At 47.9% G+C, this 72,089-nt stretch overlaps 1 long non-coding RNA gene across 1 annotated transcript; it reads right to left on the bottom strand.

The window, feature by feature from the left end:
- Window positions 1-17,126: 17,126 nt before the first annotated feature.
- LOC144160580 (uncharacterized) lies at window positions 17,127-70,310 on the bottom strand. The gene is made up of 3 exons (XR_013320394.1): window positions 70,178-70,310; window positions 44,155-44,200; window positions 17,127-17,285 (listed from the first exon to the last, which is right to left on the bottom strand). It is a non-coding gene; the product is annotated as an uncharacterized LOC144160580 (long non-coding RNA).
- Window positions 70,311-72,089: the final 1,779 nt, after the last annotated feature.

Raw genomic sequence — 72,089 nt, 5'->3', positions numbered from 1 at the left:
CATCGTGCGACAAACCTATCGATTCTTCTACTCTCCAAAAGTTTTTAGGCTTATTCTTGAACTCAACAATTTTGAGTTCGACGGAGTTCATTACGTGCAAGTCAGCGGAACGTCAATGGGAACTCGAATCGGTCCCAACTACGCCAATATCCTTATGGCTCACCTGGAATCAAACTTTCTTGACACTCAAAACATAACGCCGCTGTACTATAAAAGGTATATTGACGACATATTCATGATCTGGCTTCACGGTGACACGGAGCTCCTCACCTTCATTGAGGCATTTAACCTAGCCCACCCTACTATTTCCCTTGCTCATTCCTATTCGGAACACAGTGTAAACTTTCTAGGCGTCACCGTTACTACTTCCCAGTGTCGCCTTCAAACTAAACTGTATAAAAATCCGACAGACACGGGGAGTATTTGCACTTCCAAAGTAGCCATGTGAGACACTGTAAGATAGCAATACAGTACAGCCAAGCCCACTGTTATAGAGAATTTGCACGAACAAATCTGACTTTGACTCAAACTGTCGAGAACTCAAGGCCGCCGTCCTGAATAAGAATTACCCGGAACAAGTTATCGACACACGCTATTGTACAAGCCAACCCTACAGACCGTAAAGAAATCTGTCAGAAGAAAGCCCCGAACGTTAACGCGCAAACAAACTTAGTTCTAACCCACTCGGCCTCCGCTCCTAGAGTGTCAACCGTACTCAGAAAATATCAGCATATACTAATTCAAAGTCAACGCTTAAAAAGCATATTCCCCGAACCACCACGCGCTGTCTACCGGCATAATAAGAATTTAGGCGACTTTGTTACTAACTCTCGTATCAGCCGACCGGAAACTACTGGTTGCATGCCCTGTAACATACCTCAATGTAAAGTTTGCCCACATATGACCACTACACAGCGTGCCACCAGCACGGCTTCAGACTTCTACGTAATTATAAAGCGTAACTTCAACTGTGACTCTGCCAATGTCGTATACCTTCTAGAGTGCACTGCAGGTAGGCAGCAATATATCGGCCAAACTGAAACGCCCTTCCGAATACGATTCAATATTCACCACTCCCATGTAAACACGTTGCCCTTATTTTCCCCTGTAAAGACATGTGAACGGTCCTGGTCATGCATTTCAACATCTCAAAGCAACAAGTTTAGAATCCGCTTTCGAAACCCACCACGACCGCGAGGTTCGGGAGTATTATCTCATTTATAAGTTCGGGTCAGCGACGCTTGGTATTAATGAAAGTGTCGGAAAACTAACGTGCTTATCCCTCGATTAAAATTGGCGACTTCATAATTTTTATCACATTTTTCATTAACCCTACCCGTGAGTTTCCCATCAAAATTCGCAGAAACTCCCCAAAATACAGCAGCTTTATTAGCCTGATGCGACTCAACAATGTGATTTGTCCTTGGGAAAAAGGCCGCGTCCCCCCCCCCCCCACATAGAAACGTTGAACCCTTTGTGATCTATGGACCTTACCTATTTCCTGTTCAGTTTCCAGCACTTGTGCAATTCTCTTTTGTGTACTGTGTCTATTCTGTCCATCCGCGGTGGGGCACACCCAAACCACATTCTTCATTCATGCCTGTATGGCTTTGTCCGAACCAGTATCCCCACCTACTCAATATCTTATTGTATACTTTTCCCTTCCTTTTGAAACCACTATTCTCTAGTCTTCCGATCCTGCAGCCCATGCCAGGTGCGTTGCCTCGACGTGGAGAAACCTTGACAGCTGCCTTGTAAATACGAACCCTTCCACTCTCTGTCCCTCTCTCCTTTCTCTCTCTCTCTCTCTCTCTATATATATATATATATATAATCCAGGCAGCATTAGAACTTTAAACATGGTAGAGAACACAAGGGAAGAGATTGCCCTGACGAAAGCAAGTCTCTTTGCTGAAACGTTGGCAACAGTCGTGGTTTTACCTTGTTCAAAGTTCGCTTTTCCTAAAGTTTTAATTTGATGTCCTTCTCGTGTGTCTCTGTCTCTACTATATATATATATATATATATATATATATATATATATATATATATATATATATATATATATATATATAGCGAATCAGAATAGGAAATGAGGGGCTCGTTGAAAATAAGACAGAAATAAGAATTGGCAGTCAAGACCTCGGAAAGCAAAGGGGAGGATGTAGTGGCTCAAGATAAAGAATTTGGAAAATAAGAAAGTGGAGAAAAAATGCCTCGTTGCACCCTCTTAAGCTTCCTATGGCACCAAGACTGCCAGAACAGAGGCCCTCGCTATGCATGTAGCGAGGGCCTCTGTTCTGGCAGTCTTGGTGCCATTGGGAGCTTAAGAGGGTGCAACGCTGGTCGACCACTCTCGACATGTCGTAGACGCTCGAGTCACGGCCCGGGGGTTAAAAAGAAGGTCCCCTTCACCCCGAGTAGTCCGAGTGGCGCTGGCTACCACCCCCAAGCGCAGGAAACAAAAACACCTGAACATAAATACCCCAGAAAGTGGAGGCTGAAGTAGCCCCGCCGGTAGCGTAGTGGTTATCGCACCAGACCGGTATTCTGGAGGTTGTGGGTTCGGATCCCACCTGACGGGCATTTTTTCTCCACTTTCTTGTTTTCCAAATTCTTTATCTTGAGCTACTACATCCTCCCCTTTGCTTTCCGAGGTCTTCTTGACTGCCATTTATATAAACGGTGTCGTGCCGGAAAGGAAACGGTATTTTTGAAGAAACCTAAACTGAACCTCAACCGTTATTTTTTGAGCACGCTGAAGGAGAACCGGGACCGAACTTAGAGTAATAGCGGGTACCGTTTTATGAGGAAACGATGCGGCCACCAGCTGTTGATTATGCGCGGTCAAATGGACTCAGAGATTTTCGCTTACATGCCTAATCAATTTTGTTATGCTTTACGTACTTTCCCCTTCATATCGTTAGAATGCTTTCAACGCTCTCCGTCTTTTTTAACATGAGTAAAGGTGTACGCCCCAACGATGCATGGTAGGCTACGCCTGGTATAATGCGAGCAGAACGCCAGTGAGTAAATGAAATGCCCCCTCGGAGCATCATTCAGGGGACATAAAACATCGTCATTTCCCTTCCCTTACGGCGACTGTGTATGCACAATCGGGCCACTAGATTGGTGTACTGCGAAACGGTGAAGGCCCACATCCGAAATGTGGCATATGTGTTAGTATCATAATTTCCTATAAAACGGTCGCACACCTTGAAAGTGTGAATACTTCAAATGTGTGACTGACAAATGATGCTCAGCGGATGAGTCGTTGGCTACTGACCAAAAGGGTATGGGTGCGGTAAACGCACCAAGCCGCCGTTTTTCTGAAGTAGACGAAAAACGAAACCTTCCATGTGTCGAGATTTGGACGCACGCTCTATATTTCCTGGTAGTCTAATTTGATCTACCGGCGGGCATTATATGGCGCGGAGTAACTTTGGGGCATAAAAAGAGCAAACAATTTTTGCGAAGGGGGTATCCATGGAAAAACCTAAAGAAAAGGCCCACCTCCTGGTTTTAAATTATTCTGCGCTGACTGCCTAAGGTATGTTTGGCTTCTTTTTGCTGCCTTCCGCCATAGAATAAGCAAAACACCGAAAGGTAGATACTGCACTTGACATCTCTTTCTCTGTCCAAACTTTAACACATTCAAAGTTGTCATCACGGTGGATGCAGCGAGCGCCATGGTGCCTCGTACAATGGTCGCTTTTTTAGGACTCGTAGAGCGCACAACATGGCATTTTATTTAATATATCCAAGGTATGATAATAACTACACCAGACAAATCTGTTAGCGTAAGGCACACACATTTTTTTGTTTTGCTAGACCCTTTATCCCCGGACCATGCAAGCGCTACGTATTTTGTCTGGGTTAAGAAACGGAGCTCAAGAATTAGATCACACTTGCCGACATGAAGCCGGTCCCGCACTATCGCTTTTGTTGAGCGATCATACTTTGCGCTTGTTCAGCTGTGTTGTCTCTTGCCGGCCCACTTTGTTTTCGGTTATGGGCTTGCGTGACTAGTCCAACTCGTGACCCGGCTACTACTGCTACTGGTTCCGAAAGGGTAGTGTGCTGTCGAAAAATTAGCGTCTTCCCAAAATAGTCCCATCTCGTTCTTCACTAGTCCAATGACCCTTTCCGTTTCTAGCACAAAAGGTGTTATAGCCTTCTTAAATATACTGCAAGGAATGAGCATTGTGATCTGGCACAAGAACGGCGAATTCATGAAGACGGACAAATACGTAATAGCTATCCGAAAAGGCATTCCAGTGATCAATGCAATACTGAGTGGCTGAGAATTACCTTAAGTTCACTTTTAACGTTTTTTACTGCAATTCTTGATCTTGTTACTGCTAGCCATTTATCCTAGGTGGCCCAAATAATCTATAGTGGCATTTATTTGAAACACGTGGTCGGATAATGCACCAAGGTGACTCGCCGGTATGGAAACCTTTCTCTAGGGGTTCCCGTTGAGGGCGATGGGCGGTTCCAGAGATAAGATTGCAATTTCAACCAAACAAGCAAGCTAGAGAAAGTATATCTCACAGAGAGTAATGACCCTTCGTGATTGCTTTACATAGTTTTTAAGACAAAATGAACGCTGGACAGGGAAAGTAGCTGGCAAACAGGCACAACCTCATTGTTTTTCCTTAATACGTGCCTTAAGTGCTCACCTTTATCTTTAAAATTGAACAGCGCTTATTGTACTGTAGCCGATACCCAAAAGAACCACAATTGAGAATAACTCATTGTGCACCGAGTTTGTTTTATACGCGCTGATTTGATTTCTCTTTTATTAAAAATATTGCTTCAGCGTCCGGATAAGCGTTGAAATACAAGAGTGAACCAAAGTTTGAAAAATAAATCGAGTGTTCGTTTACATGTAACTGTAGTCTTTTATATGAGCGTCCGGAATGCACGTAGCGGCTGTTCCTACGGGTAAATAAAACGTTTGAAACTATGTTTGCAGAGAGTGGCCGGAGCTTGGCTTCCAGCTGCTTGGTTGCTTTGGCTTAGCTTAGTTTGACATTTTATCGCTCATGAGTTGGAACCTTTGTAACAAAGAGGCTTCTAGCGTCTTCTTATGTTCTTGTTACGCTAAATGGAAGCTGATATTTTATGTGCGAACGTAAAGAGAAAACACGGAGAGGGCTTTTATGCTCCCCTATTGCTGACGGAGAAGCAGTCAAAATATTATTTCTTTCACTATAAAACTGCTTTGAACAGCTCCTCGTGCAAAAGCGCATGTGTGGAATAATCACGGAGTTCACACGGTGCCGAAGGTCTGTGAAAATTTTCCCCTATTTGATAACGATTGTAAACGCGATTTTAAAGTGGTTATGTAAAATCACGTGACTTTTTCTAGGATGAAGTTTCCAATATTTGACATATACTTTGCCGCGAACTATTTATATTAGTGCACGTCTTCTCAAACAACCACTGAGAAAAATTGGCCAACAAGCCATAATGCTGTTGAATTAAAAACCGGATCTACATTATTATGTCTGCTGGAATTTATGTAGTTCGTAGTGCCGACCATGCATTATGTCCTTCATTAGAGAGAATAAGGGGAAGTGTAGAACTGGTGCCAGTATGTATCATGAAAAGTAAAAACTTAGGAATGAAGACACAGCGTCTTTGTCAGGTGGGAGCATGAGGCAAAAACTGAAAGCCAATAAGGCAAAGCTTGCGGCCAATCGACAACCTCAAGACAATTTCATTGAGTTGAGAATAGCCACCTATATTTGGCATCAACGAGCGGCAGCGCATTTTATTTCGCAGTCGGGCTAGCCAACGTTTTCGTTGGCGTAGTGTCAAAGTTGCGCAGCAAATTTGAAATATTTGAAACAGTTTAGAATTTTACCCTCTCAAAATTTGATTTTTCCTATATGATCTTCAAAAATTCTAAACCGTCCAGGGACTATAGCCGATACTATAGCCGACAATACCATTTTTCTAAAGCAAATTCAGCGTTAAAGGGACACTGAAGTGAATTTGTCAAGCTCCCGTTTTTGCTTGCACTGCGTAGACTGGCTCAAATTAGCACAGTTTTCATCGTTTATCCGGTTGACAAATCGGTAATTATTTTACAAAGCGCGAAAGAAGAAAAACTACCATGCGCGGTTTGCGGCGGCCGCACCACCTAAGGCTGTGACGTCGGGAGGAGGGGCGCCGTGATTGGACGATGCCCAAGGTTAGCAGTCAAACAAGTTTCGGTTTCGGTTCTGTAAAACATAACCAATGGCGTTGTTGGATGGGCATTCTCAATATCTCAGTAATCATCGTACCGCGCTTCTGCCATGTTGTCGGCTGTAAAATGCACAAGATAAGCCTCCCAGGACGGCTTGTAGTCGTAGCATTCACTAGCCGAGACCTGCGCAGTGCATGAACGCCGTCCGCGTACCCGCAGACGCCTAAATATCATGCGCTTTTCCCCCATATTTGGAGCTTGCCTCCCTCATGCCTGTATTGTAAAAAGCGTGTTCGCACCAGGCCAAGGGTCTGTTCATTCTGGCCTGTGCCCACTGCCTGCAAGCAGTCGGTGCTTATGGCAACAGCACGCCAGCGAGAACTCGCTAGCGCGCCAGTGCCAGCCTGCGCGCGTTTTGTGAACTAGTTCGTATAGCCATGAACGTCGCGGCCCAAAAAAAGGTGAACTCAATATAGAAACCATCGGCGGAAAACAAAAAAGTTAACTTACAAAAAAAGCACTTACCCGCGGGGATTCGAACTCGCGACTTGCAAAACACTTGCGGTGACATACCTAGCGCCCCAGACCACTGAGCCACAAAGCGGGATGCGGAGGCCTTGCTAATATAGGGTATATATTGTACAACCGGTTTACACTTTTATTTAGTTTTGGCATTTCAAGGAGCTTAGGTGACTATTTGTTGTACTGCGCTCGTGCAGTAAGCGTCGCCCGAGTTTCCACAGTAGTTCACGTCTAGCAATTGCATGTCGTAGACCGAAAAGCGTTCGCAGATGCGTAGTCGTGCTGCTGACCGCTGTGTTTGTTCGCCCAGCGCAAAAAAGTGCTTCCCGCGCCCTAATTTTACGCTGTACGGTAAAAATATCAGTTGATTTTATTTCCTTAGTACCTATATTGACTTCGCTGACTCTTCTCTCGCCTTCAAGAGGCCTTATATGTTCCTACTGGCGTACCAGTCAGCGAAGCGTCGCATGTGCGCTTGTGCAGCGCTTGTGTGAAGCGACCTTGACTTGGAGCTAGATACAGTGTACAAACAAACCAAGTAAAGAAAGGCACATTCTTCCATTCACAAACGTGTCCTGGCTTCGTTTCAACTAAGCGAACGAATTGCGACCAAGCAATTTTTTTTAACCTCCTTGATTGCGACGACCCGCCGGCGGCCGGCGGACGAAACGCTGCGCCGACTGACTCTGTCTGAAGCCCGGGGAGCCGTGCAGTAGCGCAGCCAATTGCCAGCTCATCCCCTCCTGACGTCACACGAAAACGCCACAGAAAATGGGCGAGCGTAAAGAGAGGAGGACAGCATTTTCGAATTAGTTTTTCTACTAAATAAATCGCGTAAACGCGCCTAGAGTGGTCGAAACATGGCCTGGGGACTCCGGACTACAATTTGCGCTAGTAATCCCGCAATGTTTACATATCACTTCAGTGTCCCTTTAAGGGGCGCAAATAGAGGAAAAATAGGTACACAAAAAAGCATGCCAGTTTGTTCCCTAATATAGAAGCATAATTACTGCTGCTAAAATACTTATTGTCGCGATGACAAAGACGAGGCGGTTGTCTTCCAAGAAACCAAATTTATTGGAGCGAGGTTGTGCTCCCCTAACAACTAAAAGAATACACAGGCGGCGAAGCAGCAGTCAGCAAAATGCTAACGCAAGCGGGCGTCGGGAATCGGAATCCCGCGGTGTCTGCTCTGCAGGCTTTTATATTTCGGCGCGAGTTTCTCGATCGGTCGATTTACATCTAGAACATTGTAGATCAAAGAAGATTATTTGAGGCTAGCGACGTTAGAGCGAAACGCTCTCTCCGTATCGGAATAAGATAACCTGTGCGGCATAAAACTAAAGAATTGAACACGCGCTTCGCTTGGGACACAGATTACACAGCCGGGCGCGGCCGGGCACTAAAAACAAACCGTGAACAAACAAACCCAATGCCTAGTTCGCGGCATTATTCCCCCTCTATGAGTGCACTGGCGCGATGCTAAAATAAAACGACAGTCCGACCAAACAACAACGAAAAAGTCCGTCATTTTGCATAGTGAGGATTCAGGCGAACCACGTGGACGACTTGGGGCCGCGTGGGTCTTCGTTATGTTCCGGAATCACCATCGGCTATCACTTCGTAGGTAAGTTTCCCGACACGTCGTAGAATCTGGTCGGATTCCAAATACCGTCGCAGAAGCTGCTCATTGAGTCCGCGCCGTCGGATGGAAACCAAACCCAAACACGATCCCTTGGGTGGTACTCGGTGTCTCGGCGTAGGAGTTTGTAGCGGCTAGCATCTACCAGCTGCTGCTCCGTTGTACGAACTCGAGCGAGCTGGCGGGCCTTCTCCCCACTCTAAAGGTATCCATGGACGTGAGAATTGAGGTCGTCTTCTTCTACTTGCGGAAACATGGCGTCAAGCATCGTAGTCAGCCTTGTTTCGAAGATATGCTCGAACGGTGTCACCTGCGTAGTTTCTTGAATAGCCTTGTTGTACGCAAACGTGACATATGGGAGCACTTTGTCGTAGGTCTTATGTTCAACGTCGACGTACATGGAAAGCATATCCGGGTTCCTCTTGTTCAAATGTTCCGTTAGTCCATTCGTTTGGGGGTGGTACGCCGTCGTTCTTCGGTGATCTGTGTTGGTGTAGCATAAGACTTCTTGCATCAGCTCCGCAGTGAAGCCCATTCCGCGGTCCATGATTTGGACTTCAGGGGCGCCGTGTCGCAGCACAACTTGGTTTATGAAGAACTTCGCGACTTCTTGTGTAGTCCCTCTCGGAAGAGCGGCGCTCTCTGCGTAGCGCTTCATGTAGTCTGTCGCTACCACAATTCACTTGTTCTCGGATCGCGACGTAGGAAACGGCCCCAGAAGGTTCTCTCCAATCTGCTGGAAGGGCCTCGATGGGACGGCGACCGGATGCAGAAGTACGGCAGGTCTCGTCGGCGGGGTGTTAAGGGCGAAGCTCGTCTTGCTCGGGCCCTGACCCGTCCCTCGTTGCTGCTTTATCCGGCACATTAATGATGATTGTGGCAGGATCCCCCTAGGGATTGGCCAACCAAAGATTGGCCGAAGAGGTCAAAACGTTCAACGCCTTCGTTGCTACCCAACAAGGAGGGGAGGAACGAGAAGAGGTTGTCGTTCGTCGCCTGCGTGCTCAAGACACGTACCGGGGGTACGCGACACAAGACGGTCTGCAGAAGGCGACGGCCAAGGTGGCTAAAATGTCACACACCGAATTCGCCAACTTACCCATGGAGATTCTCATCGTCCCAAACAAGGCCTACATAATCACCCCAACCATCGACGTCATCGAAGGGCTTGTCAACGGAGAGGCGGTAAGCTTGACGTGTCGAGACTATGTGTGATGTGCGAGCGAATGTTTGATGGTTTTACCGATAAGCATTTTAGCTTCGCCCCTCTCATTATCATTCACTTCGTGGATGGGCGGGATTTTTTTGTCGCTCGCAGTCACGGGAGCTCCAGACGTAGGAGGTGAAGTCTGTTATAAGCTAGGCCAGCAGTACTTCGCCTTTGATTTTTCCAATTGCGCGAGCTCTGCCGAGATTTCCTGAAGAGGGGTCGTCGTGGCACGCTTCCCCGACACCGAAGACCCGATCTAACCCTGAGGTAACCACCGAACACGACGACAGCAAAATGGCGCGACGCGTACCGACATGACCGAAGCTGCCGATAAGAATACGACGAAGACCACGACGCACCGTGCCCGACCGTCAACACGCACAAGCCGAGATACGACGCCACGACGCACCGGGATCTCGAAGAAGGCAGCATGCGAGGTTCAGCTGTCCATCGACGGCTTTGAAGTAGTCGCCCTCATAGACACGGGAGCCGACTACTCAGTCATGAGCGGACCATTTGCATCTAAGCTGAGGAATGTTATGACCAGATGGGACGGTCCGCACATTCGGACAGCGGGAGGCCACCTCGTGACGCCAAGTGGAACGTGCACATCGCGCGTCACCATAGACGGCATGACGTACCCTGCGGCGTTAGTCATTTTGTCTAACTGCTCCCGCGAAGTAATTCTTGGAATGGACTTTTTGGCGGACAACGGTGCAATAAATATCCTACAGGCCAAGTCCATAACTTCTCCCTGCGATCACTCCATGCCGCGGTACCGAACCCCGAACACCATGCTGCTGTAAGGATCGCCGATGATCATGTCACCCTGCCACCCCACGCAAGTTTGATGATCACCGTCTACTGTGAAGATCTGTTACTGACGTCGGCGCTATCGTAGAGAGTGATCAAAGGTTGCTCCTCGGCCGCGGTGTCTCCGTCGCAAGCGGCATTGCGCGCTTTAAGCAACGCCAATCCGAAGGTTTGGTCACTAATGTTAGAGAGGAATACGAGCTTTCAACAGGGGCGCTGCAATCGCGTTCCTCGGAGAAACGCAAGAAGCAAGTGATGTGATCGCGGTTGCCCACTTTGATCGCTCACCCGAAGATACCTTCAAGCTTCCCAAACCCTTCAACGTGAATACGGCGTTACCGCAAGAAGAACGGAAGAAATTATTGGATTTTCTGCGTCACTAAAGAGAGCGTTTTTCGTCGAACTCAAAACTACTTCACACACCTCTAGCGAAGCACCGAATAATAACCGAAGATGGAGCCCGACCCGCCCGACAGTCACCATACCGCGTCTCTTCACGCGAGCCGGAGGCCATCGGGACTCCAGTCGACGACATGCTCAGCGACGACAATATACAGCCATCGAAAAGCCCCTGGGCTGCGCCGGTCGTACTCGTGAAGAAAAAAGACGGCACACTGAGTTTCTGTGTTGACTACCGGCGACTGAACAAAATCACTAAAAGAATGGGTACCCCCTTACCCGAATCGACGACGCCCTCGACCACGTCTGCCACGCGAAGTACTTGTCATCGACGGATCTGAAGACCGGCTACTGGCAAATTGAAGTTGACGATAGGCACCGAGAGAAGACTACATTTGTAAGCCCGGGTGGCCTATACGAATTCAAAGTGATGCCGTTTGCCTTGTGCACGGCACCAGCAAGGTTGCAAAAAGTCATGGACAGGGTGCTAGCTGGCCTGAAGTGGCACACCTGACTCGTATACCTCAAAGACGTTGTAGTATTCGCCCAGACGTTCCACGAACAGCTCGCAAGGTTGGAGTCTGTACTCGAGGCCATTCGTACGTTGGGGTTAACGTTGAAGCCTGAAAAGTGCCATTTCGCGTACGAGAAACTGAAGTTCTTGGGCCACGTCGTCAACGCCACACAGTCCTGCCTGACCAGGCAAAAACTTAAGCCATAGTGAACTTCCCGAGACCCAAAGACAAGAAGAGCGTGCGAAGACTTCTCGGACTGTACGCATAGTACCGGTGCTTCGTCGCAAACTTCGCACGCATTCCAGAGCCACTCACGCGCTTGACAAAGGATAGCGTCCCTTTCAGCTGGAAAAAACGCCAAGAAAAAGCATTCTGAGAGCTGCAAAAATGCCTGCAATACCCGCCCGTGCTCGCTTATTTCGATGAAAACGCCGAAACGGAAATGCTCACAGACGCCAGTGATTTAGGCTTGGGTGACATCTTCGTGCAAAAGAAAAGTGGTTGCGATAAAATAATCGCCTAACCCAGCCGTGGCCTGTGGGAGGAGGAGAAAATCTACCCACGACCTCCAGCACATTTCGCAATGCCAAAGACGACACGGCTGTCTGCAAGGAAAACAAGTTTATTGGAGCGAACTTGTGCTCCCCTAACAACTCAAAGAATACACAGGCGGCGAAGCAGCAGCCAGCAAAGTGACGTACGCAAGCTAGCGTCGGTGATCGGAATCTCGCGGCGTCTGCTCATCAGGCTTTTATCTTTCGGCGCGAGTGTTTGTCGACCCTTCGATTTACATCTAGAACATTGGAGATTAGAGCAGATTATTCTAGGCTAGTGACGTTAGGGCGAAACGCTCTCCGTATCAAAATGAGATAACAGTGCGGCATAAAAATAAAGAATGGAACACGTGGTTCGCTTCGGACACAGATTACACAGCCGGGCGCGGCCGGGCACAAAAACAAACCGTGAACAAACAAACCCAGTGTCTATTTCGCGGCAATATCACATTGCAGTAGAAGTAGCAAATACAGTAGCAAAGAAGTGCTAAAATACGTTTTAAATGGTTTACATAAAAAGAACACGCATACGAACGTGACCACCGACACATCGTCCTTATCACAGTGGCGTCAGCTGTATATTTTTTGTACTCACTCCTGGCATACCTGGCTTTTTTTCCAAAGAACTAGAGTACAGGGGGGCGGGATGAGGGGTAAAAGAAACACCAACAACGGAGCGCACAGCCTCCGACGCATGCCGCACCATCTGGCTGCACTGTCAGGAAACTGCGCGCATTTGTAGTTCTTTAAAAGTATTTGAGAGTGTGGCCTACTGCTAGGGGAAATGCTTAATAAAGAAGCGACGCCGGTAATTTTTTTTGAGGCGGCTTTCTGTGGTCTGTCGCCACTGAGCATCCTTTTATCTACCACATTCGGGAGCCAAGCACGCAGCAGGCTGGTTGCAGCTAGCATGATGCCGGTCAACGATAATCCCGCTCAGTGGCGACGCACCGTAAAGGCGCCTCAAAATAAACGACCGGGGTTGGTTCTTGAACAAGCATTTCCCCTAAACGTAGGCCCCTCTCTCACACGCCCTCGAAGAAGTGCGCATGCGCGCAGTTTTCTGACTTTGCAGTCAGACGGTGCAGTATGCGTCGGAGGCTGTGCGTTCCGTTGTTCGTATTTCTTTTATTCCCCCCTGTACTACTTTCTTCTGATCTCGATTGTGACGCTTCCTTGCGGTGTGAAATGCGTTAGTCTATTTTCAGCGGTACATACGTTTATGCGAAGCAAGATCTCCCCACTACGCAAGCGTTACCGTCGGTACCTATAACCTTAAGAACGGTATGATGTGCCGCACTCGCCGCTTGGATACCAGCGGATAAAACAAACTTTCCAAAGTGATGACGCCTTTCGCGATCATGCAAGTAGCAGTGTACGAGCAGACGATGGCGTTGTTGTAGCTAGCGAAAGGGTGTTGTTCGAAACGCGGGAGAGGCGGTGCAACACCTATAAAATGATAGCGATGGTTGTTCTAGAGAATCTGACCATTCGGCGGCTAGTAAAACAGTGAGCCTGTCATCAACGAACACTATTAGTATGGCCCACCAGATATACGGGTGAAATTTCGTGTTCTTATTGGTGAAGTTGTCTTTTTAGAAATAATGGAAATGAACTTGGGCCAAAAGTGGAGCTGTGGGTCACCATCCTACTGCAGTAGGCCGCGAGCCGTGGCAGCAGTCTTCGCATGGTGAATTAGAGCTTCCTCTTTTTTGGTCTGGCTGCAGCAGAACTAGCACTTGCAATGGTCAGGAGAGGGGGAGAGAATGGTTGCTGGAGAACTGGATAGCAATGTCCAAACTGAGTGTCTGGTGGTGTTGGTAGAGTTTGAAGGATCGTCCTTCCCGTGTGAAGAGTTCGCGAGCCTGACCCCGACCGACGAAGCGACGCCGACACATGTGGAAAAACACCCGCATATTACACAATGGGCATGGGAGCATCGCGGCATAAGAACGCCCACTGCCTCCACTGTGCATAAATTAAGACGGTGTTTCCCCATCACTCACAAATATGTCCGAGTTCATTGTCCTAAGCCACACCGTCAACATCCACCAGACGCGCTGCTTAGTCCGGGATGGCTAAAGGTCGGGGTTTCGGTTCACGGCCTCTTTCCGCTCCCTTTCCGGCAATCCGCTGCGGCCGGGCTGTGTCGTTCAACTCCCCCGCTGCTCTTGAGAGCGCCGCTTTTAGGCCACTTGGTTGGTTGTGCCTATGTTGCGGGTTTTACACACACTACACGTGTCTGTTGCGGCTCGGTGTTCATGACACACGGGCGAATTGGCACATGACGCACTGACGTCACTATCGGTGTTCGACCCGCGCCCACTGCACTGTAATTACCCTACGCGGACGGACGTAGGGGCTGCGTCCCTACAAGTAGCAGGACGGGTAGTTGAATCGGTAGAAGGTGGGAGAGACATAGTGAAGGTGGGTGGGATTTTGGTATGTCAACGTTTCTACCTGGCGCCATATGCGGGAGTCGGTGGTTGTGAGGAAGGGGTGCGGAGAGCAATACAGGCGTCGGGAGTTCCGGTAGTGAACTGGGAAGTGGGAGTGCGTGGGGGTAGTGGTTAAAAGGGTTGGCTCATCCGAGACCCGTGCTTCTGTTGGTCTGGTGGAAATGGCAGGTAAGTGATCTAGCTGGTGGTGGCGTATGCCACCTCGTTCCCAGAACGTGATGAGTTAACAGGAATCCATACCATATTAATCGGGTGGCGCTGGTCGGCGTGCGAGGTTGTTGGAGCTAATTGGTGTGATTCGTACAGTGGCATAGCAGCGGCAAGTGGATTGGGAGTACGTCAGGAGTATGTCGAAGGGGCCTTACGGCCAATGCGAAGCCAGCTCCTCGGCGGTATGAATGCAAGTCGTTGGTAGTCTGTCAGAAAATGATGGCGTACATTGATTGGATTGGTGATACGGTATGGCTCAGTGAATGTAATAGGCATTGGTATTGGCGCCGGGATCCTTGAGAAATATGCCAGCACAATGGGAGCATAGACCTGTGTCGTAGACAAGTTACATGTGTTCGGGTATCCGGAGGGCATGAATGGTAGCTCCGTCTGGCGTGCAGAGGCTGCAGAGGGCTTAGCTATTGGAGACGTGGGGAGGTCGAGGTGATCAAAGAGGTGTCGTCTGTTAACAGTGAGGGGAAGTTGTTGAAGCTGGCTGTTAGTATAGGCATTAATGAGATTCGTCAGGGTAGACCGGAGCCCAAGATGGAGAAGGAAATGTGTAGCTGCTTAGGCTGGCAGGCTTACCCCTGACTTCCATGTTTTGCGTATAATGAAGCCCATATTTGCTATTTCTTGTTTGAATGGGATAGGCTGCCAAAAAGAGTTGCGAGTCCTGAGTTTGCTTTCCATGAAGCTGCGCATGTCTGCGTATTTCAGGTCATGACGGCGAGAGCAGACCTTAAATATTTGGTGTGTGAGCTCAGCCACTGTATTCTTAACGCGTGCGAGGAATGACACCCCTAATCGATGTAGTTGTATTGCATCCCGTGGATACGCAATCTGGGTTCCACGGGGACTGGTTGGCCATAAATTCATAATTTTAAGTCCGAGATTTGTTGTAGCGGGTGGCACCGTGTTCTACTTTAGTTTAGAGTATTAGGACGGCCGATTTGGCGGGAGCACAGTGAAAGCCACATTTGGGGAGATAGGAGGTCGTGGTGTCAGTACTTTGCTGCATATTGTCTTCTTGGAGCTCCGGGTACTTGCCATGGACCAAACAATTTCTCACCTGCGACGACGGCTGCAGAGCAAATGACAAAGGTAACGAGGAAAATGCAAACATGTGCGCCAAAAAATGTGCACCAAAGCTGCGAAACCATGGGTTAAATGACGACCAGGCGTGTTCTGCTAATCCTGATAATCTTGGTGCAAGTGCGCCTCACGTGGTCGCAAATCGATGAGCATTTGATGCTAATAAACACTATCTGTGGCATTTATGTTTTCTCAGACCTTACTTACATGCTAAGAAGTACCTGTTTGAACTGAACGATCAGTCTGCCGTCCACGTGTTCCAGAAGGCATGTCGGATCCGCTAGTTCTTCGAATATGATGGTGAGCAAAAAAGGTCGCCGTTGTGGGTAAATAATTGAAGCCGAAGCGACTCGGGTGTGGTGGCGTTAGCCACCTGTTGGTAAACGTATATTACTTTTGAGAAAATGTTTTTTTCTCTTCGCAATACAACACTCTGCTGTCAAGCAATTTTATGGGGTCTACTATATTTTTCAAGCAAAGGTTTCTAGCTCTATCAGCCACCGGTTCTTTCTTGGCGTGCGCGACAACAAACTCCCAACCCCGCGGAGGTGGAGGCGGGGGGGGGGGCGCGGGAGAGGGGAGACGGAGGGTTTCACTGACAGAGCCCACTGTAGATGGCGCGGCGATTTTACCCAGCGTTTCTCGCGCTGAAGTGCCTGCTCACCGGTTGCGGCGTCGGCGGTACGGCATTCTCGTCTGCTTTAGCGGTGGTTGCTTTGGGCCTGTTTTGGCGCAGCTTCGCGTCCACAGCCCGCTGCCTTCGCACGGCTTTATTAACTTGTTCGACACCGCCTTTAGCGTAACGAGCACCATACGCAATTCACTGGTCGTACGGGAAACATACATTAGGATTATTTTGCAGGGCGGGAAAACAAAATGTACAAACCATATAGAGACATCTCGCTGGTACAGAAACGCTACCTTTTGCGCATTGCTTGCCACGAAGGGGACCCCGTTTTTTAAAGTGTTGAATATCAATTCAGTTGTGTTTAAGAGGTGTTATAAAAGGCAGAAAGGGGCAACTAGTTCTGATAAATAGCGATTATAAAAGTTCCCTCAGCTTTCTGGCAATTCTCAAACTTTCTAAACAAGCTGGTTTAAATCGGTATAAATGAGAATCCCTAAGCTAAAATGCCGCATTGTTTCGGTGTCTGCGCTTGTGTCGCGCGGAGGTGTAGCCCCGAGCTTGCATATCAGAATGGCTAGGTTCCGCGGTCTTCCCCTTCGAAAGATGCTCCCCTCCGCTTTCTTTCTCCCGACTCACGGCCGGGCTTCTGCAGCGGCATCCGCCCCACAATGCAGGGAGCGACACAGCCTCAAGCATGAGATGCTCCGCATCTAAAAGTCGTGTTGAACTCGAAGAAAACTGAGGTATTTACGAGATAGAGTGGTTCGTCAGTTCATAACCATTGCTTGAAGATTTTCTGATAGAGTGAAAAAACGAAGCCAACAGTGCTTCCCACATTTTTGTATAGGGTTTAAGGAGGAAAGTAGGCACAGAATTGCAACTTTATTTCAGGATGTCTTCTTGTCAATATCGCTGAAGAGATTTAGATCACCGGTTTCTTCTTAGGCAAGCACATCCCCCCAGTTAAACTCCCTTCAACCTTCTGGCACTCGCAGTTTGGGTGAGTGCAGTGTTTTGCAAGATTGGAAGTTGGATTACACTGAAAAAGAGGAAAATGAATATCATCCACATAAATTAATGTTTCACTGATCCAGAATGTGTATCTTTGTGAAAGCTTATGTTAGACGTGAAAAGCGCCTGGTATGATTTTTCAATGTTTTTTCAAAGAAAACATCACAATATCCTAATACAAATTGAACGCTTAAAAAGCATATTCCCCGAACCACCACACGTGTTTTCTACCGGCGTAATAGGAATTTAGGCGACTTTCTTACTATCTCTCGTATCAGCCGTCCGGAAACTACAGGTTGCATGTCCTCTAATAAACCTCGATGCAAAGTATGCCCAAACATGACCCCTACACATCGTGCCACCAGCACGGTTTCATACTACTGCGTAAATATAAAGGGTAAATTCAACTGTGACTCTGCTAATGTCGTATACATTTTAGAGTGCACTGTTTTTGGCAGCGATATATCGGCCGAACTGAGACGCTTTTCCGAATATGATTCAATAAACACCGCTCTCATGCAAAACGCTGCCCTTATTTTCCCTTGTCCAGACATGTGAACGGTCCCTGTAATGCGTTTGCACATCTTAAAGCAACGATTTTAGAATCCGCTATCATGACCCACTCTGACCGCGAGGCTCGGGAATCTTATCTCATTTATAAGTTTGGGTCAGCGACGCTTGGTATGAATGAAAGTTACGGAAAACTAACCTGCTTATCCCTGGATACATTTTGGCGTCTTGATAATTTTTGTCACATGCTTCATTAATCCTACCTTTGAGGTTCCCATCAGAAGTCACAGAAACTTTCTAAATATAGCAGCTTTCTTAGCCTAATGCGGCTCAACAATGCGATTTTTCCTTAGGAAAGAGGTTGCGTTCCCCCCCCCCCACCTAGAAACGAATAACCCTTTGTGATCTATGGACCCTACCTATTTCCTGTTCTGCAGCTAGCTCTTGTGCAATGCTCGTTTTGCGTACTGTGTATATTCTGTCCATCCGCGGGGGGGGGGCGGGGGGCACACCCAAAACACATACTTCGTTCATACCTGTATGGATTCGTCCAAAGCAGTCTCCCCACCCAGTGAATACCTTCTATTGTATACTTCTTCCTTCTTTTAAAAACCGCGATTGTCTAGGCTTCTGCACTGTGTGAACTGGCGGCCCATGCCAGGTATGTTGCCCCGTCGTGGGGCAACCTTGACAGCTGCCTTGTTATGATGACCCCTTTCCTCTCTCTCTCCCTCTCTCCTTTCTCTCTTTTTGCTGTTGTTGTAACATAGGATTAGCCCGACTGCATGCATACTCTCCATTTTCGAAACATCTTCCGATCCTTCTCCCAGTTTTCTGCTGGAAATCTATATGAGAAATGTGTTCCAAATGCTTGTGACAGCAAAATCATGTAACTTTAATCTCATGAAGGCAAGACCTTTCCCGCTACGTAAGTGAACGTTCTTCGCTATTGTTCTTGCTGTGTATCCGACTCTACCTTATATATATATATATATATATATATATATATATATATATATATATATATATTTATTTATTTATTTATTTATTTATTTATTTATTTATATCGTCACATGACCAGTGGACAATGCCCCATGGCGGCATAGCTCGGCATCGCAGACGACGTGGAAGAGGGCGCGTGCAGGCTCAGCGGATTCGGCCATGGCCGCTTGTAAATACTGTAAATAGATTGTTCAGCCCCATTTCATGGTTCGTGTCAGCTATGTCCTGCTGCCACGTAACATTTTGGTGTAGGTGCGGGGTGCAGTCCCATCCCGGCCCCGAGCTTCACCTCGCCTCGACTCATGAAGCGGTCTTATCCTGGCACTTAGAAAGCGTCGGCCCGCCCCAGCCCCGGTGAGCCATGGACGCGACCGTTCCCCAGCACCGTGTTCCCTGCCTATGCCCCGCCGAGACCAGAGGAATTGACCAGCCACGACCAGAAGTGGAGCCGACGAGGTTCCCCCGCCGAGATCTCCGGCTCTTCTTCGAGGGCTTTGGACGCTGCCTCGTGGGGTCGGCGGTAGTCACAGCTGTTCCGGGGCCGGTGCTTATTATGACCATCATCGTCACATGGGGCGGCCAGGACGTCACTGTATTTACTCATCCCATCTCGTCCTCAACACAGCTATCGACGTCAAAACTTTCCGGCTGTGCGTTGACATCGTCGAACTCGCACTGGTTACTACCGACGGATTCTCCGCGACGCGAAACCTTTGCCTCGAAGAAAAAAATTGAGATACTGGTACAACAGCTTGTGGACCAAGAGCTGCCTGAAGCAACCCGGTTGATAGGCCCCAATAACAAAGCTGAGCGTCGTGCAGGCACATCGAACCGAACAGCACCCCTCTTATCAGCAAGCTATCAGCAACCGCATGCACTACTGCGCCTGGAACTCGACCACTGTTAAGACAAGGTCAAGCTGCCGACTCTGACCCTCGCAGGCGAAAGGAATCAACGGCACCGCCTTGAAGTCGTATCCCTATGGCCTTTGCCCTGGGGGTTAGTGTCACGGGACCAGGGGACAATGCCCCACGGCGGCATAGCTCGGCATCGAACACGACGTGGAACGTGGAAGAGGGCGCCTGCAGACTCACCGGACTCAGCCATGGCCGCTTATAACTACTGTAAATAGATCGTTCCACCCCATTCCATTGTTCGTCTCACCTGTTGAGAAATAAAGAAGCGCAGGCAGGGGGCGACAGTAGGCGAAGAGGAAGAGGAGGATCAGAGGGCGCGGTCTGCCTCGTTCTTTCGTTACACATTTTCTGGTGCCGTGAAATCCGGCAACTGGTGCGCGAGCGGATCTACGTTCGACGGCGCAGCGGCTCCGAGGCACGCGGGGCTGGGATACCTTCGTACTGGTTCATCCTAGAAGCCTTGCCCTCTGCCGCCGCCCCTTTCGGCTCGTGTCCAAGCCCGCCCTTGTCCCCTAGGTATCCGAAACCCCAGCGTCTTGCTTCATCGACTAATGCCATGGACTCACTTCGTATTTGCCGAGATGTCCTGGGAGCGACCATCTCCGGGACCATGACAGTCCTCGACGCCTTGCTGCCGAGCGAGGCAGCAACGCCCCTTAACAGACAAAATGTCCTCGACCTTATTTTGCATGACCAGGTGAGCCTTCACCAACTCGACTCTCAAGTTCAGGAGAACCTGAAGGATGAAGAATTTGATGCTGACGTTTTGGAAGCCATCGATTACGACGAGCGTATTTGCGCCCTGAGAACTCGTGTACGCTTCTCTACAAGCCAATACTCTGCCGAAAGCTCCGTCCTTCAACCTCAGGCGGCCCTGTTCACTACCCCCATCGCAACCTCGACTATTTGCTCGCTCCCCAAGAAGGCCCGGCGGCCAATGGTCCCGGGTGACGTGCTGCCCGTCCGGGAAATGACTGGCACGCGGGTAGAAGAACAGGACAACGGCGACGGAGGCGCTTCGGCCTTTCAGAACACCAAGCAGGACACCGAGGTGCTCAGCCTGGGAGAGAGGCTCCAGCAACTGCGCAGTCCTGCTGCTTCCGTGACTGCAGTATCGGGGAAGTCTCAAGGACACTCCCGGGACCTCGGCGTCACTGACGCGGCTATCATTTCTGAGACGGCTATGCAGCCGTTCCGTGAATCTTGCCTAGCCAACGAGACTTCTGCTTTGGAGATGTCGAAGTGGCCCCAGAATGACGCTGGTGTCACATACGCAATTCTCACTTCGGAGACGTCAATACAGCTCTCCCACAACCCTCGCATCGACGACTCGACTTCCGTTCCGGAGACCTCTCACTGGCCTCGCCATGACCTAGGAATCACCGATGCAACTCCCGCTTTGGAGGCGTCCCTGCGACCCTGTTGCGATCGTTTCGTTGGGGACGCAGCTCTCGTTTCTGCAACATTTCAGCAGCCCTGCTACGCTTCTCCGACTGTTTCGTTGGGCCCGGCAACGAAAACGCGATTCGTGGGGAAGGTAGACCCGCTTCAGGGGATAACGAAGTGGATGCTTCTCCGGCGCTCCGTGAGCGAGATTCGACTCCAGAGGCGAGCAGCGGCCGCTCTCATACTATCCCGTTGGCGACGAATCCACGCGGCGACACAGAACGGTTGCTTAGATGGTGGCGACCACTTCTTTGTCGAGCACGATTCCATGCCTGACGCGCCTTTCTGCTGCGCTTACGCGCCCGACCAAAGTAAAGTGTCCTTGTCCGCCCATGAAACAGCATTGTTTCTTCAGCGCACCGATCGATTCGTGGAGGCCGGACAGAATATGAGCACAGCGACAGTGATACTGCATTCGCTGTATGTTTTCTGGGCACTTGGTTGCCCGCATCATCTGTTTCCTTTAGATCCTGGCGGCTGCCTTCTGGCCGAAAACCGTGAGCACAGCTTGTTATCCCGGGTGACCATACGAACATTCGTAGTCTTCACTTTTAGATATGTCACTTTGACCCAACAACCCAGCAAGCGCTCATTGCCCGTGCCACTGCCAGCTAGCTCCTAACGAACTTGGCGGCGGTGGGAGTGTGTTGAGAAATAAAGAAGCGCAGGCAGGGGGCGACAGTAGGCGAAGAGGAAGAGGAGGATCAGAAGGCGCGGACTGCCTCGCTAGTCGACTCGATCACCACATCGGAAGCCAAACGCTGGTCTTCTTTCGTTACATCATCTATGTCCTGCCGCCACGTAACAGTATATATATATGGATATGTACGGCAGTGACTCCTTCGAAGTGACTCCTTCCGTTGTCTCACCGACGCTCCCGGCGTTTCGCCACATGATCAAGTAAAAGGTGGCTGAGACTGTATTATGCACCCCTCACGTATGCCAAAGCCCGGGAAGACGGGTACAGCCACCTGGGGCGTCGTTTCGGGCCTGGCCGCCAACCCTGCCACGCTCTGCGGTACGCTGGAATCCTCCACTGGGGAATCCATGGTACACGGCTGATAATCGTCCCATCGGTTCACCTGCAGGCCATGTGGCCCCTTACTGCAAGCGCCACGTGTCCACAATGAATGATGACGTTGGAAACCACACTTTTGGCTCTCCACACGGGTATTCGTAACTAATGACCGACGTGCCACCCAGGTCGCCGTTACCTGCCTCCGATTACAACAATGTCAGCCGTCGTGACGGCGATAGCTGCCATTCAACCTCCTCACGTCGCCATTCACTATTACATATGCGACGTGGTCCAAGCCCAACTGAATTGAAAAACTCGCCGTCGCAGTTCCGGGGGCAAGAGCAGCGCGGCTTTCGAACTTTAAAAGGCCTACATATGTAATCGATGGACCGGTTGAGGGTGTATGTAAAGTCACACAAGTCGACACAGGCGCTGCTGCCTCCGTCATTACCGCCGATATTTGCCGCTCGCTCAGAAAAGTTACGACTCCGCGGCCGTATTTTCGTTATGCACCGCAACTGCACAACGTGTAAAACCTTTGTCAGCCTGCGCGGCGCGCGTCATGATCCAGGGCGCTGTATACCCCGTGGAGTTCCTCGTGCTGCCATCCTGCTACCATGACGTCATTTTAGGTTGGCACTTTTTATGTCGCCATCGCGCAATAATGGACTGTGGGTGGGCACAAGTACAATTTGATTCTCCCTTGAACACGCCTTATGCCGACCTTCAGTCCACTGCCCCTGCAAATTATACCGTGGCTTACGACACGGACATTCCTCCCTGCTTGGCGGCTGTAGTATTGCTCTGCTGCTCTTCCATTCTCGACGCACCTGATCTTTTTACTCCGTCGCCCGTATTTCCCCATCCAAAATTGGCCCTAAGTTCATGCTGGCACGAGCGCCTTACTAGTAGCTAACGAGTCCTTGGAGCCCCTTTGTCTCCTGGACGATGAGGTACTTGTCTGCGTCAAAGTTATTGGGCCACAGCTTGTCACCACCGTACCAGACGACTTCCCATCATGGGTTCCAGTGGTTGTACTGAGTCCTGCCCCGTCAGCACCAGACCTATCGCCTCCGTACATTGGCCCTTCGATCAATCCTGCTCTTAGATCAGACCAATGAGTGAGGCTCCTCCCTTTGTTATATCGGTTCCGCTCCTGTTTTGGCGGCGCAAAGGCGCAGCTGAGCCGAACATTAGCAGTTGGTCACTGCATTGACAACGGCTCGCAGCACCACAGCGCCGACGACCGTACCGTGTCTCACCGAAGGAGCGCAGCACTATTGACGAACAAGTGAACGATATGCTCAAGCGTGGCGTAATTCGGCCCTCCAACAGTCCCTGGGCGTCGCCCGTTGTGCTTGTACCAAAAAAGGACGGTTCCATCCGCTTTTGCGTAGATTCTTGCCGTCTAACAGCATAACGCGGAAGGATGTATACCCTTTACAATGGATCGTCGATGCCCTTGACAGTTTACAAAGTGCCGAGTTTTTGTCTTCCCTTGATATGCGGTCTGGATATTGGCAGGTAGCCATGGCGGAGGCCGATCGCGGGGAAACGGTGTTCATCACTCCTGACGGCCTGTATGAATTCAACGTTATGCCCTTTGAACTGTGCAAGGCTCCTGCCACATTAGAGAGGATGATTGACACAATTTAGCACGGCCTACAGTAGAAAACGTGTCTCTGTTATCTCGATGACATCCTCGTTTTTTTTTCTTGACTTCTACGCTGATTTCAGGCGCCTGGAGCAGTGTGAGGATTGGCCATCATTGTTGGAAAAAGTGGACCACGCGCTGGCGCACGAAGACGTGAAGAAGGAAGAAGAGGAGAAGGAGGTGGAACGCGGTTCCGGCAGCAGCGGAGACTCGGAGCTGACGAGCGGGCAAGGACCGGGGGCGGACCCGCAGTTCCTTTGATCCCGTTCGAGTAGTTCGAGGCGTGTGAGTCGGGGCCCGCCAACCCGTGTGGGACCCGCAGACGACCGGGGCGCGATCGTGCGACTGGCCGAGGCTTGGGATCACGGCCCAGGGCCGAACCAGCGCTGCACCCGCCACGTAGGACGTGGTGCATCTTCTGCCGTCTCGATCGGGCAAAGCTGGCGACAGACGGCCAGCGCTCGACCGTGACTCGGACCGGCGACGACCCGCCATCGACGTCACCGGACATCCACCGTCGAGGCGGCTGTGAGAACGTTTTTTTCTTTTCCCTCGGTTGAACACTGGTTAGGGGTATCGGAATCGTGTGTTTTTGCTGTTGTGCTTCGCAATTGTACCGTTTTTTCCGCTGACTCGTTTTCTGGTGGCACTGTTAATATACTTTCTTTTCTCTTACCCTCTCGAGTACCGTTCTTACGCGTCGTACACCCACAAGGCGAAACGAGTCCATCACAATCTGGCGTCCGCGACAGGACTTTGCTCTTAATTCCACATTAAAGAGCCTCGCCTTGTTACCGTGTGTGTGACGGACAAGAATGGAGCTCGAGAAGTTGGTGAACCTAGGGGAGAAATTTGGCCTCTCTGATACTGAGTTGAAGGAATTTGTTGACAGAGAGCGTGCCAGACTTAGGGAAGAACGCGCAGCGGAACGGGAAGCGAATCGCGAAGCGGCAGCTCGCTTAGAAACGGAGCGGTCGGTCCTTGAACTCCAGTTACAAGTACGACAACAGCAGCCCAACGCTAGCGTAGAGGCAGGCCCGTCTGCAGCTACAAGCGTCGCCCATGGGTATGACAGCCCCCACAAGCTGATCCCGACATTCAATGAAGAGCGTGATGAACTTGACGCTTACATCCAGCGTTTTGAACGCGTCGCAACGAGCCAGAATTGGCCGCAGGACAAGTGGGCGTTTTCATTGAACCTGTGCCTCACTGGTGAAGCTTTGAGTGTCGTCGGACGCATGGCTGCAGATGATGCGCTGAATTATGCTAAGCTGAAGCAGACCCTGCTTCAGCGATTTCGATACACTGAAGAGGGGTACCGCACCAAGTTTCGTGGAGCCAAGCCAGGGAACTCTGAGACAGGCCGCCAATTCGCTGGTCGCTTGTTAGGGTATTTTGATAACTGGCAGGAACTGGCTAAGACCAGCAGAACCTACGAAGCTCTCCGTGACAAAATAGTCTCGGAGCAGTTTTTGAGCAAGTGTCACGATAAGCTTGCCATTTTCTTGAAGGAAAGGGGCTGTCAAACGCTAGACCAGTTAGCCGAGAATGCTGACAACTACCTTGAGGCCCAAGGTCTTACAAACCTAGGGAAACGCCGAGAGGAGAAAGAGCCTGGCAAGCCGCCAGTGCCTCCAAGAATGTTTGACCTCGAGGATGTCGAAGGAAAGCCTCACTGCTTCCTTTGTAACAAGCGAGGGCACAAGCCAGCCGACTGTTGGTCGAAGACCAGGGCTTCCACTGGCCAAAAGACTGTTTCCTGTGTTAAGTGCCACAAAACCGGTCACAAAGCGGAAACATGCCCAAACGTAGACTCTGCCAACAAAGCGTCATGTTCGCTGAGCCGTCCAACGGAGTGCCGCGATGGTAATGAGGACAAGATGTCAACCCTTTATGAACAAAAGAACTTGGCCCTCAGCCGCAAAACCTCCCAGGCTTCCAAGGACCGAATGCCTACCGCTAACGGTTGGCTGGAAGGAAGGCGAGTAACCGTGTTACACGACTCCGGCTGTAACACTGTAATCGTGAACCGTTCTTTGGTTCCCGATTCGAAGCTTACAGGAGGAATGAGCACTGTGCACCTTCTTGACCGCACTGCTCTGTGCCTACCTGAAGCCGAAGTGTATGTTGACTGCCCATTCTTCACAGGCCACGTGACCGCGACCTGCATGGACAACCCTTTTTACGAGGTGATTTTGGGAAATGTCGCTGGCGTTCGTGATGCTGCAGCGCCGGACGTCAACTGGAAGGGTCAGCAACACACTTCCGTCTCTCCGAAAGGACATCCCTCTTCCAAGCAGAAGTCGAAGTCCAGCAAGGTCAACGACAGTTCACGCAGGCCAAGCCAATTTGCGCAACCACCATCCGTCAAGGAGAAGGAGGAGGAATGCGCAAGTGCAGCGAAACGCGTGGACCAGCTACCTGTGGCTTCCATCAGCCCACTCAACATAAGCCCAACGGAGCTCGCTTCGATGCAGAAAGAAGACCGCACGCTTCAGTCCTGCTTCGACTCGGTTGGCAGGAAAATTACCGTGAAGACAGCAGAAACGGTCTTCGTCCTCGTGCACGGAATTCTTTTCCGCCGATGTCGGCTCCCATCGAAGAAGGAGATGGAACAACTAGTCGTTCCTAGCGGTCTCCGGGGCTTCGTTCTAAAAATGGCCCATGAAGGGATTCTCTCCGGCCACCAAGGCATCAAAAGAACAACGGATAGGGTGCTCGAGGAGTTTTATTGGCCAGGAGTGCGATCCGATACCACGCGCTTTGTAAGATCCTGTGATGTGTGCCAGAGAACCGTACCGAAACATCTGGTGGGGCGCGTACCTCTTGGAAGTATGCCAGTCATCGAGACCCCGTTCCAACGGGTAGCGATCGATATTATCGGTCCTCTCTCCCCAACCTCCCAGAAGGGGAATCGGTACGTCCTCACAATGGTAGACTTTGCAACACGCTATCCAGGCGCAGTTGCTCTACCGAGTATTGAGACGGAGAAGGTGGCCGAAGGGTTGATGGAAATGTTTTCCCGCGTTGGTTTTCCACGAGAAATTGTTAGCGACCGGGGAAAGTCATTTACATCGGGCCTGATGAAGGAGCTGAGCAGGCTCCTCTCGTTTGCACAGTTGCCCACGACACCATATCATCCCATGGCCAACGGGCTTGTCGAGCGTTTCAACGGCACGCTGAAGCAAATGGTTCGCCGCATGTGCCAGGAGAGCCCTAAAAACTGGGATAGGTACCTGGCGCCGCTACTATTCGCTTACCGCGAAGTGCCTCAAGCCAGCCTGGGTTTCTCGCCCTTCGACCTGATCTATGGCCGCTACGTCAGGGGTCCTATGGCCATCTTGAAGGAGTTATGGACAGGAGAAGGGATGGATCAGGACACAAAGACATCGTACGGTTACGTTATCGATCTGAGACGACGCCTGGAAGACACCTGTCGCATTGCACACGAACAGCTTAGCAAAGCCAAGGTAGTGCAGAAACGCTACTACGACAGAAGGGCGAAAAGTCGCCAACTCAGCCCTGGAGACCAAGTATTGCTTCTTCTCCCGTCCGACACGAACAAGCTCATCCTGACATGGAAGGGGCCCTTCACTGTGCTGGAAAGAAGAAATGATGTCGACTACGTCATTGACCTCGGAACGCGAACCAGCTTGTCCCACATAAATATGTTGAAAAAGTATGAACCCCGAATTCCGGCTGAACAAACACGTCGACAAGCTTCTATAGCACTCCAAACAGAGGATGCGGGATGGCAACAGCCATATGAACCTTCTTTTCACCGAACGTATGTCGTGAACCGGCAAAGCTTCTATCCTTCGAACTGGCCCTTTTACCGCACTGATCGGCAGGGTACTCCTGCAGTGGCAGAAAAGAATTGCCCATCTCGTTGGATATGCCAGCGGGCGCCGGTCATCGCATGAGACTGTCTGCTCAACGTTGGTTTACATTCTAGTGGCGTATACTGCCCTTGACTTTGTTTTTCCGCAACACTACCATAGTGCATTTTTGCTGTGGTCGCAGTGATGTGTGATTTTTGCTTGAAATTTATCTCTGCCTTCGCTTTATCAACGGGTGTGTTTTTTTTACACCCGTTAATTTGAACTATCCTCGCGCTTGTGTGTGTGCGCGCGTTGGGAAAGACATTGAACGCTCCGCATCAAGGCCCACGGACAACCACCGAACAGCATCAGCAGGTTGTTTGAGCGCAACAACCTCTTGAAGTGGGGGGTGATTGTGAGGATTGGCCATCATTGTTGGAAAAAGTGGACCACGCGCTGGCGCACGAAGACGTGAACAAGGAAGAAGAGGGCTGGAGGTGGAACGCGGTTCGGGCGGCAGCGGAGACTCGGAGCTGACGAGCGGGCAAGGACCGGGGGCGGACCCGAAGTTCCTGTGATCCCGTTCGAGTAGTTCGAGGCGTGTGAGTCGGGGCCCGCCAACCCGTGTGGGACCCGCAGACGACCGGGGCGTGACCGTGCGACTGGCCAAGGCTCGGGATCACGGCCCAGGCGGCATCACCGCTGCACCCGCCGCGTAGGACGTGGTGCATCTTCTGCCGTCTCGATCGGGCAAAGCTGGCGACAGACGGCCAGCGCTCGACCGTGACTCGGACTGGCGACGACCCGCCATCGACGTCACCGGACATCCACCGTCGAGGCGGCTGTGAGAACGTTTTTTTCTTTTCCCTCGGTTGAACACTGGTTAGGGGTATCGGAATCGTGTGTTTTTGCTGTTGTGCTTCGCAATTGTACCGTTTTTTCCGCTGACTCGTTTTCTGGTGGCACTGTTAATATACTTTCTTTTCTCTTACCCTCTCGAGTACCGTTCTTACGCGTCGTACACCCACAAGGCGAAACGAGTCCATCACAAGCAGGTTTTGACTTGCCTTGGAAATGCACGATTGCAACTTAACATGAAGAAATGTCAATTTGCGGCGCGAATCTTAACCATACAAGGCCACGTTCTGTCGAAGGAGGGAATTCTTCCCGACGCCGCCGAACTTTGCGCGGTCGCCGAGTTCCCTAAACCGACAACCATGAAGGCCCTACGAAGCTTTATTGGATATATTTCCGCCGCTTCGTCCGAAACTTTGCCGCCATAATTGCACCCTTCACAGCGTTTCTCGGCCAGGAAAGCGGTGTTGGCGCTTGGTCGAGGGATTGCGATGAAGCCTTCGCAAATTTACGGCGAATCCTTACTTCCCCGCCTATTCTGCGACACTTTGACCCGACCGCGCCAACAGAAATCCACACAGATGAAGCGGCGCTGCAATCGGTGCAGTGCTTGCCCAACGAGACGCTGGTTTTTACATTTATGTCGTTGCTTATTCCAGTTGTACGCTCACAAAAGCTCAGTTAAATTATTCGGTCAAAGAAAAGGAGTGCTTGACCATCGTATGGGCGCTTACAAAGTTTCGACCGTGTTTTTACGGTCGTCCTTTTGTCGTTGTGGCGGACCACCACGCCTTGCGTTGGTTGTCGTCGCTCAAAGACCCGTCTGGCCGCCTTGGTCGCTGGGCTCTGCGACTTCATGAGCACGATATCCGTGTGCTGTACCATTCTGGCCGGAAGCATTCTGGCGCTGACGCTCTGCCTCGCTCCCGCCTACCGGCGGAAGACTCGTCCTCCGTTTCTGTTGATGCCGGAATGCCGTCCCTCGACATCACGGACATGCCAGCTGAGCAGCGCAAGTAACCCCTTAGATTGCTTCGCCTATTGTCTTCCTCTGTGGCGTGTCCTCTGCTCAAGAATCTCGTGTGCTGCACGGACAAGCTGCCCGCTTTGCACTCTGCGACGAAATGCTCTTCAGGCGCAACTACCCATTGGTAGGTCGCAAATGGTTACTGGTTATCCCTCGCCACTTCCGCGCAGGCATATGCGCATCCTTCCGCGCTGTCCCCAGCTGGGTTGACGCCGGTGTATTAAAAACGTATCAGCGGCTTTGCCTACGGTATTACTATTGGGGAATGTACACGCTTTTCCGCGGGCCTACAGCGTCATGTATGCGTTATGTACGTGATGCGAATAAAGTGCATTCTGTCATGCATCAACTGTCACCGGCGCAAATACACTCCTCCTCCCGCGGCGGGCCCGCTGCAGCCACTGCCGTGCCCAGAAAGACCGTGCGACCGCATTGAGATCGACCTTTACGGTCCCCTACCGTGCACAGATGCTCGCAACCATTGCGTCATTGCGGCAATGGATCACCTTACACGCTATGCAGAAACCGCTGCGCTAGCGATTGCCACTGCACGTGGCGTCACGTCATTCTTGTTACGCCGCTTCATACTTCACCATGGTGCTCCTCGATACCTGCTCAGTGACCGAGGTCTTGTCTTCCTGTCGGAAGTCATCAATGCCCTCCTGCGTGAATGTCGCATTGTTCACCGAACTACGTCGTCTTACCACCCGCAGACGAATGGACTCACATAACGATTTAATCGCACTTTAAGTGATATGCTTTCGATGTACGTTGCGTCGGACGATTCTGACTGGGACATGATACTTCCCTTTGTCACGTACGCCTACAACACTGCCACGCAGACGATGGCGGGATTCTCACCTTTTAAATGCAGAGCATTTCTTTAACTCACGATGTCACCAGTTCTAGGCGTCCGTAGTAGTCCGCACCCCTCCCCCTACACTATATAAAAAAATAATACTTACCGGCGCCTGGTTTCGATCCCACGACCCTGCGGGCGGAGCGCAAGGTACATGGTGCTCTACCCACTGCGCCACAAAGCCGACACAGAATGGAAGGCTACGAACGCGTTTTATATCCTTGACTCATTCAAACTACGTCAAGAAGCTGCTGATACAACGCAGTCACTACCTGTGGGAGGAACGCGAGGTACATGGTGCTCTTTCCACTGCACCAAAAAACCGACACAGAATGAAAGGCTACGAACGCGCCTTATATCCTTGACTCATTCAAACTACGTCAAGAAGCTGCTGATACAACGCATTCACTACCACCAACTCTCCAAACACTAAACGTTAACGCAATACACCCACCCCCTATGCGACCCATTTAGTCGAGTCCTCCTCGTGGGGAGATGGGCCCAATTTTTTTCCTGCTCTACGGACGGGAGCCCACATGCACTGTTGACAGAATTTTGCCGTATTGCCCAGATCAAACCAACCGAGTTCGCTCCCATTTCGGAAATAGTACAGCATGCCGAAAAGTGCCGTAAGCTCACCCGCTCGCTCACATCAGAACACCAGCAACACCAGTAGCATAATTTCGACGCTTTGTTTTTATTTTTTATTCATTTACCCTAAAGGCCTTTACGGTCGTTACATAGGGGTCGCAATGAAAAAAAGAACACACTGCAACATTATAAGCAGCAACACCCAAAAAAATGCGAATACAAATACATTCATGTCGAAATGCATAGTTTCAAAAAACGGGTACACAAAAGGCGCACAACAGTTATCTTATTCCTAAAATGCGAGGGTTAAAAGATGACCCAGGTTCAAAATAACACAAACATCGAACATTGAACCAATCTCAGAGGTTCAAAAATGACACAAACACTGAAAAATAATTTATACATTGAGGAATAACTTCAACTCTATGATAAATGAGTCGTCATTACTGAGGGTGACGATGTTACCTGGGAGCTGATTCCAGTGACGGATAGCAAGTAAGAGTGGCGAAAAGAAAATTAGGTTGGTGCGCGCGAATATTGGTTGAACTTTGAATGCATGATCTAAACGGGAAAAAACGCGACCAGCGGGTCTTATGTGCGAAGCAGCGAAAGAAGACTGGCTGCGGTATAGACTATGAAAAACCGATAAAAGACTATAAAGACGGCGTTGTTGTAGAGGTGGTAAGTTCAGGGATTGTTTCATTTCTGTTATACTTGATGTTCGTGAGTAGTTCCTGAGAATGAATCGGGCAGCTTCATTTTGGAGTGCCTCAAGTTTATTTACAAGATACGACTGGGGGGGGTTCTAGATTAGCGCTGCATATTCAATCTTTGATCGAACAAGTGTTTGGTAGGCCAGAAGCTTTGTGGATGTGTTAGCTGAATGCAGATTGCGCCTAATGAATCCGAGTGATTTAGAAGCTTTGCTGGTTATTGTATCGATATGGTGATTCCAGGTTACATCAGACGTTATGTAGACCCCCAAGTATTTTACCATGGTCACGGTGTGTACAGGCATACTATTGAGAAAATAATGACGGGGCTCAGACGCGCTAGTTTTGGTAAATTTTATGGCGTTAGATTTGGGCACATTTACTTCTAGCTGCCAATCCCTACACCATTTCGTCAGTTGAATAAGGTCTGCTTGCAAGGATAAGAAATCTTGGGGGTTTTTAATTTGCTTATAAATGACGCAGTCATCCGCAAATAATCGGATAGTAAAAGAGATATTGGTGTTAATGTCATTGATATAAAATAAAAATATGATAGGACCCAAGACTGAGCCCTGTGGAACACCGGAAGTTACTTGAGCTAAAAAGTAGGAATGATCATTAATGGTTACTGACTGAAACCGATGGGTTAGGAAGCTCTTAATCCACCTGTTAATTTTAGGGTTTATATTAAGAGCAAAAAGTATTTCCATTAGACGGACGTGAGGGACTTTGTCGAGGGACTTTGTCGAAGGACTTGGCGAAATCGATGAATATAGCATCTATTTGTGAGGACGAATGTACTGCATTATGGAGATCAGTCATTAATTCGAATAACTGAGTTTCACAAGAACGGCCTCTCAAAAAACCATGTTGATTAGAAAAAAGAAGCTCTGTTTTGTTAGGTAGCTCATTAAGGCTGATAATATTATGCGTTCTAGAAGTTTGCAAACTATGCTGGTTAAGGAAATCGGTCTGTAGTTAAGAGGCACAGATGGGTCGCCTGACTTGAAGATGGGAATAACACGGGCAATTCTCCAAGCTAACGGTACGCATCCTCTGTCTATCGATTGCTGAAATAAAGCAACTAAGATGGGGGATATGACCACTTTAGTCATTTTTACTAGTTTGGTGCATATTTCATCGGGGCCTGGTGCAGAGTTAGTCGGGAGTCTTTCAATGGCTGCAGCAATACCCTCCTGAGTGATAAGCAAGTCATCCATTGCTGAATCTAATAACTGTATATTAAGAGTGGATGGTAATGGGCTTTCATTTGTAAACACAGAACAAAAACAGAATTGAATTCCTCTGCAGACTCTGATGAGGAAAGGTCTGTACCATTTTCAGACAATGATATGGACGATGATGATGAGTACTTTGGATTTATCACTTTCCAAAATTTTGTCGTGTTGGTCTGCAGTAGGTTTGTTATATCGCTGTTGAAAAATTTTTCCTTGGCTGCCTCGATTTCTGCTTTGCACAGTTTAAAGTGTTCTTTCTAGCGCTTCCAGTCATCGGCTGAATCAGGTCGTCTTGCCTTGGAATAAAGTCGCTTTTTCTTATTGATGCAGCGCTTAACGCCGGTCGTAAACCACGCGCTTTGCGTCGATGACGTGATACTGATTCTTGGAACGTATTTTTCTTTCAGTTCCAGAAGCTTGTCGCGAACAATTTGCCAGTTTTCATTTACATTTCTGAAAGCAAATGAAGTGAAGAACTGCGCGGAAAACGATAACAATTCGGTTTCAATCATGGTGCGGTTCGCGCGGCTGTAATTAAAAATTGTTTTCGTTTTATTCTCGGTTTTGGAGCTTTCTAATGTTACCTCACAATGCACTACGTTGCGGTCGCTGATGTTATCTAAAACATGTACAAGCATATTGCATGGTTTTGTGGTCAGCACAAGATCTGAAATTCTATCGACACTTGTAGGCAATCTGACCATTTGACTCAAACTAAAGGCAGACAACACATCGAGAAATTCTCGACATTAATGCCTTTTTGTGCTGCCATGTGGTATGCCTGACCGCCAATCAATCCCTGGGTAATTGAAGTCTCCAGCAAGAATTATTGGGTATTTTGGGTACTTGTTTTGTATAAAGCACAGCGATTCGTTTAAGTGCTCAATAAATTCGGGGGAAGAATCTGGCGGACAGTAACAGACCCCGACAGCACAACGCACAGAGGAAGATACGCGTACTATCACCCATAGGATCTCTATACATGAAATTGTATCGACTAAATGGGCTTGCAAATTCTTTTTAACAGCCACAATAACACCACCACCGCGAAACACTGTTCTATCTTTCCTAAATACAGAAAAGTGTTTAGCCCATAACAACTCGCAATCACTAACGCCAGAGGAAAGCCCCGTTTCAGTTCCAAGCGCAATATCCGCCGAACATGATTCAGTGAACGAGCATAGGAGGTCCTGTTTATTAAATAGGCTGCGAAAATTTGCCAGGAGAATTGACAGCTTCGAGGACGAACGATTTTTCAGTCACTTTTCTTTAGCAGCCGTGGTGCTTCACTCCTCTAAAAGTTTCTCACCCTCTTCCGGAGCAGGGGTTCCGCGCCTTGGCAAGGGCACGACACCATTAGTTACCGGGTCGAGGTAGTTACCGGGCATTCAAGTTATACAAGTGCCCCACGGGGACGGTCCCCTAGCCCTCCCCAGGGAAACTAAGGGCAGCGGCCTTCTGAGGCGAGGTCGCTGAAGGAAGAGTTGTTGAACAACTTCCACCGACGACTCCAACGCAGCGCACAGTAACGATGTCGGCGAAACCTGTTGATAATTGTCGGTTATTTTTAGATTTACCCCCGTTAGTCCACGGTTATACAGTTAGTGCGTCGGTGAATACCGGAGCGCACTATTCTGTCATCAGTGGCAGGCTTACCAGGGGACTGAAAAGTATTAAGACACCATGGTGGGGAGCACAAACTCGAACCGCTGGAAGGCACGTTGTCACCCCATTCGGCGTGTGCACTGCCCGCGTGAGTATTCGTGAAAACGCCTTCCTCATAATGCCGGAATGCTCTCGCGACCTGATACTCGGCATGTACTTTCTCCGCGAACATGCCGCGGTGACAAACCTTCGGTGACACCGAATCGCCTTTGCCACTGAGCATGCAGCCGAGAAAACTGACAACAGTGGTTCCAGACGGAAACTTCGCGTCATCGAAGAAGGGGTAAACGTACCACCACGAAGGAGCGTTCTTGTTGAGGTTGAGTGCGATGAAATGAAAAGCGGTGAATTCATTGCCGAAGGCAACCATTTGCTTTTGCTAACAGCACACGTCCATGCCGGGAAGGGCATTCTGCAGCTTCGTGATGGTCGGGTAGAATTACTGGTCACCAATTTCGGCTACGAAAACCGACGCCTCTTTCGCGGAACCACTGTAGCTTACGTCGACAATATTACCGAGGTGGTGGACTGCTTTGCATTCGGAGGAGACAACGGTGATTACAATAGGAAGCCCACGCTAGAAAACGTCGACATCAGCCCGAAGCTTTCTGAAGAACAAAAAACCACACTCCCGGAACTGTTATCCAAGTTTAAAGATTGATTCGCCTCATCCAACAAACTGCGCTTAAAACCTATTAAGAAACACCGCATCATAACAGAAGATGCAAGCCATATTGGGACCGGGCGGCCATTGCGCGGCATTACCGTCGCTTCAGCGAACAGCGCCGCCCGTGGCGAACCGCTCGTCAGTGGAATGCCGGTGCCGGTCAACGCAGCGTAGTCGTGCATGACTTTCTGTCGTTCTGCTGCGGTGCGGCTTGCAAAGCGTAAATAACCACAAGGACCTTTTCTCAGATCGGTAAACCTTGAGCGCGGAGGCGACCTTTACGAGGCATGCAATGTGCATTATTTGCGCCCATACTCAGTAATTACAAATAGCAGACGACACTCAATGCGCCAAGCTCGAATTCAAGCTGGAACATAAAGTCCGTTCCTTTGCGCAATTTTTTCGTGCTTGCATGCAGTTTGGCGTATCGAGAAGTATATTGCAGCTAAATGCTCCCACAAAGCCGGTGTGTACAACCGATCCAGGAATGCTGCGGCGCTGGTCTTTGGCAGTTGATGACGAAACGGCGTGGTGCACAAGCGAAAGACAAAGTTGGGGGTGCCTTCTAAGATTTACATCAAAACAGAAATTGTGATAAACGACGCTTCCAAAACTTCAATAACTACGCCAGAAACGTGTTTAATTTCACAGAAATTCTCTTACTACAGTCATCGGGAATCGCTTACAGAATCAATACCGGATGATAATAGAACGCTACTGCTTGTCGTAGAAAAGCATTGGCTTACAAGAATGGCAATGGTTGCTGGTTAGTTGGTTAATGATTTTTCAAAAACAAATTCCTGCGTGGCTGAAGAACGCGAGACGGGAGGGTGCTGAAAACCTGTACTCAGTTTCACAACTGAATGCTGCGGGCAGTTCACAAGCTGCCACCTGCGCTTGAAAAAGCATGCACTCCTCTGGCTAACGACGATGATGGTTTATAGCAAAGCTTCCTCGTGTGGGTTTCCTTGATTGACTTCTGGATTTCAACTTTGACTAGTTGAGCTTTGAATTTGACCAGCACGCAGTTTGGTCTTTTGATCGCAGCGTCTTTGACTGTGACCATTACCCATTCGATTTCGCACGAAGAAAGCTTCTCGTTCAACCATCGTAATCGTTAGACGGAGGGCTCGATGATTTTGCTGTTTGATTTTGAACTTCCATGCACCCATCTCCAAATACAAATTGCTCCCAATGTGTCGGAAATGTACTCAGGCTGATGCACTATTATTTGAGGCAACTAATCGCGCGTTTTTCTTGTCTTCTCAAGGCATTACACAATTTTTTTATGTACTCTATAAAAATACTTAAGCATTTAAAAAGACAGGTTGACGTTAACACTGCCACATGTTTTAACAGTGCCGCATTTTTTAACCCGTTTTACCACGCAGGTGGTAAAACGGGAAGAGATGGAGGGATAGTTTGTAGCTTGGGCTGTTGGGTGGTTGAATAACTTTGGCTCTTGATAAAATGATCACTACAAGCGTGGGAGTTCCACTTCGGCTCTCAGGCTCCCATGCTGTAACTGTGTCGCTCACCAAAAGCGAAGGCACAGAGCTCACGGTTACAGAAAGGAAATGTAAACTGCCGCGACGTTTCCACGGCCACACGGCAATAGATCTCGTACGCAGGTGTCTTTCTCTTCAAAGCAAACGTATCGTGGTATCTCAGCGTTAAGGCTGGCGTGGAAACCGTAGTCATTAAAACCAGAGAACAAATGGATAATAATATTAACAGTTTCATTCCTACTCAGATCGCGTGGGGCCATGCGCAGAGCGCTGCAAAAATCGCTCATGTCAATGTAGCCCATTCCCAAACTTAGAAGTGTCAAATACATTTACGTTGACGCTAGTCAATTTAAGAAGAAATTAATGCTGATAATAGTAGTTACATTCGTACTCTGAACGGGTGGAGCGAAGCGTAGATCGCTGCAAAAAGCACCATGTCATTTTAGCCGATACCCAATCTTAGAAGCGCCCGAGAAGTTTACGTACCCATTACTGCATCTAAGAACCCTAAACATATGTCCAGACTTCGTTTCACCGCACATATCCGCTCACAACACTACCAAAACTTTCAAAGCACCGACGCAAACGCAACAAAAACACCGGAAGGCTGTGTAGTCCAATGCACCGGCTCATTCCACCAACTAGGGGAGCGCCGAGTGGTGGCGCCACCCGTCCAGCTGCCCCGTCCCTATACGCCTCGAGCGCGGCCTGTAGGGGCGCCACTGAAATCCCCCTAGCGGCCCGTTTCGAAAGCAGGTGCGGGAGTCCGCGTCCCGCTCCCCACTGTCGCCGCTGCTTTTGCGGCATGTTCACGACTGAGATTTAGCGTTTGCGGACGTTGGAAATCCATGTTTATGTGGAGCAGTCACTCTGTTCGCAAATGGGGTGAGTTTACGAGAGTGTAAATGTTTTTGACGCGATCTTAGTGTGGTACAGTTGAACACGGATATATCGAACACGGATATATCGAATTATTGTCTATATCGAACAGTGCAAACATCCCCTTGAAAATCCCATGCAAAAGTATAGGGCTTTTGTGCGCGTGTATCGAACTCCTGATCACGGGCAAATTCGATATATCGAATTCCGCGCTGAAGGCTCCCCTGAAAGTTTGCGTCCTCTGGTGGTGTGGAGTTGATGATAATTTTGACTCATCGCAGGCGCTGCCTGGCTCGGTGAGACAGAGGCGGCGTCCGCGGCATTGTGTCGCTTCGATGGCCTTCAACAGCTGTTTTCACGCTAGCACGAGGGGCAGCTCCATGATAGCTAGAACGCGGATAGTGGTTGGGGCGAAAGGATATAAAGGAGCAAAAGAAATTGACCGGAGGCCCTCTTTTTCTGTGACTGAGCTGTTTGGTGGCTCGTGCAGGGGAACCGATGCGGCGTTGTGTGTTTGTTTTGTACAAGGCATTTATTTCGGAGCAATGAAGGCGGGAATTCGTCTGGTGAAGGCTGCTGAAAAGATGTTGGTTAAAAAGTCGTTCGGAATTCCTCGCAGTAGTTTTGAGGGCGATGCACCCATCAACGTTGACGTAAAGGCAAATGCAGCACAACCCACCCCGGGTATTCCGGAGCGTGTCGGGTGCAAAGCGACTTCGTTGCACGCCTCCAGATGGGGGAGGTGTTCGGTTTGGATACTGAAGATAACGGCATGCAGTGCCTGACAACGTTCCCAACCGCCTACTGCAGCCGAGGTTACGTGAGCGTTATTCGCCTCTGTTGTGGCACAGTGTACAGCGTTGATTTTCTCATTTGTGTGTGTTTGTACTCTTGAAGACAATTTGGCGAACTCTACGATGCAGAAGAAAAAACAAGCGAAGCTCAAAGACATTTCAATGATAATTAAAGTGCGGTGGTCATCATGCTGCGGTTCGAATTTTCCGTGCTTTGACGGTCAAAGCGGTAAATTACCGTTTACCACGACTTCACAAAACTCTCAGTGATGTGCGGAGTTGTCAGAGAATCTTCAGATAGGCCTATTTTATATATCGAATTATCGATATATCAAATTCTTTCACGATCCCCTTGGAGTTCGATATATCCGTGTTTGACTGTATATTCGGTCTGTATAAGCGCCAGGTATGTGTCACAGGCCAGCGTCGCGGAACCGGCGTATGCATGGACCTGATCGTAGTTACACTGCCCTGAATTTACTAGCAGTGTCTCCATAACCACCGGTTCCTCTGATGTTCATGCTACGGGCATACGACTACGATGTAAATCTGTTTTGTGCGCTAATATATTCAGCGGAACACTCATACCTGACAGCACGCCAGTTACTTTTGCCAATAATATACCTCAGATATTGGTCACCACCATTCACAAGCCAGTGTGTGTCAATTTCGGGAGTATTTAACGTAAGTATGACGGATAATGCAGAATTATATACGGGGATCAGCACACGACAAAGAGTCGTCTTGTCGTGAGGTGAGCGCCTGCAAACATTCGTCTGCTACATATATCCTCTGCGAACAGCGCTCAGACTGGCTTAGAATATAATCGGCGTCCGCAAGTAAACGCTTCTTCTAAATATCGTCACATGGCACAGGGACCCTGCAGAATAAAGGAGAAACTGAAATCAGAGGGCCTTATACATACCACACTCTTCCAACGACACCTTTCATCGCTTGTGCACTGCCTACCCTGTATACTTCCAAAAATGCGTCCACCGAACGATGAGGTGTTCGTTGAAGTCGGAAACCAAAACGACAGTGAACGCGAGATTTGCGTGTGTGATTACCAAAACATCCCTTGCTTGATTCCGCTCCGCATTTGTACACAGCGTCCACTTCCCCTCCCCCCCCCCCGCCCCCCCCCCCCCTTACCGATGTCTCGCGAAATAGCAACCCTACCTGGCTTAAGTTTCGACGAACGTCTTTAGCATGTCAGAAGCTGCGCTTTTTTTTTTTCATTTCCGTTAAAGCTATATTATGTTTTTTCCGCACTTGCACATCATTTATTTTTCCGTGGTTTCTAATTAGATTGCCTTGGTTCTTGCTATAAGGCATGTGTGGGCACATATTTAATGACGTACAGGCTTGAAATATACTTAACATTTTCGCATGGCTTATATTCTTATAAAATGCATAAGTTATTGTCCGGGATTGGCTAATCACATCCCCGAAACATATTTTTCTGCGACGTATATATTCGAAACGAAGCCGTATTCGTTGTCCACGCTGCAAAACGAAGCCAACCTCTCACTGTGCCAGTATCAGGTCTAAACGAGGCGGCAGTTGAATTCATTTGTGCCTGACGTATTTGGAGGTGACAGGGGTGATATGCTGCTACCGTCGCCGACGCCCGGAAGAGCGGCGACGATGCGCGCAGAACCGCGTCCCCGGGTAGCTCTTGCAGGCGATCCCGTGCTCTACGAAGACGCAGCTGCTTTTTAAGGGACCTAAACATACTCTTTGATTATAGACGTCACCATAACAAGTTTTTTTAGGGCGCGGAAATGCTAAAAGAAGCAAAACAGAACCAAAACACTGCACGAGCCGCTATCAGCCTCGCAGCGCACATCCCGTCAACGCCGCAGAGACGCGGATGCAGGCGGCGCAGCGATCGCGAAGCTCGAGGCGTATACCACAATAGCCTTACCGCGCGTCTTCAAAGGAGCGGGAGGCAATCGAAACACAGGTAAAGGAAACGCTTGAAAATGCCATCATTCGGCTGTAAAGCAGCCCATTGTCGCCCCCAGTGGTTCTTGTTAGAAAGACGGAACATTAAGCTTCTGCGTCCATTAGAGAAAACTGAACAGCGTGATGAAAAAGTAGACGTATCCACTTCCGCGCATTGACGACTCGTTGGAGAGACTTCTGCGAGCCAAGTATTTTTCTTCTGTCGACCTCATGAGTGGCTACTGGCAGATCGAAATAGACGAAAGCGATCGGGAGAATACAGCCTCTGTCACCCCCGATGGGCTGTATGAATTCACAGTACTGCCTTTCGCTCCCTTTCGCTCTGAAATGGCGGACGTGTCTCGTCTACTTAGACTAAGTCGTCGTTTTTTTCAAAACTTTTGAACAACATCTACTGCGACTGAAAAAATTATTGGAAGTGGTTCCGTCAGCTTGCCTCTAACTGAAGACGGAAAATTGCCACTTTGGGTTCACCGAATTTAAGTTCCTAGGGCATGTGGTGAACGCTCATTGAGTGCGACCGAACCCAGGAAAAACAGCTGCCGTGGCTTCCTATCCGGTCCCACGAGATAAAAAAGGCGCCCGACGCTTTCTGGTCTTTGCGTCTATTACCGCCGCTTCATCAGCAACTTTTAAAGGATTGCTGAACCCCTCATGCGCCGAACCAGAGAAGACATTCCATTTTTGTAGACTCAAGAGCAAGAGAAAGCCTTCAGAGAACTCCGTCATCGCCTACAGTTGCATCCCGTGCTCACTCATTTCAACGAGGGGGCTGAAACCGAGCTCCGCACGGACTTCATAACCATCGGACTCGGCGCGGTGCTAGCTCAGTGGCAAGAAGGAGCCGAGAAGGTCATTGCTTATGCAAGTCGTGCGCTTTCGCCAGCGGAATCTAACTACTGCACCGCTGAAAGAAAATGCCTTGCTGTGATTTGGGCAATAGCGAAATTCCGCCCGTACCTTTACGGCCGCCCTTCTAAAGTAATAACCGACCACCATCCCTTGTGCTGGTTAGCCAAACATGAAAGACCCTTCCGGGTGCCTTGCACGTTGTAGCTTGCTACTCCAAGAGTTCAATATTATCATAGCTTATAAATCAGGCCGCAAGCACACAGATGCCGACAGTCTATCTCGTGCTCCACTCGAATGGCCATGCGAAAACACCGAGGATGAGACAACTTCTTTGTGGGAAATAAACGCGTCCGAACTCTCGGACAAACAACGCACTGACTCGAATGTCGTGCCGCTCATCGACCACCTCGAGGGTAGGAGCGCTACCATACTACGGCACCTCTCTAGAGCACTGTCTTCTTTCCTTTTACAAAAGGGAGTCCTATACAAGAAAAACGGCGAGTCCAGCGACAGGGCATATGTTCTTGTCGTACCACAAAACCTCCGGAATGACATCCTCTTTGCTTGTCACAGCGAGCCGACAGCGGCACACCTATGTTTCACGCAAACTTTGGCCAGAGTGCGTCAGAAATACTACTGGCCAAGGCTCACCATGAGCGTCAAATGCTACGTACAAACATGTCGTCAATGGCAGCGCCGGGAAACGCCACCATTAAGGCCAGCGGGCTTTCTTCAGCCTATAGAACCGCCCGCCAAGCTTTTCGAGCAGATAGGCATGAGCCTGCTAGGACCCTTCCCATTATCGGCTTCTGGAAACAAATGAATCGTAGTCGCAACAGTCTACTTGACTTGTTGCTCCGGGACAAAACCTCTATCAAGAGGAACAGCAGCTGAAGTGGACAAATTTTTCATCAAAAACATCGTCTTACGACACGGAACTGCGTCACGCATCTTTACAGACAGGGGAACGCCGTTTACTGCCCATGTGATGCAAGAAACGTTAGAAATCAGCCATACCACGCACACGAAAACGACAGCCTACCATCCGCAAACCAATGGGTCCAAGGAAAGACGCAACAAAACATTCGTCGACACGTTACTCATGTACATTGATGTACAATAAAAAACGTGGGAAGAAATACTGCCGTAGGTGACGTTGGCCTACAACACGGCGACGCAGGAAACGACACGCTTCACACCATTTCGCTTGGTGTATGGACGGAAAGTGCAGACTATGCTTGATGCAATGTTATCTTTCGAAGAAGAGCATCCGGCAACGCCACACGCGAAGCACTTCGCCGAGGGCGCCGAAGAAACCCGCATAACCGGTATAATACAATGCCGTTTTGTTTACGCAATGCCGTAGCCGGATTTCCCCTCTTGATAGCCACTTTCTATCGCATCCTTGAAATGAGGACGTGCTTACGTTAAATTGGTGATTTACTGATCGAACCTTTACTGACATTTTGGGTGTTTGGTCCAGTGCTCCCCAGTTTAGCTAGTGTCAACGAGGGGCACAACGTACAAAATATCAATTGATCTAAACACCATACACCAAGAAGCACATGCCGCATTAGATAAGTCTTTATTACACAAAATAGGCAAATGTGCAACCAAACGTGGTCTGTCGCGAGTAGTCTGACGAAGGGCGACCCCGGCGAAGCCTCCTCCGAACAGTCAGTGAATAGAAGAAAAAGTGCCTGCAACTGAAGCAACCAGTGTAATCCCCTCCTCCATATCCCATTTTTCCCACCAAGTGGCTTTAGCCCTCCCTTCCCCAAATAAAGGTTTTGCTACTACTACTTGCAAATAAACTTATATGAGTTCTGGGTCGCATTGTCAGCAAGGATGTGGTGTTTCTTCTTGCCTGGACCAGTTTTTTTTATCTATGCGTTGCGTGCTAGGCGAGGTGATTCCTAAATTAGCAATTTTCGCTAACTCGCCTAACTCGTATTCCCTTTTATCTACACCTTTCAAACGTCCACTACAAATGCCTTGTACAAAGACGTTGAGTCTTGTTACCCCCATGACTCACAAGTGTCCCCAGTATGTTCGTTCGGATGATAAAATACATTCGACGTGTTACAGAATGCGCAAGGATAAAAAATTAGTTTCGAACCCAGCTTAAAACGTAAAAGTTACCTAGATGCTTTATAATTGGCCTTCAGGCACTGGTCATTTATTTAGCATTGTTAAAACAAGCCGCTTTTCCCCTATAATCACCAAAATTTCCGGGGAAATTTTGACAACGAACCAAAACACAAGGGAACATATGTTCACAGTCAGCGGAGGCTAGATTGCAATTTTAGGTACGCAATACTTACACTAATGTATAAAGGGCAAACTATTTTTATCTACGCTTGCACTAGAGTTTCGATGTGTCGTGGAGGTACCTTGAAAATATGTAAGATCGAATAGAAGCGAATATAAAACTTTATGTGCCAACAATTCTGTTCGTAGACATGAATTAGGCGGGGAATTTTAGAAGCCTTCGTCCTAAAACCTTTCCAATATCGCTTTGGTATCAAAGCAGTTCTGGAACGCCTAGGCCTGCGCGGTATGAAAGATAGTGACCTAAGATAGCGCTATTCGGAGTAAGAAGTGGAACAAAATATTCAACTACATTATGCGTTGCACAAATATCGGCGAACTACCTAAAATACTGTAGGCACTTTTGAATCACCGGTGTTTCTTAGCCAACAAAACTATCCAAACTCTTCATTTGAGCGCATAAAAACTATAGCGCTTCAAATGCCTGCAAAAATTCTGGTGTTCCAACATCAGACAGCAAAGAGAGAAGTGCACACTTTCCCATTTCTTCACTTAACGTTTTCTGCAGTAATGTAGTGGGTTCTACTTTATTCTGTTTGTACTCTGGCTTATAAGTCATAATTACTTTTAACCGATACTTACCGTTTGATCGTCGCATTGAGCTTTAAGTATGGCATCTGAAAATCCGCTGAAAGTAAAAAAAAGATGAGAAATATATTTTGGCTGGGGTATGTGGTGGTACAATGTAAAGCTGGGCGCTTTCGGAGTTCCTTTCAACAATCACAATTCATGAAAAGCAGAAAAAAAGGCATTTCACCACCACGCCAGAAATTGTGTACCGGTACAGAAATTGGTTTTCATAATAATTTTAGTACAAAATTTTCAAATTTTAAAGCTGCCTAGAAAGCTCTATTATCAAATGCTGAAGCAATGCATTAAAAAAAGGGACACACAAAACTTGTGAAGGCATTGCCAATATAGAAAAGAAAATTAGGACCTTACACAATTGTATGTGGTTGGAACACCTATAGACTTGTATGCCTCATTATATATCCGGTCGTATGTGAACACACAATAATAAGTTTATGAAATCGAGGCTTCGACGGACGCCCGTCTGGTCGGGAATGACCCTGAAGTACATAATAAAGAATACGCCGACCACCAGAGAAAATAAAAAAAAATGACGTTTCGGCATCCGGAACGGGAGCCTTGTTTATATTTATACTCACGCATACGTAAGACGACCAGCTGTATACAATTTTTATACACAAACAAAAATGCAGCGAAGAATTACAACTACAAAGTAACAATTCCCTAGATTTCGTAATTTTGGAAGATAAAAATTACCTACTAGAATTTTGATTTCAGCCCCGTCTAACGTTAACAATGTATCATACCTTGCGCAGCATGCGCCTCGTGTCAAACCCGCCCCCTTTGATACGATAGTTCGGCGAGGGTACGCACCCTTTCTTGTCTCGCTCGGTATATAAACACTGCTGCAATAAAGATTGAGCCTTCTCCCCATCGCACCCCTGCCTCATGCCTCGTTCGATCGCGCTAGCGATACATGGTGCCAGAAGTGGCTAGTCAAACCCACGACTTCACCCGAGGACCGCGACTACGGGAACAGCCATGGATTTGCTCAAGCCACCCGACCCGCTGCGCATGTCAGGAGACGCAGGCAAGAACTGGAAGCTGTTCATTCAGAGGTTTGAACTTTTCTTGACCGCATCCGACCCACCTGAAAAACCTCGATCGGCGAAGTCGAAGGCAGCTTTATTCCTGAGTGTCGCCGGTGAAGAAGCGCTCGAAGTTTTCAACACCTTCACGTTCGCCGACAGCGAGAGCAGAGAGGACTACGCAACGGTTGTGGCGAAGTTCGAGGAATACTGCGCCACCCAGTACAGCGAAGTACACGAGCGCTACGTCTTTCGGAATATGAGTCAAGGCCCAGGTGAGCCCCTGGAACACTTCCTGCGAGACTTGAAAAAACAAGCTCGTGAGTGCAACTTTGGTGCACTAACAGATTCCATGATCCGGGACCAGCTCGTTTTTGGAATAGGCGATGATAAAATCCGGAAAAAGCTGCTCAGTGACAACAATTTGACCCTAGATAAGACAGAGCAAGTTTGCAAGGCAGCGGAGGCAACAGCGTCTCACCGAGGCGTATGGGACAGCCAGCAAAATCAAGTAAACGCTGTGCGGAATTCGAAGCAGAGCCAAGGTGAAAATCGACAAGGCAACCGCAGATGCCAGAAGTGCGCACGCACGCACGCTATAGGAAACTGCCCTGCATACGGACGGACATGCCGAAGATGCCAACGAAAAAACCACTTCGCCATATGTTGCAGAAACGCATCGCAAGTTGACGAGGTGGGAAGGCATGAAGACGACTTTGAAGTGCTCGATGTGTCGGTAAGAAGAGTGACAAGTCAACGTGATTGGGTCGTTCAGGCGCAAGTACAAAGCATCCAAGTCACGCTGAAGATTGACACAGGATCACAGGCAAACTTACTGCCCTTCGGAGTGTTCAGCAGGATGCATCCGAGGCTAGCACTGAAGCCCAGCTGCGCTGTGCTTCGCTCATACGGTGGCGGTGTAATCAAACATGCAGGGATGACGCGAATGGAGGTGACGCTGGATGACCACACCGCTGCACTCGACTTCTTCGGGGTACACAAGGGCAGGCCATTTTAGACTTGAAGGCGAGCGAGCAACTTTGATTGATCCCGCACGTACACGCCGTCTCTCGTACAAGCTCTGAAGAAATCGTCGATGACTTTCGCCACTTGTTCACCGGTCCGTGTTGTGTCAAACGCGTCTACAAGATGGTCCTCAACAAGGGAACGGTGCCGGTGGTCCAACCAACTCGGCGCGTACCCCTGACTCTCCAGAAGCCCCTCAAAGAACTCGAGCGCATGGAACGGGGCCACTACATCACAAAAGTCGACGAACCAACGGACTGGGTGAGTCCATTTGTAATTGCCCGGAAAAACGACGGGAAGCTGCGCATTTGCATAGACCCTAGAAAAATAAATCAATGCCTGAAACGAGAACACTACGAGATGCCTAGGCGTGAGGATATAGAAGCCGAGTTTTTCTGGCGCGACGCTGTTCTCTCGACTAGATACAAATTCAGGGTTCCATGAAATACCGCTCGATGACGAAACTTCTAAAATCTGCACGTTCTCCACGCCCTTCGGCCGGTACCGTTTTTTGCGATTACCGTTTGGTATATCATCGGCATCTGAGGTTTTTCAGAAAACCTTAACAGAAATTTTTGACTGCCTTCCGGGTGTCCGGGTGTACGTTGATGATGTTCTTATCTGGGGCACAACTCGGCAAGAGCATGACGCGCGCCTGAGGTCGGCACTACGAGCAGCCCAACAAGCTGGCTTAACGTTTAACCCGGCCAAATGCACAATCGGCGTACACGAGAGAGTATCTCAGTGACGTCATCAGCAAGGACGGCATCAGGCCGAGCCCCTCCTTGATAAAATGTATGCTCCAGACGCCTGCGCCGGCGGACAAATCGGCGGTCCAAAGGATGCTAGGAGTCGCCAATTATTTCGGCAAATACCTCCCATCACTAGCCGAGAGGACAACTTTCTTGCGAAGCCTGCTGAAGCGAGATACAATGTTTGAATGGAGTACAAACCACGCGCTCGAGTGGGAGCAACTTTGCGCTGACCTCAGCAGGCAGCCCGTACTTTCAGTGTTCGACCCCACGAAAGCCACGAAAGTATCGAGCGATGCATCGCAGAACGGTATCGGAGCGGCGCTGCTTCACTGCAATAAGGACACATGGAACCCGGTCGCTTATGCCTCCCGTGTACTAACTCAAGCTGAGCAGCGTTATTCGCAAATTGAGAAGGAAGCGATGGCTTGCGTTTACGGCTGCGAACGCTTTCACCACTTCGTGTATGGCCGAAAGGTTATCATAGAGACCGACCATCACCTTTTGCTCGCTATCGCCCAGAAACCCATAGGTGATATGCCGCCGCCTGCAACGATTTTTCCTGCGATTGATACGCTATGACACAGAAATGCGATTCGTTCCAGGAAAGAAGCTTCTACTGGGTGACATGCCGTCACGGGCGCCCACCTCAAGTTATGCCAGTGATGTCGGGAGCGATGATGTGGAAGTGCACGCCGTAAGTGTCGTTTCATCTCTTGTCAGTGATGACACATGGAAACAACTAGCAGCAGAAACGAGTCGGGACTCGTATCTTAAAGCGGTGCTGCACAGTTTGGAACACGGGCTACGCATAGAGGGACAGTTGAGGCCATTCTCTACAGAGCTGACGCAGGTGAAAGGTGTCCTCTTGAAAGGATGTAAAGTGGTAATTCCCAAGAGTTTGAGGAAAGACACTTTAGAAAGAATTCACCAAGGACACATGGGCATCAACAAATGCAAAGAAAGAGCAAGGCGACTTGTATTTGGCCTGGCATTAACGCCGACATTGATGCATTCGTGCAGAAGTGTGCAGTGTGCAAGCAGTACGCGTATACTCAGCCGCAAGAACCTTTAATGATGCGCCCGGTGCCCGAGATGCTGTCGCAAAAAGTTGGCATTGATATCTTCGAGTACGGTTGACGATCGTACCTAAACGTATACGACGCGCTGTCAAATTTGCTGGAAGTGGAGGAGTTGCGTGACACATCGGCGAGCACTGTCATTCAGGCTACCAGCGCCATATTTTCTAGGTACGGCATTCCCCTGGAAGTCCTTTCAGATAATGGCCCGCAATTTTCGTGTCACGAGTTCAGGTCCTTTTCAAGGGCATACGACTTCAGACACATCACATCCACTCCAGGATATCCGCAATAGAATGGTTTGGCTGAGAAAGGCGTCCAGGTTATTAAGAGAATCCTGAAAAAACATATGAAGCAAAGCAAGATTTCTGGCTCGGTCTTCTGCTCACAGGACAACGCCACTGGAGTGCGGCATGGCTCCAGCGGAGATATTGCAAGGCAGAAGACTGTGCAACACCCTGCCAGACATGGAGACCGGACCGGAACACTCCATCGTGAAGCGCTCCCAGACCAACCGCCCTGGAAGACTGCTGGCGCCGCTCGAAACAGGGGCCACGGTTCCAAAGGAGCATGGGCGAAGAAAGCTAAAGTCGTGAGGCCTTCCGGGCATCCAAGGTCCTACGACGTCACGACAGAAGAGCGGCAGCTGCGACGGAATCGTCAACATTTGCTGCTAACCAGTGAGGACTTCAGCCCAGACCTTCCCGAAAGCCCGAAAGCGACGAGGACGAAGCACCGTCTGCTACGGCGCATGAGGTTCCAGTCGCGTTGCCGGGGTACATGCCCGCGGCCCCGATCCCGGGCACAACAGCTACACAAGTTCCAAGATCGCAGCGACAACGCAACGCGCCGAGACAGCTGGCTTACAACGAAAACTTTGTTCAAATGCCGTGAATGAGTGCTTAACATTTTGTGAGCCTTTGAATTGTGTTCACGTGTCAATTGTTTTATACTCAAAGGAGGATGTATCATATCTTGCCCAGCATGTGCCTCGTGTCAAACCCGCCCCGTTTGATACGATAGTGCGGCGAGGGTACGCACCCTTTCTGGTCTCGCTCGGTATATAAACACTGCTACAATAAAGATGCGGCCTTCTTCCCATCGCACCCCTGCGTCATGCCTCGTTCGATCGCGCTAGCGATACCAACCGCCACTAAGTAGGCGGGGCCGGAAATGTTTTTTTTTGTATTATAAAGTAATTTTCACCCCGTTTATTTTTCTGAGCCATATATTGATTGATGGATTGTAGGATTTAACGCGCAGACGCAACGCAGGCGATAGGGCCCGCCGTAGTGGAGGCCTCCTAATTAATTTTGACCACCTGGGGATCTTTTCCGAACCCACGACCTTCAGAATACCGTGGGTTCGGATCCCACCCGGCGGGTATTTTTTCACCACTTTCTCTTCGACACTAAAAATTTTTCATCTTTTTCTATGACCTACCGCATTCCCCCCTTTGCTTTCCGAGGTTTTCTTGACTGTCAAACCTTATTCTGTCTTAATTCACAGAGCCCCTCATTTCCTATTTCTGATTCGCTATATACATATATACACATATACAGAGAGAGAGAGACAGATGACCTACCACATCCCTCCCCTTTGCTTTCCGAGGTTTTCTTCACTGCCAAACCTGAATTCTGTGTTATTTTCAACGACCCCCTCATTTCCTATTCTGATTCGCTACAAGCATAGCAGGGGCCTCGGTTCTGGCATTCTTGGTTCCATAGGGATCTTAAGAGGGTTGAACGCTGGTCGACCACTATCGACATGTCGTAGACACTCGAGTCACTGTCCGGGGGTTGAAAAGAAGGTCCCCTTCACCCCGAGTGGTCCGAGTGGCGCTGGCTACCACCTCAACGACAGGAAAAACAAATACCTTAACATCATCATCATCGCCAGCCTATCTACGCCCACTGCAGGGCAAAGGCCTGTCCAATTATACTACAATTACCCAGGTCCTGTGCCAACTGTGACCAATTTATCCACGCAAACGTCTTGATCTCATCTGCCCACCTAACATTCTTCCGCCCCTGCAGCGCTTGCCTTCTCTAGAATTACACCCTGTTACCCATACCAACCACCGGTTATCTTGCCTTCGCAATACATGCCCTGCCAACGTCCATTTCTTCTTCTTAATTTCTACTACTATGTCCTTTTTGCGCGTTTGTTCCCTAACCAACTCCGCTCGCTTCTTGTCCCTTAATGTTACACCTATTATTTTCCGCTCCATTGCCCGCTGCGTCATTCTCAATTTAAGTTGAACCCTCTTCGTGAGCCTCCAAGTTTCTGTCCCGTAGGTGAGTACCGGTAAGATGCAGCTGTCATACACTTTCTTCTTCAGAGACAATGGTAGGCTGCAATTCATTATGTGAGAATGTCTGCCGTATGCACTCCACCCCATTCTGATCCTTCTAATTATCTCTGCCTCATCTTTTGGATCCGGGGTCACAACTTGGCCAAAGTAGATATATTCGCTTACCACTTCCCCTGCTTCGCCCCCTATCCCAAACTGCTGTGCTGTCCCGACGTTATTGATCATTACTTTGCTTCTCTGCATATTATTTTCAGACCCACGGTTTTACTCTGTTCGTCCAGTGAGAAAAGCATGCTTTGCAATTCGTCCCCCGAGTTAATTAGCAAGGCTACGTCATCAGCCAATCTGAGGTTACTGAGGTATTCTCCATTAGCCCTTAATCCCACCTGTTCCCAATCGAACGTTCTGAATACTTCTTGTAAACATTCTGTGAATAACATCGGAAAGATTGTGTCTACTTGTCTGACGTCCTTCCTTATAGGTATTCTACTGCTCTCCTTGTGGAGGATGATGGTAGCTGTGGACCCATTGTAGATATCCTCTAGTATTCTTACATAATGTTCATCTACCCCCTGGTTCCGTAATGCCTGAATTACTGCTAGGATTATGGCTGAGTCAAATGCTTTCTGCTAATCTAACCTTAACCTTAATGTAAATACCCAAGAAAGTGGAGAGGAAAATAGACCCGCGGGTATCGTAGTGGTCATCGCACCACACCGGTATTCTGGGGTCATGGGATCTGATCCCAGCCGGCGGGCATTTTTTCTCAACTTTCTTTTTGTCTTTCCATATTCTTTATCTGTTTGAAAGACCTACCACATCCTATCCTTTACTTTCCGAGGTTTTCTTGACTGCCAACCCGCATAACGCTGCACTAAACACTAGTTTTGCCTTCTGTAGTGGACGCTTCTTTCGAGTGACCAGCGCCTCCGTGTCCGGGGCAAAAGTTGAGGCGGCGGTGCTATTGGCCCTACCACTCCGCATGCCTGGGTGTGGTCATCATCGAGTGACAACACAAGAAAGCGGCGGCGCTGCTCGGATCCAGCTGTCCTGACCACGTGGAGCTACATCATCTTCTCGGACGGCGCTCTGCTATAAAAGGCCCGCAACCGACTGCATCGGTGGCATTTGCGGCCGCAGAACACTGCACTAAACACTACCTTTGCCTTCCGTAGGTGAGTGTGTGCCATTATTATTGTTCAGGTTCTATTGGTCTTCTGCCGCAAATCGCATCTGTGCACTGTCTGATGTACTGTTTTGTTAACATGGGGGTTGATCTTGAAACCTATCGGGCGTGAATCGGCTCCTTCGGCCGTAAGTCATTGTGTAGTCATAAAGTCAGGTCGCAGGCTGATGTCGCTTGTCTTCTGTCTAGGGTGTGCCCTCGCGGCAGTTTGGTAGTCGTGTTGTTTTGTCTTGCACAACTATTGGTTCGTTGCGGTGGTGTTGAAACCAACCCCGGCCCTAACATACTGGACATGATTATTACTGCCCTGAAGGATGCGGCAACGTCACGTGATGCCTTCGAAAAAGAAAGTAGCTCTAAAGTAAGAGACATATTTTCAGGAATCGTAGATCTAAAAAAGCGTCTTCCGAAGGTTGAGGAAAGTTTGGTTACACTGAGTAAAAATGGCGACACCATAACAACCCTCGGAGGCTCAGTTAATGAAATCAAAACTGATATTTCGGCCCTTTCGGGTTGGCAGGACAGCCAAGCCGGCCTACTCGATGAGGTAAACGAGATGAACAATCGCATGCGTAGAAAAACCTTAATCTTCAAAGGGCTGCCTGAAGAAGAAAAAGAAAATTCTGATGCCTCTGAATCTAAGGTTACTAACTTTTGCAAGGAGCATCTCGGCTTAGATATCGCTGATATTGAACGCGTGCTGCGTGTTGGGGCTCCAAAGGAAGATTACGACCGTCCTCTAATCGTGAAGTTTATCAACTACAAAACAAAATGTGAGGTTCTTGGAAACGCGTTTAAAAAGAAACAATTAAAGGATCAGAAAATATGGACTGAAGAAGACTTTTCATCGAGGATGAAGTTTGTCAGAAAGCAACTTCGGGGCTTTGCGCGAGCAAATCGTCAACCAAATGCAAAAATGAAGATATCTTTTGACAGGCTTCCGCTAAGAACCGTAGATACCGTATGACCAAGCTACTGCGCAGGTGGTTGAGTGCACACAGCAAGACCCACGTTCGTGACAAGGGTGTAATGAACAACCTCATGACATTGACCCGAATCTTTCACTGATATTAGCAAACTTTCGCAGCATTATGAACAAGCAGGATAAACTAGCTGATTTTATTCATACCTCCAATTCAGACGTCATTGTTGGGACGGAAACATGGCTCACATCACAGATCGACAGTGGCGAAATTGAGATTTCCAAATCTTTTTCTGTTTTCCGTAGGGATCGTGATGGTAGCTATAGATGGTAGGGTTGGGATCATGATGATAGCCACGGAAAAACACATTCCGGTACGGCTGATTCATGTGGACAGCGTCCTTGAAACCTTATGGGTTGCTCTTTACCTACCGAGCGCAACGATAGTTATTGGAGCATGTTACAGGCCTCCTGACTCACCTGCAGACTTTATCGACGAACTACCCGACATTCTCGTCGGAATTCAGAATACGTATGGGAACTCTCGAATCATCTTAGCCGGTGACTTAAATTTTCAATTTTTGAACTGGTCCAACGTATCAACTGATGGCATGAGGCCAGCGCACGAACGCACTGCTTTCTTAGATTTCTTGTCGTTTTTCCAATTAATCGAGCTTGTGAGTTCCCCTACACGTGCAGATGCCATTCTTGATCTTCTAACTACACACCCTGATCAAGCTGATGTGCGTGTACTAGAATGCATCAGTGACCATCGCATTGTTCATTGTTTGTTTCGGTCAATTACAATCGAGAAGGTACCCGGAAGAAATTCGTGTACGACTTTGCTAAAACCAATTTCGCGGACATGCATAAATAAAAAGGAGCGCTTGTACGTCAATACCAGGCGCAGCAAAAAATACAAGGACTGGAGCGATTATCTTGATTATGCAAAAGTGTGCAAGAAACTTATCGAAAATGCCAAACACAAATTTTTCAATGTCGACTTAACAAATTTTATAAAAACCAACCCTAAAAATTTTTGGAGAGTTCTTTCTCCGCCACCTTCAAAAGAAATGCCTCAGCTTGTCTGCGAATCTCACTCGAATTGTCTAGAGGTGTCAAATACCTTCAATTCTTATTTTTGCAATGTTTTTGTGAACAAGAGTCCGATACCTTCTGAAAGCCTATTCGCTAGTCTTCCGCACAGCATGCCTTGTATTCTAGTTACATCTGAAAGGCATATAAAAGCTAACAAGCCATTGCCAACGTATTCACGTCCCGGTCCTGATGGCATAAGCACTAAACTACTCAAACTTACAACAGAGTACTCCGCAGTATTCCTAGCACTTATCTTCCAACAGTCTCTTGACACTGGCGTAATACCTGAGGATGGGAAACTAGCGTATGTGGTACCCATCTTCAAAGCGGAGAATAAAAATTAATTCTGTAACTACAGGCCAATAACTTTAACTTCCGTAGTATGCAAGCTTTTTGAGCGTATCCCATCGTCCCAAATAATGAAATACATGACAAATTACAACATTCTGTACCCGAATCAGCACGGATTTCAGCGCGGGCGCGCTTCTGAAACCCAGCTTTCCGAACTTACAACTGATATTCATGACTCCCTTTATCAACTTGAGCAGACGGATGCCATATTCATCGATTTCGAAAAAGCATTCGATCGTGTCCCCATACCCTCCTCATTCATAAAATGAAAAATGTTAAAATAGAACGCAAGGTTATTAGGTGGGTTAAAGAATATCTTCGTAATAAGCAACAGGCAGTCACTGTAGATGATGTACACTCTACATTTCAGCTAGTCAAATCAGGGGTTCCTCACGGGTCTGTGCTTGGTCCCACTCCCTTCTTAGTTTACACAAATGACATCTGTGCTGGCATTAATTCTTCTCTTAGGTTATTCGTAGATGATGTGTAATTTATCGGTGTGTATCGAATCATTCTAGTTGTACTAAACTTTATATCGACTTGTGTAGATTGGAAAAATGGTGTTCCGATTTGAAAATAAATATAATATTAAAAAACTAAACTTATGCGCTTCACCACACGCGAACAATTTGTTTCATTTGCTTATTCACTGAATAGCATGACTATTGAACCTATCAATTCGTTTAAATACTTGGGAGTCCAGCTCACAAGCAACCTGTCTTGGAGAGTTCATATAGTATAAATTTTAGGTGGCACTTACAGTAAACTTAGTTTTATTTGTCGTTCCTTACGTCAAGCCAATAAAAATACCAAACTGATTTACCTCGTTTATGAGATCAAAAGTTGAATACGCTGGAATAATCTGGAATTCATATAAATCGTACTTGGCCAGAAAAATAGAATCGTTGCAAAACAAGAGCGTCCGCTTCATATCAGGATAATACACGCACGATTCAAGCATTACATTGATAAAAAGGAATCTCGGTCTTCAATCGCTGGAAACAAGATGCAAAATTTTCAGGCTTACATTTTTTCATCAGCTCTACCATCCCCCTAACAACTTCACTGCCTCCAGAATAAAAGCAGCCCAACGTATTTCCGCACGTGTAGACCACCCTAACAAAGTGCAGTCTGAATTTTCGCGTACCAAGCGGCTCCGCCTTTCTTTCCTTCTCTTAGCCATCAGTGAATGAAATGCCCTCCCAGAGCGTATTGCCACAATTACTAACCATGAAAAATTCACCGAGAAAATTGTTCAACTGTTCAAGTGTGTGCAATAAAACAGACTATTCACGTTTGTTGCCTAGGTCCAACTTTTCATCGGGCCCACCCCGTGTATTTTTTTACATCTATTTTTATACTTCCGCTTGTTTTTGTATGTGGTTTTACCTATTTATTGTAATCTTTTGTGTACTCTTTTAACACATTTAGTGAATGTACTCTCTGCTGCTTAGAGTGCAGTGTGCAAATCTCTTGTTTACCCCCTATGTAATGCCCGCAATTGCCATTAGGGTAATAAAAATGAAAAAAAGAAATTCTGTCTTAGTTTCAACGAGCCCCTCATTTCCTTTTCTGATTCGATACAAATTAATATATATATATATATATATATATATATATATATATATATATATATATATATATATATATATATATAGCGAATCAGAATAGGAAATGAGGGACTCGTAGAAATAACACAGAAATAAGGATTGGCAGTCAAGAACACCTCGGAAAGCAAAGGGGAGGTTGTGGTAGGCCATTGAAACAGATCAAGAATTTGGAAAGAAAGAAAGAAAGAAAGCGAAGAAAAAATGCCCGCCAGGTGGGATCCGAACCCACGACCTCCAGAATACCGGTCTGGTGCGATAACCACTACGCTACCGGCGGGGCGATTTTCTCCCCCGCTTTCTGGGGTACTTATGTCAATGTAATTTTGTTCCTGTGCTTGGGGGTGGTAGCCAGCGCCACTCTGACTTCTCGGGGTGAAGGGGACCTTCTTTTTAATCCCCGCGCCGTGACTCGAGTGTCTACGACATGTCGAGAGTGGTCAACCAGCGTTGAACCCTCTTAAGCTCCCTATGGCACCAAGACTGCCAGAACAGAGGCCCTCGCTATGCATGTAGCGAATCAGAATAGGAAATGAGGGACTCGTAGAAATAACACAGAAATAAGGATTGGCAGTCAAGAACACCTCGGAAAGCAAAGGGGAGGTTGTGGTAGGCCATTGAAACAGATCAAGAATTTGGAAAGAAAGAAAGAAAGAAAGCGAAGAAAAAATGCCCGCCAGGTGGGATCCGAACCCACGACCTCCAGAATACCGGTCTGGTGCGATCGCACCAGACCGGTATTCTGGAGGTCGTGGGTTCGGATCCCACCTGGCGGGCATTTTTTCTTCGCTTTCTTTCTTTCTTTCTTTCCAAATTCTTGATCTGTTTCAATGGCCTACCACAACCTCCCCTTTGCTTTCCGAGGTGTTCTTGACTGCCAATCCTTATTTCTGTATATATATATATATATATATATATATATATATATATATATATATATATATATATATATATATATATATATATATATGTTCTGGCAGTCTTGGTGCCAAAGGGAGCTTAAGAGGGTTCAACGCTGGTCGACCACTCTCGACATGCCGTAGACACTCGAGTCACGGCCCGGGGGTTAAAAAGAAGGTCCCCTTCACCCCGAGTAGTCCGAGTGGCACTGGCTACCACCCCCAAGTGCAGGAAACAAAAATACCATAACATAAATACCCGAGAAAGTGCTGGGGAAACAGCCCCGCCGGTAGCGTAGTGGTTATCGCACCAGACCGGTATTCTGGTGGTCGTGGGTTCGGATCCCACCCGGCGGGCATTTTTTCACCACTTTCTTTTCGACTCAAAAAATTCTTCATCTCTTTCTATGACCCACCACTACCTCCCCTTTGCTTTCCGAGGTTTTCTTGACTGCCAACCCTTATTTTCTGTCCTATTTCACGGAGCCCCTCATTTCCCATTTTCTGATTCGCTACATGCTTAGCGAGGGCCTCTGTTCTGGCAGTCTTGGTGCCAAAGGGAGCTTAAGAGGGTTCAACGCTGGTCGACCACTCTCGACATGTCGTAGACACTCGAGTCGCGGCCCGGGGGTTAAAAAGAAGCTCCCCTTCACCCCGAGTAGTCCGAGTGGCACTGGCTACCACCCCCAAGTGCAGGAAACAAAAATACCTTAACATAAATACCCGAGAAAGTTCTGGGGAAACAGCCCCGCCGGTAGCGTAGTGGTTATCGGACCAGACCGGTATTCTGGAGGTCGTGGGTTCGGATCCCACTCGGCGGGCCTTTTTTCACCACTTTCTTTTCGACTCAAAAAATTCTTCATCTCTTTCTATGACCCACCACTACCTCCCCTTTGCTTTCCGAGGTTTTCTTGACTGCCAACCCTTATTTTCTGTCCTATTTCACGGAGCCTCTCATTTCCCATTTTCTGATTCGCTATATATATATATATATAAATATATATATATATATATATATATATATATATATATATATATATATATAAAGTGTATGACAGCTGCATCTAACCGTCACTCACCTACAGGGCAGAACCTTGGGGGCCACTAAGAGGGCTGAACTTAAATTGAGAACGACTAAGCGGGCAACCGAGCGGAATATGATATGCTGATATGTCTAACATTAAGGGCCAAGAAGAACACGGAGTGGGTCAGGGAACAAACGCGCGTTAAGGACATATGAGTAGAAATTAGGAAGAAGAAATGGACGTGGGCAGATCATGTAATGGGAAGGCAAGATAACCGTTCGTCATTAAGGGCAGCAGAGTGGATCCCTAGAGAAGGCAGGCGTGGCAGGGGGCCGCAGAAAGTTGGATGGGCAGGTGAAATCAAGAATTTTGCGGGGATAAATTGGTCGCAGTTTGCAGAGGACCGCGATAATTGGAGATTTATGGGGGAGGCCTTTGCCCTTCACATGGAGTAGATAGGCTGGTGATGATGATGATGATGGCTTCTCGCGAAAAGGTGAATATCTGCCGTGTGCGGTGTTTATTCAGATGCAAATACAATGAAAGGTTTGTGCTAAGCCACCGCGATCGCGCCCCAAACAACGTTGTCGGTTGCAATTGAAGGAGGCTCTTGCGCTCTCAACTTCTATCGTAACCATCGGTATTATAACGAACTGACTCTCAACCCCAGCAATTATGACATGATTACGGTATTGAATGCTTGCCATACTCGCTAACGAACACCATAACTAGTATACGTGGATATATTACAAGAAGCGAAACAGATGAATAATTCAAAGCAGCTCTCTATTGTTTTCTAACCATTCCAGGAGTCTAGAATAAATCGTGGTCGGCTCGGAATAGCGTTCTATGAATCGAAGAAAATTACTCTTACTCTCTTTTCCTGGACGGACCACCCGGCCCTCTTGATCAGCTCGATGTTTCTGCGAAATAAAGTTTTCTTCTCCTGCTCCTCCTCTTGAGTGCCGTTTTCCTACAACGCATATCTAGTTATTAAGAAGTTATGGATGTTGGAAATGCACCGAACTATCCCTCCAGCTCTCAACAAACATAGTGTTACTCTATCTTTACCATAGACGGGACTCGTTTTTCTCAATAAACCTCCATACTGGTAACTGATAAACCTGCATACTGGTTAGAAGCCTGGTAATAAACTAGTACACGCCTAATGCTACAGTTTTTGCAGCCCATAATGCATGTCGGCATACTTCCATGCCATGACAACGTAAAGTGATGTGATACACTACTTTCGAGTGTTCGGCAAGGTTTTAAAACTGGTTTACCTTACATATGATTACCGGGAATCGTAATGCCTTTCACCAAAGCCGGCAGCCCCGAAGGCCTGGAATTTGTTTTGGTCTTGTATTCTAGCTGTTTCCAGTTACTAGCAGCTGGTTGTTTCCTGTGTTCGAAAGATTTCTTAATACAGAAGATGACGCCTCGCTCCGACTCTTCGCGCTCCGCACAAGGCCGGGTTCGTAAGAAATGGGGCGACGCCGGCGATGTTTCTTCCGTAGGGGTATTCAAAACTAGACTTTAACTCACACGTTGAGCTAGTGTAGGCGATTTTAAGTTTATTATTACGATAAAAAGTTCTGCACATGCAACATCTGGTGCGGACAAGCATCAGACGTCAACCAAACGCAATGAAACAGCAGGGAGAGCGAGCCCGAGTGAAGCAGACGAAAAAGCGAGAATCCCTGAGCCGACGCCACGAAGGCGCGCTTCGCAGTGACGCGTGTGGTCGCACTCACCGCCAATTACAGTTGTTTTCTCAGCTGAGAAATTGTTAACCTCCTACTGCAGGCAGCACGAATATAAATGATATAATTAGCTAAAGGGTAATTACGATAAGGAACAAACATTACCTACGATTATTGCGGACTTTGTTGATAGAACCATAGGAAACGACCATGCACAAACGTAGCTCGGACATCCGTCGGACCAAATTGAACGGGCGTTCACGTTTCCCAGGAAAATACCTCCGAAGTACGTCCGCCGGACGTCGAGCCCGAGACTCGGACGTTCGGCTGTAAAACTGGCGTCCTACGGATATCTGTGGTGCCATGGGAGATAACCGGTGTTTGTTGCTTGTTTTTTTGGTAACAGAACGAAAACAAGTGCACTATGGATAGGATTGAACCTGGATGTTGAACCGTGTGCGTCAAACTGCCCCATGTGACCTGTGCGGTGTCCCCAGTGGTCGAATGAATTCGGCTACCTTGTTACACATAATGTAAAATGCATAAAATGCCGGAGGGTAAGAGCTGGTGCCATGCTTGTCTGCGAGGACAATGCTTGTTTCCTTTTCTGTCTCACTCAACTACTTATTGAGGAAGAATGGTGAATCGGAAAGTACAAACGAGCGTGTTTTGTTTCACTCAACTACTTATTGAGGAAGAATGGTGAATCGGAAAGTACAAACGAGCGTGTTTTGTTTCGTGCACACCATGTACTGCGTTCAGTTTCACAGGAATTCCTTCTTCACAGAGTGGAAGAGCAGTAATTTTTTTAGATCAATTAACAGTTATCAAATCTGACACTTCGGACTCAAGTAACGTTTGATTTGCTTTCACTTCCTTTATTATTTTAACTAGCATGCAGAGCCGTTCGTCTAGGTCCTTTTTTTAATTCCGGGATAGTCACGATAACACCACTGTTCTGACTGCTATGGTCTTGTTTTCGACGGCCATCGCGGCGCACAACGTCTCCGCTACCAAGCAACCTTTTAGCGACAAAACGCTGCGCTACGGTGCCGGGAAAACTCGTGGGAAGGCAACAGCAGCGGAAAATGCTGCTTAGGCGTTTTAAAAAAAGAGGTGGGGCGGGAATAACCGGAACAACAACCCAAAAGTGGCTGTAAGCCGCCGAAATAACTGGTGCACTTTATTGCCCACTGCAGAGTGAAAGGTGCTACTAGCGGTTTTATGATCCAGCTGCATTGATGACGATGTCACAGCACACTGGCTACAACGCCGTCTCCTTCAGGAATTGTGCAAGGTAGCCAACCCCGATTGGCGATGGGTGACGTGTCAAAGAAAGACATTCGTCAGCTTCAGGCGCCCGTTCCAGTCAATGCCCGCAGGCAGCAAGCAGGGCACGTTACAAAGATCTCAGCCAAGGGAACAAAAAGGCAAAGGTGGTTGTAAACCACCGGTATCCCTGCTGCTCTTCAGTGTCCTCTTAGCATAAGTGACATGTCCATCGAATCGTGGCGTATCGCCGCCTATGTCCGAAATCTTCGATTGAATTTGTGCTAGGCACTTGGCCACTCTAAAATCGCCGGAAACTACCTGGTGGTTTAAATCGCCGCTGCTGCAGAACTTTGAAACCCAGTAGATTCAACAACACTACCTCACACAGACCTGAAACCACACAAAATCGCCGCCGCTGCAGAACTTTGAAACCCAGAAGCAGACTGGAGTCAGCCAAGAGAAAACAAACTACACGTGATGAAACCACACTTCAGATAATACACAGCCGATTCACACAATAGGCACACTGAAGACACGCTAGGGAGGCGACACATGTAACACACTTCCACCTCCTTACTGGATCTCCAAGACCCCTATGTAGCCGGTTGGAGAAGAGCCATTCCGTAATCCACATCCTTATTCAATGCATAGCCGTCGACAAAACACGGTGTAAACACTTTTCCCAACTCTACATACCACATATGCATGATGTCCCCGATAATGGGGTAGCATCACGCTACCCACCAGGTGGGTCCACACGGAGTCGAGACGAAAAAAGGCAATACAGGTTTGGCTATAGAAAAAGTTTAATTAGCAATGAACTTAAGCCGGTGCTGCCAGGCTCAACTGGTGATATGATGCGACTTGTAGGAGCTGGTCAGGAAGGCTCCTGGCGCTGGACCTTGGAGACGAGGCCTCTCGGTCTCTGGTCGGGGTGCACAGGGGGGCTTGCTCTGTTAGCCGGGAAAGGTCGGGACTCTTGTTCCGGGGCACCGTGATGTCCACGCATGCTGCAGAGTCGTGCAGGCGAACTCAAAGTGCTGCTGCGGGCTCGCTCGCATACGTAGATGGGTACGAGGGATGAACGTCGTCTCGATCAGGGCCGGAATTCGGCAGCGCTTTCGGATGTCTCCTACGGGGCCTCCGACAACGGCGGGTGCAGATAGAAGGATCACTCGCGCTTTCTTAACACTTTCGCCGTTGCGTAGAGGGAAGGCAGAGCCGGGGGCTGGTTCTGGGAACCGGCGTCTGGCCGGTCGTTGTGCGCACCGCGCGCATGCGCGACGCCTTCACCCTGCGCCAGGGGGCTCAGCAAGGGGACGCTCCCGCGGTGTGGACCGCACGTGGCCACTGCCGTGAATCGGTGGCGCGCATTCAGCGGTCGTCGTCACAATCCACACGCCCAGACACTCGTCGTATTTTTGAGGACGCTACCCTATGTGTTCTATAAAACTCATTTTTTTCTTCACCAGAGATATCAAATTTTCACTCCTGATTTCTTATAACGCCGCATAGTTAGCTGGCCCTCTGGGCCTTTCCATTCCGCTTTAATTTCCCATCAATGTTTCTGGTAGATTTTAGTGTTCGCGTTTAATTGCTGTCGCTTGACGTTTTCGGCGCTATTTGCTCTAGTTGTCCTTGCGTCATTAAAGACCAACAATCTTCATTACGACTGACGCTATTGTTTGATTGCGGCACAAAACAGCGTAGTTGGAGCTCAAAAACCTAAAGGCATGTTTTGGTTGGCGTTGGAATGTGGGGGAAAGAATAGTTGGTAAAATCGTTTTGTACATTTCAATCTTTTTATTTCTGATGTAACCTAACAATTAGAACAATATTGACTTAGCGGAATGTGTTAAACTTGTGCATCAATCAAATGCTATACTGCTCTAAACAGAACCTTTTCAAATGGGCACGAAGCAAAATCTTGGAGAACAGTCAGCGAGTGTACTTGGGAAAAGGTATATGCATCACCATAACATTATCGCAACATTTTACGCTATGCGCCTAGCGGCGCGGAAGGGCACAGCTGTCTTGTCTCTCTGCATAGTGAAGTTTTTGCTTGTAGCGCTATTCTATCCCTCTACAGTGTGTCTTCGCAAGGATGTCTTCGTGGGCATGAATTCTTGGACCGTATTCCCGACGTCGCGTAATCCTAGCAAACTAGCCATCAGTTTCCCGCAGGATAAACATAAGCGATGAGTGACGTGTACAAGTGCCGCTCTGAAGAAACGTCGTTTGACGAGACGGCCAGTTAACAAATAGATCAAAGCCCTTTTCTTAGCCATTTGTTCGACAGCGGGACGTATAGGACCAATTTATGAATTCACGTTTTATTCTGTCGCTCCAACGCTGTTGCTCCGAAGATCCCGCAGTCGCAAACATGTTCTAACTTACCTTTCGCTCGCACTGACCTTTTCAAGTATTCTTTCTTTCCCCTGCTCAATAGTTAAATAGAATATGTTGCCGGTGGAAGTGTTATCTGCGCGCGATGTTTCCAATTTAAAAAACGTCTTATTACACTGCTTTAGAATTTACGCCCTGGTGCTGTCACTGGTATACGCTTTTTCTGTCAAGACATGTTGACGTGTTCTTGTTTTTCTCTCGTTTTTTTCTCAGGTTTGATTACCAATTTGTCAATATGTATTACCTACTTCATTAAATATTTTATTTTGAATACTCTGCGTAGGTGCCCACTTGGTTGGTCTACGGACTGCAGTATCTAATAAATAAATAAATAAATAAAAATAAAAACAAGTAACTCCATCTATTGAATATAGCATGTACTTTTGTATGTCTTTTTGTGGCGTGGCCGCTTGACGGCAGGAAGCTGCAAGACAACCCACATTTTGATGTCAAGACGCCCGCAGCTCGCATTCTTGTGGTTTTCTGAGCCACTTCCCCACGTGAAAAAAGTTTCTACTGAGGGAGTATTGCCTTTCTTGCACTATAAGAGCTGCTTAAAAACCACAATACAGTTACGTTTTCTTATGTCGGACAGTGTTAAAAACGATACGTAATTTATAAGGAGCATTGTGATATGCCTTTTACAGATTAGGCTTATCAACTGCGCGGTGGGGGGGAGAGGGGGACGGCTAATCAGCTCGCATAATCTTTTTTGCTCAAGTGAAGAAGAAAGATCTCACGGCTGAAGAAGCACTTGACTTATACTGAAGCCCTCCGGAGGCCTCTATCAGCAGTCATGATGTGAATGTTCAAGAGACTGAAGTTTGGGATCGCCAACTTAGAACAGCGAGAAAGGCTGGGAAATCGCAGAAGCTGCGGCACGTTGCTCAGGTGCGCGGAAAAAAAGACATTGTTCAGTCTACGCAGGTAAAAGAAAGAAAACAAGGGAAGCTACTGTTTCTAAACCCGAAGGAGAGTTACAACTTCACTAGAATACGTGAACGCATTCGTAAATGCATTTGTACCAGCAAACTCCTTCGAACAACTTGGGTTCCTTTTTGGCCGACAACTCATCGCACAAAAGAGTTCCGTCAGCCTCTGCAAGCTTCACTGCCTTCAAGAATAATCAAGGCAAGATGAATGATAGTGCATTGACTGGTTTTCCCTGTGAGCGTCGGTTCTCGAGAAAAGGATAGCCGTCCAAACCTGACAGGAACCGGACGCAGGCGTCGCTGGTGCTCAACCAACAAAAAATAAGTCCGCGAAAAGTGCACATGCGATGGGGTTATTATTTCATTGTGCGCAAGTTACTCCTCACTGTTTCATTGGTATAGTTCACTGGTATAGTTCACTGAAAAAGTGAACTATACCAGGGAGACAGCGGAACAGATGCGCTACACTTGGTCAAACGGACCTAACTGGAGAGCGGGGCATTTAGGTCCTACCTTTTCTGAGATAATAGACAATAAAACTTCATTTAGTTTCCAACTCGAGCTACTAATAAATCTCTGTTGGGTTTTGTTTCTTGAAGAAAAAATCATAATGGCCGTTAAAATGATTTAGGGACGGTAACATTTGCTATCTTGTTCTGTCAAAAAGTCATTCAATAAACATGGAGGAATCGCAATGCTTTCGCCACGTAACCTGAGTAAAAGTCAAGCACCAAAACACAAACTGCATCGACCATGTCGAAGTGGAGCATCTGTGAAGACCTCGGCTTTATAACACAAGGAACCCAGGTGTGATGATGTTGAGTTTAGGGAGATATCATGACGCCCTAGTTCAAGCCAGGAGCAAGAAATCGCGACACCAGTTCGACGGACAAGGAAAATGAACATTTACGCAAGACCGGAAATTTGGTCATTGTTATAGGCTAACCAGGAACAGTACACGTAACATATAAGAGCAAGATTACTTGTATTCCAGCTGCATACTCCTACATGACACAAATTATTCAAGGATATAGCAAGACTGAAGCAAGTATCACATGCTTGATGTACTCGGACATCGTTGAGGAGCTTGAATACACGAGCTAGGCAGGGTCTTCAGGCGGAACAGACCAGGATCAGGGCTGCAGCTGCTCACAAGCAGGAAGAGAATATGTGGTACCGTCAGTAAAAGAGCAGACACACTGCAGACAGGGCCACGGCAGGCCGCTGCCAGGAGCCACGTGGTGTCTCGAGGTTCTATACCAACGGTCGCACAACCCCGGGGTACTCGTTGTCCTAACAGCAGGCTAGCGCCCACCAGGCAATCCAACTTCCGAGCCCACTTCTTCTTCGTCCTCGTCTTCCTCTTGCCTTTATCCGGTCACTCCAGCGCTATCCACAATGAGGATGATTCCAGCACCTTGTTGATTAGAATACGGCGACACCTTGCGCTGGCACTTCTTCTTTAGTTTCCTTTTGCTATCTGGCACCTCACCGCTGCAAGTTCTATTCTGATCACGGGAAGCGTTTTTTTCTTGAGGCGGTGAATGTGTTGATAATCATTATCGTTGGAAACATTTAGCTTTCGTGGAGTGCGTTTTAGTGCGGACGGTCGCAATGAATGATGCAAACCGAGCTTCACTTTAATTTTGTTTTACGCTATCTAATTTGCGCGCAGAAGACGTAGAAGCTCTGTATACATAATATACAACTGTATATGGAATTCGTATCTAGCAAAACAAACACTTTGAAATCTACTTTGGCATACTACCAAAAGCGATCCGGTAACGCTGGTACAAATGCTAGCGAAAGGGGTGTCGCAATCTTTGTTCGGCATCTCTTGATTCCTTCTCATTGGTTTCAGTAGCATATTACAGCCGTATGTTGTGATCTGAATTTGCAAAGTGTGTTTTGTATTTTTATGGCAATCACCGTCGAAAAGCTATCGCCTGTTGTTTTGCTACAATTATATGTCTTGGCAACAGAAAAAGAAGCGGTGTTTGTCGGGTCTTTCACGGGGCTATGAACAGAAAACTCTTCGCCTCAACATACCACATCATTGATGCCACGGACTCCCTTGTTCTTCAGTATCGAACAAGATCAGCGCTAAAACAAAAAAAACATTGATGTACTTCTTTATTTCCCTCTCATTTCGATGATGGCACCCCCAAACGTATTATGATGGTGTACAAACGCAGCGGGCTAGGTACTTTTATGTCTATTCAAGTTCTTCCACTTCTAATAGTACAACAAAAAACCAATAACTACAACTACTAATTGGTCGCAAAAACCAAAACGTAAAATATTCCTTCCTTACCTGCACAAATGTTTAGTTTAGTCGTTTTACCCACAAAATCAAGTTTCCTGCCCGTATTTCAGTGGCACCAGTAATGCTGATATTTTGGGAGGTTTCAGGGTATACTAGATTTGCTCATACTTAATACTTAAAACTGCACATACGGACGGGACAAGGAAAAGAGGACACAGGACGGGCGCAGACTCACAACTAGTTTATTGAAAAATGGAGCATGCTCATACTATACCAACACCAGCACCTGCGCACACATGTCACCACATTTATCACATGATATAACGGTTTAGAAATTCATATTCATTTCCATACAAAGATATGGACGGTTCACTTAGACACTTGTCACCATGCTTTCGGATGATAAATGCCTCGATTAATTCAATTGCCAGCTGTTTTTGCTCAGCACCTTTGTCTGAGTCAAAAATGGCTCGCATGGCTTGCTTTCACAAGCCATGCAAGGGTGCGGAAGGTGGGATCCAGTTAGCTTGCTCCATGCTCCATATTAGCATGCTCCATTTTTCAATAAACTAGTTGTGAGTCTGCGCCCGTCCTGTGTCTGCTTTTCTATGTCCCGTCAGTATGCGCAGTTTTAAGTATGAATATGAACCAACTAGCCCAACAACATGATTTGCTTAGATTTGCTCGTCCAGCCTGCTCTCACACAAGACGCTGGGGTGCGCCAATAGATGATTACTGAAACGCTGGCGTTTCAGTCATCATCTTGAAGGCTGGCAACTGAGGCAATCCTAATTTCCAGATGGTACTTCAGAAAGACAATGGACAATGGTGCTGCTGATTCACCATTGACGACACCATAATTCGGATTTCCATATTGACGTCATATATGGACGCTCTTATCATGAATACCAAATCACGGTAAAAGGTTTCTACTATCCAAATAATATTTTTCCTTAGGTAATTCATTTGATCAAAAATATGGCGCCTAATTTAGTGTTCCCGTTGGGCTATAGCATGTTAATAGTTCAAATAGCGGTATGCAGTGATAATTTGTGCAGAGGGAACACTAATGCAGTCACTGACAAAGTCACAAAAGTATAAAGACGTCTCGGAACCTGTACGGGTTCTTTGTTCGCTATGACAAAAAAATGGACAAGTTTCGAATTTAAAGGTGAAGTTTCCGTAAACACATTCACCTTTAAATTTGAAACTTGCCAATTTTTGCCCCATTTTGAACATGAAACCCGTACGGTTTCCGAAAGGTATTTGTACTCTTTTGACTTGGTCGCTGACTGCACTAGTGTTTCTTCATCTAATGACTGACCAGAAGAACTTTCGTCGAACCCTTGACTAAATTTGTGCAGAGGTGGTGTTCTCATTATATTTATGGGGTATGAATCGCTTTATTTGTCGTAGCCTGCCTGAAATGACAGGCGGCGGATGTCTAAGACTGCATGCCACTTACGTTTGCTGGTTTGTGTGGCTTCCTTATTTTGACTTACGGTCTAGTCACAGTGAGGAATCGTTGGCCCTGGTGTAAAATGGGCCATGACAGCAGAAAATCGCAGTATAAAGTTTGCAACATTCCTAGCAATACACGGTTTTAACCTAGATAGGGCCCCTGCGCTGCCCAGGGTGCTCCGGAGCCGACTTTCGGTTAGTACTTCCGGGCAGGGGTTCCATAGGATCCCGTGTTGACCGAAGCAAAATGAGCTAGAAACACGCGATTGTTTTCTCACATGTTGCAGAGCCCATCCCCGACGCGTCCCACCTCTTCCGGTGATCAACTTGGCATTAGGCAACAAAGCTTTGCAGCGCTAAATACATTTACAGCGTCGACAAATGTGCTGGGACAGTGACGGCACTCTGCCACTCGAGGATTCACTGACCGATGGTCGTATGAAGTGAAATTTGAAATGAAAGTTTTTTTCTTTAAACTTATACACTTGGTGGCAGGGACGTTTTATCAGCAGCCGATCACTCAAAAAAACAAGAGTAACGTAATGGGCCATGATCGTCCGTAGAAGTCAGCGAGTTAAGTGGACCACAGGCTTGTCTGCTGCGGTGCACCATGCTTTTGCGCGCCTGCGCATTATGCATGTACTTTTGTTAAGCACTGCTGGTTTGCGTCGCCGTGTTGAATAGATAGTGAAGCGCTAGCTCGTCGTTTTATTGCGTGGCTCCGTGACAAAATGCAGCGAGGGTCAGAAGCTTCAAATCTGTTTTGGTATTCCGAAAGTAGTGGCCGTAAAACAAATTGGCCGGGAGAACTAAGTGGTCGTTCTGTTTCCTTGTTTGCTCTCATTGCATTTATTTACGCTTTTGGATCATATATTCCCTGTTCACAATTATTAGACTCGAATAACGGTTCGCAACGTTTTGAGCTGTAGTGGCCAGTTGCATGAAGCCGACGCGGTGGACATCTGGACGGCCAATCCGGTGGAAGGTGGATGGAGGGTTTGAAGGCACAGAGAAAAAATTCAGCGAAATGCCAAAAACATTTGATAACAATCTCGTTAGTGGGAAGCTATGGCGAAATGCAACTGGAAGCAATCAATTCTCTGTCCTTGTCTAACCGTCGAACAATATTTGAGGTCAAAACTGGCGTTGCGTCGTTCGATCGCTAGGAACGGGGGGGAGGAGGCTGTGCGTGTGGGTTCTGAAGACGGGCTGGGGGCCGCATAATGAAGCCCCGCGGATCACATTCCACCCGAGGGCTTTACGTTAGCGACCTCTGTAGCAGAGCATAACTAACACAGTCAGTGACGACTGTATGTAAACATTTGGGCCGCGCACCGTGTATGCGGCTCTGTTATGTAATGTAAAAATAGAAGTACACATCACTTCAGGCTGATGAAGTGCGATTTCGCGCTTGTTTTGCTTCCTTTATTGTTCCTAATTTAAGGACTATTTTACTCAGTATGCAGTCAGTTCAAGGCTCCACAATGCGGCTAAATTAGGTACAACCAACTTTCGATCTCGCTTTTAATTGAAACACGTGAAGAGCACCAAGCGTCTTCTTTTGTACTACTCAAAGACATCGAACACGAGGGGGTGCTGCTTGTCGCCAAAACTCCAGCGCAAGAGCCTTATATTATTACGATTCTGCGTGTCGCCACCATGTTTGCGCTTGCTGGAAATTTTGCGGAGTACCTGGGTCTGTAAAAAAGCCAAAACTACCTAATACTACAAGCGTGCGCCGGAGAGATTAGAACGTGCCGGAGAACAGCCGGTGTGACTCAAACTTCGGCGGCTGCAAAAAAAAGAATTAGGTTGAAATTTGTCTCGGACGGCGGACGCCGCACCCGAGATCTCCTCTAACCCCCCTCTCGCAGGCTCAACGGGCGCCGCTACAATCGGCTCCTCACGACCTCTAGAACGAGTGTTGGACGTGTTCGTACAATGTTCGTTGCGCGTGCAAAAGCAGGGGGAGAACTGTTTGTCAGTTACGTCATGGGGCATAATACGCTGAGTCCCGAGCCCAGAAGTCCATTTGTTTCCGCTCTTCCCTCGTCATGTAGTAAACCAGTTAAATTTCCTTCGGCTTCTAGCCCTCATCTCCCAGGCAGCAACATTTTTTGGCCGCTCTTCACCACGCTACCACGCATGATGGAGGCGTTGGATCCCGGTTCGGAGATTCTTTCCGGGATATAACAATGGGGATAACCTCAACCATATATCGTCGTTTTAAACTTAGTACTTGACGGCCAGCTTGGCAAGTCTTGCAGGTGACCAAGTCTTACATGTGACCATTCGCGCCTATTATAGCGAGCATTATATATCTAAGTGTGTTATGATGTTCTTTAAGCTAAGAGTCGTACTCCGTAGGTGACCGGAGAGCCCTATTAAAAGCGGCCAGCTTTAGCTCAAGCTCATGGTACCCGTAAAGTTGTCCCGGAACTCATCTTTGGTTGGTTAAGGATGTTCATGTGCAATTTCACGTGTAGAAAACAGTCCATGCGCTCCATACTTCTCTGGGGATGATTATTTTACCCTGGTGCCCTTCACTGAGTTGCTATTCAGAAGCATAAACCCACTCAACAAAGCACAATGCCTTCGCATATTTTGCAGAACCATACACATACGGAGAGTTGTGTGTCTAAATTCTACGCCTTATTCCTGCTTGTATGTTGAAACTATAGACTTACTCAGAATGCACAGTGGTGATGATCATTCCAAGAACGAAATATATCAACACCAATTTCATCGCTCCTACAAAGTATGCACGTGGCATGTCAAGTTCGGCTGTCGAGTGATTCGAGCGCTTTAAACTAGCGTTTTATTTACACCGGACTGCAACGAAGAGCTAAAGCTTTAAAAACTCCTGGCGGAGCCGACACATGAAAGAAAAGTCATTATTGTCTCCAGTACGATGGATATTTTCTACCAACGTTCTTCAAATGCGACACACACAAGAGTTGTTTATTGTTTTCGGACCTCCTATTGTCCTTTTCAAAAAGAAACAGCGTATTTTCTTGGCATGTTGTTAGATTTTTTTCTGCCATGATAATGATATCCCTCTGTAGAACCGGCTTTGTGCCCCCGACAAGAACCCCAGTGGAAACGCTGTTTCTCTGGAGCTGGCAGGTTCAAGCGGGAGTATTCCCGTCGTTGCTAGCGACGGAACCTTGGTGATGAAATTTTCATTGTTACAGTTACAGTGCACGCAAGCCTACTATAGATGGCATTCATCACCCATTGTTAAACGTTGATAATGGGATGCGAAATTGTAACGACCTAAAATATATTTTCATTTCGCCAGCTAAATGTTTGCCATTTAAAGGAGTGAGTTACATGAAGAAGCACTAGTTATTTTTCTTAGTAGATTTCGCGTAGCACTTTCATGTGCCACTGTTACCATAGTAAGAGCCCGCATCTTTTCATGTCGTCTCAAGAGAAATTCCAAGCACGGTTGTCACCTCTTTTACGTAACTAGGAAGCATTGCATTTGTTCCTCTGTAGTCATGAAATCGAAAGGCGTTGGTTCGGTCCCCATTCAGGGCGCGTGTTTTTCTTTGTTTCTTCCTTTTTTACGTATATTGAAAATGTTAACTTCACTAACCATAGTTTAAAAAGAGAGCGTAACAACACCCCTATGCCTCCTTTGGCGTTGTAGACTGCCGCCCTACCTTTCTATCAGGGTGTCGAACCGAAAACCGGAACTGAACCGGTATTTTTGCCTGAAGTGAACCCCACCCCGAACCGTTATTTTTTGACCACGCTCAACCCGAACCGCAACTGAAACGAAAAAAGCAATAATGATAACCGGTTCATGCCGAAACGGTTCGACCCACAGAGGTTCGACCCTCTGTGGTTGATATTGCTGAGTCAATGCAGTTCGGGCCTTTTTCTTTCGCGTACCATCAACTTCGTACGCGCTAGCCCACTTTCCGCTCCAGACAATTGAACACTATCACGCTCTATGTAACGACAGGGGAAATGAATGAGCACCAATATAGCAATGGCCTGTTGCCGCGGGAAGCGCGAGCGTAATGCAGGCTGGGCAAACGAAACGTCATTCTCGGCAGCTTGCAGGGTATATAAAACGACTTTGCCCTTCCTTACCTGCGACTTTATCGGAGCAGTCAGGCTGTAGGAGTGCTCCACTGTGCAACAGCGAAAGCCCACACCCAATGTGTGCAAACGATTTGCATTTTATAATGAGGTTAAAAGGTCCAACACCTGCAAATTGCTAATAATGGACATGTGTCACCACAGGAGCCGCCCAGTGGATAAGCCGTTTGCTGCTGACCAAAAGGGGCCTCGATCTCCCTTCTCCAAGACCGTTTTGCTGAAGTAGATGCAAATCGATAACGTCCGTGTATCGATATTTTGATCCACGTTTAATATCACCAGCTGGTTAAAATTAGTCTACCGGCCTGCAACATAAGCTGCGACGTGGAGCACGGGGCATCAAATGCGCCAGTTTTTTTTATAAAACGTGTTTACGCGGAAAACAACAAAAATAAAAGGCGAATCACGTTATTTTAAAATATTGCGCAAGAAGTAAGTATAACCTAAGAAGTAAAAAGAGCACCGAAACACAGATACTGCTCCATA

Source organism: Haemaphysalis longicornis, unplaced genomic scaffold, assembly GCF_048455015.1.
Source record: "Haemaphysalis longicornis isolate Haplotype H1 unplaced genomic scaffold, Haemaphysalis longicornis Haplotype H1 scaffold_109, whole genome shotgun sequence".
Classification (NCBI taxonomy): domain Eukaryota; kingdom Metazoa; phylum Arthropoda; class Arachnida; order Ixodida; family Ixodidae; genus Haemaphysalis; species Haemaphysalis longicornis.
Note: the sequence above shows the minus strand (reverse complement) of the source record. Positions and strands in the feature narration are given on the sequence as shown.